Genomic DNA, 72,089 nt, shown 5'->3' with positions numbered 1-72,089 from the left:
TTGATAGCTTTACAATGATCCTGAGAGACTGATTGGTTGCCTGAGTAAAATGAGCCCACCCCCTTGTCTCTATGACATTGTGATTCAGAGTTATGTTCAATACAAAATCCCTATGTAATTTCCCATAGTAGGAAAAACACAGTACTTCCTGGTTCATGGGCACGGCTTCACCATAGTATGTCTATGGGGCAACTTTGGGCAGCTCTTGCGCCCCAGGGGTACAACTTACACCCCATTTTGAGGTATGGTCTGAGAGAGCCTATCAGGCTCTTCAAACGTGGTAACCCACATGTTTCTATGAAACTCTCGTTAGGAGCTATTACTCATCAAAGTTTGTCCCAATGCAAAGTCTATGGGATTTTTTTCGCTACTTTTTCGCCCGCCGGACGAACATCGTACACCCGATCGCTTATAAAAGTCATAGCACACCTGTCCTCAATGAGCCGGTCGATTTGACACCTCATTCATGGGTCTATGACAAAAACTGCGGGAGGAGTAGCGCGCAGAAATTGTGTCCAGAAGAAGAAGAAGAAGAATAATAAGTATGCAGAAGAATAAGAATGGAGCTTTGCCTTTGGCAAGCACCATTAATAATAAGTATGCAGAAGAATAAGAATGGAGCTTTGCCTTTGGCAAGCACCATTAACTAGAATGTACATTTCCTGAAGAAAATGTGAATGGTGCTTGCAGTGGCAAAATTCAGAACCCGGTTGCTAGGGTGCTGTAATTGGTTGCTAGGGCGTGGCTATGAAGTTGCTGTGTCACTACTTATTGGCTGGCCGAATCAAAAGAGCCCAGCCCCAAGTCTCTATGACCATCTAAACCAAAGATATGATCTCACAGATTTTGACCCAATGTTAAGTCTATGGGAGTTTTTTCAGCCGTTTTTTCGTACGCTGTGCGAACATCGTACACCCGATCGCTTAGAAAAGTCATAGCACACCTCTCCTCAATAAGCCGGTCGATTTGACACCTCATATGTGGGTCTACGACAAACTGTGCGGGACGAGTTACGCGCCAAAGTTTTGTTCAGGTGAATAGTAATTACAATACTAGAATGTACATTTCCTGAAGAAAATGTGAATGGTGCTTGCAGTGGCAAAACTCGGCACTCTTGATTAGCATGATGCTAACATAATTACCGTCCTGCTAGGATGTTTTTAGCAAAATGCTAACATGATTTGCATGTTGCTAGCATGATGCTAACACCCTAAGCATGCTGCTAGCATGTTTTAAACAAAATGCTAGTCATGTTAGCATAATGCTAGCAAAATGCTAATATGATTAGCATAATACTAGCATGATGCTAGCATGATTACCATGTTGCTAGCATTATTTTAACAAGATGCTAATCATGTTAGCATTATGTTAACAACATGCTAACATGATTAGCATGTTGCTAGCATGATGCTAACACCCTTAGCATGCTGTTAGCATGTTTTAAACAAGATGCTAATCATGTTAGCATAATGCTTAGCAAACATGCTAACATGATTAGCATAATGCTTAGCATGATGCTAGCATGATTACCATGTTGCTTAGCATGATTTTAACAAGATGCTAATCATGTTAGCATAATGCTAGCAACATGCTAACATCATTAGCATAATGCTAGCATGATGCTAGCATGATTACCATGTTGTTAGCATGTATTTAACAAGATGCTAACATGATTAGCATGTTTGCTAACATGATGCTAACATGATTATCATGCTACTAGCATCATGCTAACACAATTAGCATGCCACTAGCATTATTCTAACACATTTTTACTAGTTTGTGTCATGTTTAAACCTTAAGCTACTCACTATTAGCATGTAGCTATTCACTGCTAGCATGTGTAGCATGGTGGAAGTCCAGTTTGCTAGCATGAGTCAAAAGAGCCAACCGCCATGTCTCTATAATGTTCTGATGCAGAAATATAGGTGTTTCAAAACGGTTGCTAGGGTACTCTGTTTGGTTGCTAGGGAGTGGCTTGGCAGCTGCCAATGATGATACTCCAAAGGCTGCTTGACAATATAAACCAACCCCCATGTCTGTACGATGTTCTGACGCAGAGATATAGATCTTGCAAAATGGTTGCTAGGGTACTCTGTTTGGTTGCTAAGGAGTGGCTTGGCAGCTACCAATGATGATACACCAAAGGCTGCTTGCCAGTATGAATGATATAAACCAACCCCCATGCCTCTATGATATTCAGATTTGAAGATATCTGCCTATGCTTTGGGTTGCTAGGGTGCTCTATATGGTTGCTAAGGCGTGGCTATGATGTCTTTAAGGTGATTTGTGATTGGCGGTTTGCTGCCTCGAGTCAAATGAGCCCACCCTCATGTTTCTATGACACTCCTATCCAAAGATATTCCTTTGATCTTTTTCAATGGAAGTCTATGGAACTTGTTGCTATGGTTCTCTATATGGTTGCTAGGGCGTGGCTTGATAGCTTTACAATGATCCTGAGAGACTGATTGGTTGCCTGAGTAAAATGAGCCCACCCCCTTGTCTCTATGACATTGTGATTCAGAGTTATGTTCAATACAAAATCCCTATGTAATTTCCCATAGTAGGAAAAACACAGTACTTCCTGGTTCATGGGCACGGCTTCACCATAGTATGTCTATGGGGCAACTTTGGGCAGCTCTTGCGCCCCAGGGGTACAACTTACACCCCATTTTGAGGTATGGTCTGAGAGAGCCTATCAGGCTCTTCAAACGTGGTAACCCACATGTTTCTATGAAACTCTCGTTAGGAGCTATTACTCATCAAAGTTTGTCCCAATGCAAAGTCTATGGGATTTTTTCGCTACTTTTTCGCCCGCCGGACGAACATCGTACACCCGATCGCTTATAAAAGTCATAGCACACCTGTCCTCAATGAGCCGGTCGATTTGACACCTCATTCATGGGTCTATGACAAAAACTGCGGGAGGAGTAGCGCGCAGAAATTGTGTCCAGAAGAAGAAGAAGAAGAATAATAAGTATGCAGAAGAATAAGAATGGAGCTTTGCCTTTGGCAAGCACCATTAACTAGAATGTACATTTCCTGAAGAAAATGTGAATGGTGCTTGCAGTGGCAAAATCGCCACTCGGTTGCTAGGGTGCAGTAATTGGTTGCTAGGGCGTGGCTATGAAGTTGCTGTGTCACTACATATTGGCTGGCCGAATCAAAAGAGCCCAGCCCCAAGTCTCTATGACCTTCTGATCCAAAGATATGATCTCACAGATTTGGCCCCCATGTTAAGTCTATGGGAGTTTTTTTAGCCATTTTTTCGTACGCTGTGCGAACATCGTACACCCGATCGCTTAGAAAAGTCATAGCACATCTCTCCTCAATAAGCCGGTCGATTTGACACCTCATTTGTGGGTCTACGACAAACGGTGCAGGACGAGTTACGCGCCAAAGTTTTGTTCAGGTGAATAGTAATTACAATACTAGAATGTACATTTCCTGAAGAAAATGTGAATGGTGCTTGCAGTGGCAAAATTCGGCACCGGTTGCTAGGGTGCTGTAATTTGTTGCTAGGGCGTGGCTATGAAGTTGCTGTGTCACTACTTATTGGCTGGCCGAATCAAAAGAGCCCAGCCCCAAGTCTCTATGACCTTCTAAACCAAAGATATGACCTCACAGATTTGGCCCCCATGTTAAGTCTATGGGAGATTTTTCAGCCGTTTTTTCATACGCTGTGCGAACATCGTACACCTGATCGCTTAAAAAAGTCATAGCACACCTCTCCTCAATAAGCCGGTCGATTTGACACCTCATTCGTGGGTCTACGTCAAACGGTGCGGGACGAGTTACGCGCCAAAGTTTTGTTCAGGTGAATAGTAATTACAATACTAGAATGTACATTTCCTGAAGAAAATGTGAATGGTGCTTGCAGTGGCAAAACTCGGCACTCTTGATTAGCATGATGCTAACATAATTACCGTCCTGCTAGGATGTTTTTATCAAGATGCTAACATGATTAGCATGTTGCTAGCAACATGCTAACATGATTAGCATAATGCTAGCATGATGCTAGCATGATTACCATGTTGCTAGCATGTTTTTAACAAGATGCTAACATAATTAGCATGTTTGCTAGCATGATGCTAACATGATTAGCATGCTACTAGCATGATGCTAACACAATTAGCATGTTACCAGCATGATGTAACACATTTTTACTAGTTTGTGTCATGTTTAAACCCTAAGCTAATCACTATTAGCATGTAGCTATTCACTGCTAGCATGTGTAGCATGTTGGAAGTTCAGTTTGCTAGCATGAGTCAAAAGAGCCAACCGCCATGTCTCTATGATGCTCTGATGCAGAGATATAGATCTTGCTAAACGGTTGCTAGGGTACTCTGTTTGGTTGCTAAGGAGTGGCTTGGCAGCTACCAATGATGATACTCCAAAGGCTGCTTGACAATATAAACCAACCCCCATGTCTTTATGATGTTCTGATGCAGAGATATAGATCTTGCAAAACGGTTGCTAGGGTACTCTGTTTGGTTGCTAGGGAGTGGCTTGGCAGCTGCTAGTAATGATAAACCAAAGGCTGCTTGCCAGTATAAATGATATAAACCAACCCCCATGCCTCTATGATATTCAGATTTGAAGATATCTGCCTATGCTTTGGGTTGCTAGGGTGCTTTAAATGGTTGCTAAGGCGTGGCTATGATGTCTTTAAGGTGATTTGTGATTGGCGGTTTGCTGCCTCCAGTCAAATGAGCCCACCCTCTTGTTTGTACGACACTTCTATCCAAAGATATTCATTTGACCTTTTTCAATGGAAGTCAATGGAACTTGTTGCTATGGTGCTCTATATGGTTGCTAGGGCGTGGCTTGATAGCTTCACAATGATCCTGAGAGACTGATTGGTTGCCTGAGTAAAATGGGCCCACCCCCTTGTCTCTATGACATTGTGATCCAGAGTTATGTTCAATACAAAATCCCTATGTAATTTCCCATAGTAGGAAAAACACAGTACTTCCTGGTTCATGGGCACGGCTTCACCATAGTATGTCTATGGGGCAACTTTGGGCAGCTCTTGCGCCCCAGGGGTACAACTTACACCCCATTTTGAGGTATGGTCTGAGAGAGCCTATCAGGCTCTTCAAACGTGGTAACCCACATGTTTCTATGAAATTCTCGTTAGGAGCTATTACTCATCAAAGTTTGTCCCAATGCAAAGTCTATGGGATTTTTTTCGCTACTTTTTCGCCCGCCGGACGAACATCGTACACCCGATCGCTTATAAAAGTCATAGCACACCTGTCCTCAATGAGCCGGTCGATTTGACACCTCATTCATGGGTCTATGACAAAAACTGCGGGAGGAGTAGCGCGCAGAAATTGTGTCCAGAAGAAGAAGAAGAAGAATAATAAGTATGCAGAAGAATAAGAATGGAGCTTTGCCTTTGGCAAGCACCATTAACTAGAATGTACATTTCCTGAAGAAAATGTGAATGGTGCTTGCAGTGGCAAAATTCGGCACCGGTTGCTAGGGTGTTGTAATTGGTTGCTAGGGCGTGGCTATGAAGTTACTGTGTCACTACTTATTGGCTGGCCGAATCAATTAGCCCAGCCCCAAGTCTCTATGACCTTCTGATCCAAAGATATAATCTCACAGATTTTGACCCAATGTTAAGTCTATGGGAGTTTTTCAGCCGTTTTTATCGTACGCTGTGCGAACATCGTACACCCGATCACTTAGAAAAGTCATAGCACACCTCTCCTCAATAAGCCGGTCGATTTGACACCTCATTTGTGGGTCTACGACAAACGGTGCGGGACGAGTTACGCGCCAAAGTTTTGTTCAGGTGAATAGTAATTACAATACTAGAATGTACATTTCCTGAAGAAAATGTGAATGGTGCTTGCAGTGGCAAAATTCGGCACCGGTTGCTAGGGTGCTGTAATTGGTTGCTAGGGTGTGGCTATGAAGTTGCTGTGTCACTAATTATTGGCTGGCCGAATCAAAAGAGCCCAGCCCCAAGTCTCTATGAACTTCTGATCCAAAGATATGATCTCACAGATTTTGACCCAATGTTAAGTCTATGGGAGTTTTTTCAGACGTTTTTTTCGTACACTGTGCGAACATCGTACACCTGATCGCTTAGAAAAGTCATAGCACACCTCTCCTCAATAAGCCGGTCGATTTGACACCTCATTCGTGGGTCTACGACAAACTGTGCGGGACGAGTTACGCGCCAAAGTTTTGTTCAGGTGAATAGTAATTACAATACTAGAATGTACATTTCCTGAAGAAAATGTGAATGGTGCTTGCAGTGGCAAAATTCGGCACCGGTTGCTAGGGTGCTGTAATTTGTTGCTAGGGCGTGGCTATGAAGTTGCTGTGTCACTACTTATTGGCTGGCCGAATCAAAAGAGCCCAGCCCCAAGTCTCTATGACCTTCTAAACCAAAGATATGACCTCACAGATTTGGCCCCCATGTTAAGTCTATGGGAGATTTTTCAGCCGTTTTTTCATACGCTGTGCGAACATCGTACACCTGATCGCTTAAAAAAGTCATAGCACACCTCTCCTCAATAAGCCGGTCGATTTGACACCTCATTCGTGGGTCTACGTCAAACGGTGCGGGACGAGTTACGCGCCAAAGTTTTGTTCAGGTGAATAGTAATTACAATACTAGAATGTACATTTCCTGAAGAAAATGTGAATGGTGCTTGCAGTGGCAAAATTCGGCACCCGGTTGCTAGGGTGCTGTAATTGGTTGCTAGGGCGTGGCTATGAAGCTGCTGTGTCACTACTCATTGGATGGCCGAGTCAAACGAGCCCAGCCCCAAGTCTCTACGACCTTCTGATCCAAAGATATGATCTCACAGATTTGGCCCCCATGTTAAGTCTATGGGACTTTTTTGAGCCGTTTTTTCGTACGCTGTGCGAACATCGTACACCCGATCGCTTAGAAAAGTCATAGCACACCTCTCCTCAATAAGCCGGTCGATTTGACACCTCATTCGTGGGTCTACGACAAACGGTGCGGGACGAGTTACGCGCCAAAGTTTTGTTCAGGTGAATAGTAATTACAATACTAGAATGTACATTTCCTGAAGAAAATGTGAATGGTGCTTGCAGTGGCAAAATTCGGCCCCGGTTGCTAGGGTGCTGTAATTGGTTGCTAGGGCGTGGCCATGAAGTCACTACTTATTGGCGGCTTGATAGGCCGAGTCAAAAGAGCCCAGCCCCAAGTCTCTACGACCTTCTAAACCAAAGATATGATCTCACAGATTTGGCCCAATGTTAAGTCTATGGGAGTTTTTTCAGCCTTTTTTTCGTACGCTGTGCGAACATCGTACACCCAATCGCTTAGAAAAGTCATAGCACACCTCTCCTCAATAAGCCGGTCGCTTTGACACTTCATTCGTGGGTCTACGACAAACGGTGCGGGACGAGTTACGCGCCAAAGTTTTGTTCAGGTGAATAGTAATTACAATACTAGAATGTACATTTCCTGAAGAAAATGTGAATGGTGCTTGCAGTGGCAAAACTCGGCACTCTGGATTAGCATGATGCTAACATAATTACCGTCCTGCTAGGATGTTTTTAGCAAAATGCTAACATGATTTGCATGTTGCTAGCATGATGCTAACACCCTAAGCATGCTGCTAGCATGTTTTAAACAAAATGCTAGTCATGTTAGCATAATGCTAGCAAAATGCTAATATGATTAGCATAATACTAGCATGATGCTAGCATGATTACCATGTTGCTAGCATTATTTTAACAAGATGCTAATCATGTTAGCATTATGTTAACAACATGCTAACATGATTAGCATGTTGCTAGCATGATGCTAACACCCTTAGCATGCTGTTAGCATGTTTTAAACAAGATGCTAATCATGTTAGCATAATGCTAGCAAACATGCTAACATGATTAGCATAATGCTAGCATGATGCTAGCATGATTACCATGTTGCTAGCATGATTTTAACAAGATGCTAATCATGTTAGCATAATGCTAGCAACATGCTAACATCATTAGCATAATGCTAGCATGATGCTAGCATGATTACCATGTTGTTAGCATGTATTTAACAAGATGCTAACATGATTAGCATGTTTGCTAACATGATGCTAACATGATTATCATGCTACTAGCATCATGCTAACACAATTAGCATGCCACTAGCATTATTCTAACACATTTTTACTAGTTTGTGTCATGTTTAAACCTTAAGCTACTCACTATTAGCATGTAGCTATTCACTGCTAGCATGTGTAGCATGGTGGAAGTCCAGTTTGCTAGCATGAGTCAAAAGAGCCAACCGCCATGTCTCTATAATGTTCTGATGCAGAAATATAGGTGTTTCAAAACGGTTGCTAGGGTACTCTGTTTGGTTGCTAGGGAGTGGCTTGGCAGCTGCCAATGATGATACTCCAAAGGCTGCTTGACAATATAAACCAACCCCCATGTCTGTACGATGTTCTGACGCAGAGATATAGATCTTGCAAAATGGTTGCTAGGGTACTCTGTTTGGTTGCTAAGGAGTGGCTTGGCAGCTACCAATGATGATACACCAAAGGCTGCTTGCCAGTATGAATGATATAAACCAACCCCCATGCCTCTATGATATTCAGATTTGAAGATATCTGCCTATGCTTTGGGTTGCTAGGGTGCTCTATATGGTTGCTAAGGCGTGGCTATGATGTCTTTAAGGTGATTTGTGATTGGCGGTTTGCTGCCTCGAGTCAAATGAGCCCACCCTCATGTTTCTATGACACTCCTATCCAAAGATATTCCTTTGATCTTTTTCAATGGAAGTCTATGGAACTTGTTGCTATGGTTCTCTATATGGTTGCTAGGGCGTGGCTTGATAGCTTTACAATGATCCTGAGAGACTGATTGGTTGCCTGAGTAAAATGAGCCCACCCCCTTGTCTCTATGACATTGTGATTCAGAGTTATGTTCAATACAAAATCCCTATGTAATTTCCCATAGTAGGAAAAACACAGTACTTCCTGGTTCATGGGCACGGCTTCACCATAGTATGTCTATGGGGCAACTTTGGGCAGCTCTTGCGCCCCAGGGGTACAACTTACACCCCATTTTGAGGTATGGTCTGAGAGAGCCTATCAGGCTCTTCAAACGTGGTAACCCACATGTTTCTATGAAACTCTCGTTAGGAGCTATTACTCATCAAAGTTTGTCCCAATGCAAAGTCTATGGGATTTTTTTCGCTACTTTTTCGCCCGCCGGACGAACATCGTACACCCGATCGCTTATAAAAGTCATAGCACACCTGTCCTCAATGAGCCGGTCGATTTGACACCTCATTCATGGGTCTATGACAAAAACTGCGGGAGGAGTAGCGCGCAGAAATTGTGTCCAGAAGAAGAAGAAGAAGAATAATAAGTATGCAGAAGAATAAGAATGGAGCTTTGCCTTTGGCAAGCACCATTAATAATAAGTATGCAGAAGAATAAGAATGGAGCTTTGCCTTTGGCAAGCACCATTAACTAGAATGTACATTTCCTGAAGAAAATGTGAATGGTGCTTGCAGTGGCAAAATTCAGAACCCGGTTGCTAGGGTGCTGTAATTGGTTGCTAGGGCGTGGCTATGAAGTTGCTGTGTCACTACTTATTGGCTGGCCGAATCAAAAGAGCCCAGCCCCAAGTCTCTATGACCATCTAAACCAAAGATATGATCTCACAGATTTTGACCCAATGTTAAGTCTATGGGAGTTTTTTCAGCCGTTTTTCGTACGCTGTGCGAACATCGTACACCCGATCGCTTAGAAAAGTCATAGCACACCTCTCCTCAATAAGCCGGTCGATTTGACACCTCATATGTGGGTCTACGACAAACTGTGCGGGACGAGTTACGCGCCAAAGTTTTGTTCAGGTGAATAGTAATTACAATACTAGAATGTACATTTCCTGAAGAAAATGTGAATGGTGCTTGCAGTGGCAAAATCGCCACTCGGTTGCTAGGGTGCAGTAATTGGTTGCTAGGGCGTGGCTATGAAGTTGCTGTGTCACTACATATTGGCTGGCCGAATCAAAAGAGCCCAGCCCCAAGTCTCTATGACCTTCTGATCCAAAGATATGATCTCACAGATTTGGCCCCCATGTTAAGTCTATGGGAGTTTTTTTAGCCATTTTTTCGTACGCTGTGCGAACATCGTACACCCGATCGCTTAGAAAAGTCATAGCACATCTCTCCTCAATAAGCCGGTCGATTTGACACCTCATTTGTGGGTCTACGACAAACGGTGCAGGACGAGTTACGCGCCAAAGTTTTGTTCAGGTGAATAGTAATTACAATACTAGAATGTACATTTCCTGAAGAAAATGTGAATGGTGCTTGCAGTGGCAAAATTCGGCACCGGTTGCTAGGGTGTTGTAATTGGTTGCTAGGGCGTGGCTATGAAGTTACTGTGTCACTACTTATTGGCTGGCCGAATCAATTAGCCCAGCCCCAAGTCTCTATGACCTTCTGATCCAAAGATATAATCTCACAGATTTTGACCCAATGTTAAGTCTATGGGAGTTTTTCAGCCGTTTTTATCGTACGCTGTGCGAACATCGTACACCCGATCACTTAGAAAAGTCATAGCACACCTCTCCTCAATAAGCCGGTCGATTTGACACCTCATTTGTGGGTCTACGACAAACGGTGCGGGACGAGTTACGCGCCAAAGTTTTGTTCAGGTGAATAGTAATTACAATACTAGAATGTACATTTCCTGAAGAAAATGTGAATGGTGCTTGCAGTGGCAAAATTCGGCACCGGTTGCTAGGGTGCTGTAATTGGTTGCTAGGGTGTGGCTATGAAGTTGCTGTGTCACTAATTATTGGCTGGCCGAATCAAAAGAGCCCAGCCCCAAGTCTCTATGAACTTCTGATCCAAAGATATGATCTCACAGATTTTGACCCAATGTTAAGTCTATGGGAGTTTTTTCAGCCGTTTTTTCGTACACTGTGCGAACATCGTACACCTGATCGCTTAGAAAAGTCATAGCACACCTCTCCTCAATAAGCCGGTCGATTTGACACCTCATTCGTGGGTCTACGACAAACTGTGCGGGACGAGTTACGCGCCAAAGTTTTGTTCAGGTGAATAGTAATTACAATACTAGAATGTACATTTCCTGAAGAAAATGTGAATGGTGCTTGCAGTGGCAAAATTCGGCACCGGTTGCTAGGGTGCTGTAATTTGTTGCTAGGGCGTGGCTATGAAGTTGCTGTGTCACTACTTATTGGCTGGCCGAATCAAAAGAGCCCAGCCCCAAGTCTCTATGACCTTCTAAACCAAAGATATGACCTCACAGATTTGGCCCCCATGTTAAGTCTATGGGAGATTTTTCAGCCGTTTTTTCATACGCTGTGCGAACATCGTACACCTGATCGCTTAAAAAAGTCATAGCACACCTCTCCTCAATAAGCCGGTCGATTTGACACCTCATTCGTGGGTCTACGTCAAACGGTGCGGGACGAGTTACGCGCCAAAGTTTTGTTCAGGTGAATAGTAATTACAATACTAGAATGTACATTTCCTGAAGAAAATGTGAATGGTGCTTGCAGTGGCAAAACTCGGCACTCTTGATTAGCATGATGCTAACATAATTACCGTCCTGCTAGGATGTTTTTATCAAGATGCTAACATGATTAGCATGTTGCTAGCAACATGCTAACATGATTAGCATAATGCTAGCATGATGCTAGCATGATTACCATGTTGCTAGCATGTTTTTAACAAGATGCTAACATAATTAGCATGTTTGCTAGCATGATGCTAACATGATTAGCATGCTACTAGCATGATGCTAACACAATTAGCATGTTACCAGCATGATGTAACACATTTTTACTAGTTTGTGTCATGTTTAAACCCTAAGCTAATCACTATTAGCATGTAGCTATTCACTGCTAGCATGTGTAGCATGTTGGAAGTTCAGTTTGCTAGCATGAGTCAAAAGAGCCAACCGCCATGTCTCTATGATGCTCTGATGCAGAGATATAGATCTTGCTAAACGGTTGCTAGGGTACTCTGTTTGGTTGCTAAGGAGTGGCTTGGCAGCTACCAATGATGATACTCCAAAGGCTGCTTGACAATATAAACCAACCCCCATGTCTTTATGATGTTCTGATGCAGAGATATAGATCTTGCAAAACGGTTGCTAGGGTACTCTGTTTGGTTGCTAGGGAGTGGCTTGGCAGCTGCTAGTAATGATAAACCAAAGGCTGCTTGCCAGTATAAATGATATAAACCAACCCCCATGCCTCTATGATATTCAGATTTGAAGATATCTGCCTATGCTTTGGGTTGCTAGGGTGCTTTAAATGGTTGCTAAGGCGTGGCTATGATGTCTTTAAGGTGATTTGTGATTGGCGGTTTGCTGCCTCCAGTCAAATGAGCCCACCCTCTTGTTTGTACGACACTTCTATCCAAAGATATTCATTTGACCTTTTTCAATGGAAGTCAATGGAACTTGTTGCTATGGTGCTCTATATGGTTGCTAGGGCGTGGCTTGATAGCTTCACAATGATCCTGAGAGACTGATTGGTTGCCTGAGTAAAATGGGCCCACCCCTTGTCTCTATGACATTGTGATCCAGAGTTATGTTCAATACAAAATCCCTATGTAATTTCCCATAGTAGGAAAAACACAGTACTTCCTGGTTCATGGGCACGGCTTCACCATAGTATGTCTATGGGGCAACTTTGGGCAGCTCTTGCGCCCCAGGGGTACAACTTACACCCCATTTTGAGGTATGGTCTGAGAGAGCCTATCAGGCTCTTCAAACGTGGTAACCCACATGTTTCTATGAAATTCTCGTTAGGAGCTATTACTCATCAAAGTTTGTCCCAATGCAAAGTCTATGGGATTTTTTTCGCTACTTTTTCGCCCGCCGGACGAACATCGTACACCCGATCGCTTATAAAAGTCATAGCACACCTGTCCTCAATGAGCCGGTCGATTTGACACCTCATTCATGGGTCTATGACAAAAACTGCGGGAGGAGTAGCGCGCAGAAATTGTGTCCAGAAGAAGAAGAAGAAGAATAATAAGTATGCAGAAGAATAAGAATGGAGCTTTGCCTTTGGCAAGCACCATTAACTAGAATGTACATTTCCTGAAGAAAATGTGAATGGTGCTTGCAGTGGCAAAACTCGGCACTCTTGATTAGCATGATGCTAACATAATTACCGTCCTGCTAGGATGTTTTTATCAAGATGCTAACATGATTAGCATGTTGCTAGCAACATGCTAACATGATTAGCATAATGCTAGCATGATGCTAGCATGATTACCATGTTGCTAGCATGTTTTTAACAAAATGCTAACATAATTAGCATGTTTGCTAGCATGATGCTAACATGATTAGCATGCTACTAGCATGATGCTAACACAATTAGCATGTTACCAGCATGATGTAACACATTTTTACTAGTTTGTGTCATGTTTAAACCCTAAGCTAATCACTATTAGCATGTAGCTATTCACTGCTAGCATGTGTAGCATGTTGGAAGTTCAGTTTGCTAGCATGAGTCAAAAGAGCCAACCGCCATGTCTCTATGATGCTCTGATGCAGAGATATAGATCTTGCTAAACGGTTGCTAGGGTACTCTGTTTGGTTGCTAAGGAGTGGCTTGGCAGCTACCAATGATGATACTCCAAAGGCTGCTTGACAATATAAACCAACCCCCATGTCTTTATGATGTTCTGATGCAGAGATATAGATCTTGCAAAACGGTTGCTAGGGTACTCTGTTTGGTTGCTAGGGAGTGGCTTGGCAGCTGCTAGTAATGATAAACCAAAGGCTGCTTGCCAGTATAAATGATATAAACCAACCCCCATGCCTCTATGATATTCAGATTTGAAGATATCTGCCTATGCTTTGGGTTGCTAGGGTGCTTTAAATGGTTGCTAAGGCGTGGCTATGATGTCTTTAAGGTGATTTGTGATTGGCGGTTTGCTGCCTCCAGTCAAATGAGCCCACCCTCTTGTTTGTACGACACTTCTATCCAAAGATATTCATTTGACCTTTTTCAATGGAAGTCAATGGAACTTGTTGCTATGGTGCTCTATATGGTTGCTAGGGCGTGGCTTGATAGCTTCACAATGATCCTGAGAGACTGATTGGTTGCCTGAGTAAAATGGGCCCACCCCCTTGTCTCTATGACATTGTGATCCAGAGTTATGTTCAATACAAAATCCCTATGTAATTTCCCATAGTAGGAAAAACACAGTACTTCCTGGTTCATGGGCACGGCTTCACCATAGTATGTCTATGGGGCAACTTTGGGCAGCTCTTGCGCCCCAGGGGTACAACTTACACCCCATTTTGAGGTATGGTCTGAGAGAGCCTATCAGGCTCTTCAAACGTGGTAACCCACATGTTTCTATGAAATTCTCGTTAGGAGCTATTACTCATCAAAGTTTGTCCCAATGCAAAGTCTATGGGATTTTTTTCGCTACTTTTTCGCCCGCCGGACGAACATCGTACACCCGATCGCTTATAAAAGTCATAGCACACCTGTCCTCAATGAGCCGGTCGATTTGACACCTCATTCATGGGTCTATGACAAAAACTGCGGGAGGAGTAGCGCGCAGAAATTGTGTCCAGAAGAAGAAGAAGAAGAATAATAAGTATGCAGAAGAATAAGAATGGAGCTTTGCCTTTGGCAAGCACCATTAACTAGAATGTACATTTCCTGAAGAAAATGTGAATGGTGCTTGCAGTGGCAAAATTCGGCACCGGTTTCTAGGGTGTTGTAATTGGTTGCTAGGGCGTGGCTATGAAGTTGCTGTGTCACTACTTATTGGCTGGCCGAATCAAAAGAGCCCAGCCCCAAGTCTCTACGAACTTCTGATCCAAAGATATGATCTCACAGATTTGGACCCCATGTTAAGTCTATGGGAGTTTTTTCAGCCATTTTTTTCGTACGCTGTGCGAACATCGTACACCCGATCGCTTAGAAAAGTCATAGCACACCTCTCCTCAATAAGCCGGTCGATTTGACACCTCATTTGTGGGTCTAGGACAAACGGTGCGGGACGAGTTACGCGCCAAAGTTTTGTTCAGGTGAATAGTAATTACAATACTAGAATGTACATTTCCTGAAGAAAATGTGAATGGTGCTTGCAGTGGCAAAATTCGGCACCGGTTGCTAGGGTGCTGTAATTGGTTGCTAGGGCGTGGCCATAAAGTCATTACTTATTGGCGGCTTGATAGGCCGAGCCAAAAGAGCCCAGCCCCAAGTCTCTATGACCATCTAAACCAAAGATATGATCTCACAGATTTGGCCCCCATGTTAAGTCTATGGGAGATTTTTCAGCCGTTTTTTCGTACGCTGTGCGAACATCGTACACCCGATCGCTTAGAAAAGTCATAGCACACCTCTCCTCAATAAGCCGGTCGATTTGACACCTCATTCGTGGGTCTACGACAAAAACTGCGGGACGAGTTACGCGCCAAAGTTTTGTTCAGGTGAATAGTAATTACAATACTGGAATGTACATTTCCTGAAGAAAATGTGAATGGTGCTTGCAGTGGAAAAATTCGGCACCGGTTGCTAGGGTGCTGTAATTGGTTGCTAGGGCGTGGCTATGAAGTTGCTGTGTCACTACTTATTGGCTGGCCGAATCAAAAGAGCCCAGCCCCAAGTCTCTATGACCTTCTGATCCAAAGATATGATCTCATAGAATTTGACTCAATGTTAAGTCTATGGGAGTTTTTTCAGCCATTTTTTTTCGTACACTGTGCGAACATCGTACACCCGATCGCTTAGAAAAGTCATAGCACACCTCTCCTCAATAAGCCGGTCGATTTGACACCTCATTCGTGGGTCTACAACAAACGGTGCGGGACGAGTTACGCGCCAAAGTTTTGTTCAGGTGAATAGTAATTACAATACTAGAATGTACATTTCCTGAAGAAAATGTGAATGGTGCTTGCAGTGGCAAAACTCGGCACTCTTGATTAGCATGATGCTAACATAATTACCGTCCTGCTAGGATGTTTTTAGCAAGATGCTAACAATATTAGCATGTTGCTAGCATTATGCTAACACCCTTAGCATGCTGCTAGCATGTTTTTAGAAAGATGCTAATCATGTTAGCATAATGCTAGCAACATGCTAACATGATTAGCATGTTGCTAGCATGATGCTAACACCCTTAGCATTCTGCTAGCATGTTTTTAGAAAGATGCTAATCATGTTAGCATAATGCTAGCAACATGCTAACATGATTAGCATTATGCTAGCATGATGCTAGCATGATTACTATGTTGCTAGCATGTTTTTAACAAGATGCTAACATAATTAGCATGTTTGCTAGCATGATGCTAACATGATTAGCATGCTACTAGCATGATGTTAACACAATTAGCATGTTACCAGCATGATGCTAACACATTTTTACTAGTTTTTGTCATGTTTAAACCCTAAGCTAATCACTATTAGCATGTAGCTATTCACTGCTAGCATGTGTAACATGTTGGAAGTCCAGTTTGCTAGCATGAGTCAAAATAGCCAACCGCCATGTCTCTATGATGCTCTGATGCAGAGATATAGATCTTGCTAAACGGTTGCTAGGGTACTCTGTTTGGTTGCTAAGGAGTGGCTTGGCAGCTACCAATGATGATACTCCAAAGGCTGCTTGACAATATAAACCAACCCCCATTTCTTTATGATGTTCTGATGCAGAGATATAGATCTTGCAAAACGGTTGCTAGGGTACTCTGTTTGGTTGCTAGGGAGTGGCTTGGCAGCTGCCAGTAATGATAAACCAAAGGCTGCTTGCCAGTATGAATGATATAAACCAACCCCCATGCCTCTATGATATTCAGATTTGAAGATATCTGCCTATGCTTTGGGTTGCTAGGGTGCTCTAAATGGTTGCTAAGGCGTGGTTATGATGTCTTTAAGGTGATTTGTGATTGGCGGTTTGCTGCCTCGAGTCAAATGAGCCCACCCTCTTGTTTGTACGACACTTCTATCCAAAGATATTCATTTGATCTTTTTCAATGGAAGTCTATGAAGCTTGTTACTAAGGTGCTCTATATGGTTGCTAGGGCGTGGCTTGATATCTTCAAAGTTATCCTGAGAGACTGATTGGTTGCCTGAGTAAAATGAGACCACCCCCTTGTCTCTATGACATTGTGATCCAGAGTTATGACTTGTCAAAGTTCGTTCCAATGTTAAGTCTATGGGATTTTTTTCGCTACTTTTTCGCCCGCCGGACGAACATCGTACACCCGATCGCTTATAAAAGTCATAGCACACCTGTCCTCAATGAGCCGGTCGATTTGACACCTCATTCATGGGTCTAGGACAAAAACTGCGGGAGGAGTAGCGCGCAGAAATTGTGTCCAGAAGAAGAAGAAGAAGAATAATAAGTATGCAGAAGAATAAGAATGGAGCTTTGCCTTTGGCAAGCACCATTAACTAGAATGTACATTTCCTGAAGAAAATGTGAATGGTGCTTGCAGTGGCAAAATTCGGCACCGGTTGCTAGGGTGTTGTAATTGGTTGCTAGGGCGTGGCTATGAAGTTACTGTGTCACTACTTATTGGCTGGCCGAATCAATTAGCCCAGCCCCAAGTCTCTATGACCTTCTGATCCAAAGATATAATCTCACAGATTTTGACCCAATGTTAAGTCTATGGGAGTTTTTCAGCCGTTTTTATCGTACGCTGTGCGAACATCGTACACCCGATCACTTAGAAAAGTCATAGCACACCTCTCCTCAATAAGCCGGTCGATTTGACACCTCATTTGTGGGTCTACGACAAACGGTGCGGGACGAGTTACGCGCCAAAGTTTTGTTCAGGTGAATAGTAATTACAATACTAGAATGTACATTTCCTGAAGAAAATGTGAATGGTGCTTGCAGTGGCAAAATTCGGCACCGGTTGCTAGGGTGCTGTAATTGGTTGCTAGGGTGTGGCTATGAAGTTGCTGTGTCACTAATTATTGGCTGGCCGAATCAAAAGAGCCCAGCCCCAAGTCTCTATGAACTTCTGATCCAAAGATATGATCTCACAGATTTTGACCCAATGTTAAGTCTATGGGAGTTTTTTCAGACGTTTTTTTCGTACACTGTGCGAACATCGTACACCTGATCGCTTAGAAAAGTCATAGCACACCTCTCCTCAATAAGCCGGTCGATTTGACACCTCATTCGTGGGTCTACGACAAACTGTGCGGGACGAGTTACGCGCCAAAGTTTTGTTCAGGTGAATAGTAATTACAATACTAGAATGTACATTTCCTGAAGAAAATGTGAATGGTGCTTGCAGTGGCAAAATTCGGCACCGGTTGCTAGGGTGCTGTAATTTGTTGCTAGGGCGTGGCTATGAAGTTGCTGTGTCACTACTTATTGGCTGGCCGAATCAAAAGAGCCCAGCCCCAAGTCTCTATGACCTTCTAAACCAAAGATATGACCTCACAGATTTGGCCCCCATGTTAAGTCTATGGGAGATTTTTCAGCCGTTTTTTCATACGCTGTGCGAACATCGTACACCTGATCGCTTAAAAAAGTCATAGCACACCTCTCCTCAATAAGCCGGTCGATTTGACACCTCATTCGTGGGTCTACGTCAAACGGTGCGGGACGAGTTACGCGCCAAAGTTTTGTTCAGGTGAATAGTAATTACAATACTAGAATGTACATTTCCTGAAGAAAATGTGAATGGTGCTTGCAGTGGCAAAATTCGGCACCCGGTTGCTAGGGTGCTGTAATTGGTTGCTAGGGCGTGGCTATGAAGCTGCTGTGTCACTACTCATTGGATGGCCGAGTCAAACGAGCCCAGCCCCAAGTCTCTACGACCTTCTGATCCAAAGATATGATCTCACAGATTTGGCCCCCATGTTAAGTCTATGGGACTTTTTTGAGCCGTTTTTTCGTACGCTGTGCGAACATCGTACACCCGATCGCTTAGAAAAGTCATAGCACACCTCTCCTCAATAAGCCGGTCGATTTGACACCTCATTCGTGGGTCTACGACAAACGGTGCGGGACGAGTTACGCGCCAAAGTTTTGTTCAGGTGAATAGTAATTACAATACTAGAATGTACATTTCCTGAAGAAAATGTGAATGGTGCTTGCAGTGGCAAAATTCGGCCCCGGTTGCTAGGGTGCTGTAATTGGTTGCTAGGGCGTGGCCATGAAGTCACTACTTATTGGCGGCTTGATAGGCCGAGTCAAAAGAGCCCAGCCCCAAGTCTCTACGACCTTCTAAACCAAAGATATGATCTCACAGATTTGGCCCAATGTTAAGTCTATGGGAGTTTTTTCAGCCTTTTTTTCGTACGCTGTGCGAACATCGTACACCCAATCGCTTAGAAAAGTCATAGCACACCTCTCCTCAATAAGCCGGTCGCTTTGACACTTCATTCGTGGGTCTACGACAAACGGTGCGGGACGAGTTACGCGCCAAAGTTTTGTTCAGGTGAATAGTAATTACAATACTAGAATGTACATTTCCTGAAGAAAATGTGAATGGTGCTTGCAGTGGCAAAACTCGGCACTCTGGATTAGCATGATGCTAACATAATTACCGTCCTGCTAGGATGTTTTTAGCAAAATGCTAACATGATTTGCATGTTCTTAGCATGATGCTAACACCCTAAGCATGCTGCTAGCATGTTTTAAACAAAATGCTAGTCATGTTAGCATAATGCTAGCAAAATGCTAATATGATTAGCATAATACTAGCATGATGCTAGCATGATTACCATGTTGCTAGCATTATTTTAACAAGATGCTAATCATGTTAGCATTATGTTAACAACATGCTAACATGATTAGCATGTTGCTAGCATGATGCTAACACCCTTAGCATGCTGTTAGCATGTTTTAAACAAGATGCTAATCATGTTAGCATAATGCTAGCAAACATGCTAACATGATTAGCATAATGCTAGCATGATGCTAGCATGATTACCATGTTTTTAGCATGATTTTAACAAGATGCTAATCATGTTAGCATAATGCTAGCAACATGCTAACATCATTAGCATAATGCTAGCATGATGCTAGCATGATTACCATGTTGTTAGCATGTATTTAACAAGATGCTAACATGATTAGCATGTTTGCTAACATGATGCTAACATGATTATCATGCTACTAGCATCATGCTAACACAATTAGCATGCCACTAGCATTATTCTAACACATTTTTACTAGTTTGTGTCATGTTTAAACCTTAAGCTACTCACTATTAGCATGTAGCTATTCACTGCTAGCATGTGTAGCATGGTGGAAGTCCAGTTTGCTAGCATGAGTCAAAAGAGCCAACCGCCATGTCTCTATAATGTTCTGATGCAGAAATATAGGTGTTTCAAAACGGTTGCTAGGGTACTCTGTTTGGTTGCTAGGGAGTGGCTTGGCAGCTGCCAATGATGATACTCCAAAGGCTGCTTGACAATATAAACCAACCCCCATGTCTGTACGATGTTCTGACGCAGAGATATAGATCTTGCAAAATGGTTGCTAGGGTACTCTGTTTGGTTGCTAAGGAGTGGCTTGGCAGCTACCAATGATGATACACCAAAGGCTGCTTGCCAGTATGAATGATATAAACCAACCCCCATGCCTCTATGATATTCAGATTTGAAGATATCTGCCTATGCTTTGGGTTGCTAGGGTGCTCTATATGGTTGCTAAGGCGTGGCTATGATGTCTTTAAGGTGATTTGTGATTGGCGGTTTGCTGCCTCGAGTCAAATGAGCCCACCCTCATGTTTCTATGACACTCCTATCCAAAGATATTCCTTTGATCTTTTTCAATGGAAGTCTATGGAACTTGTTGCTATGGTTCTCTATATGGTTGCTAGGGCGTGGCTTGATAGCTTTACAATGATCCTGAGAGACTGATTGGTTGCCTGAGTAAAATGAGCCCACCCCCTTGTCTCTATGACATTGTGATTCAGAGTTATGTTCAATACAAAATCCCTATGTAATTTCCCATAGTAGGAAAAACACAGTACTTCCTGGTTCATGGGCACGGCTTCACCATAGTATGTCTATGGGGCAACTTTGGGCAGCTCTTGCGCCCCAGGGGTACAACTTACACCCCATTTTGAGGTATGGTCTGAGAGAGCCTATCAGGCTCTTCAAACGTGGTAACCCACATGTTTCTATGAAACTCTCGTTAGGAGCTATTACTCATCAAAGTTTGTCCCAATGCAAAGTCTATGGGATTTTTTTCGCTACTTTTCGCCCGCCGGACGAACATCGTACACCCGATCGCTTATAAAAGTCATAGCACACCTGTCCTCAATGAGCCGGTCGATTTGACACCTCATTCATGGGTCTATGACAAAAACTGCGGGAGGAGTAGCGCGCAGAAATTGTGTCCAGAAGAAGAAGAAGAAGAATAATAAGTATGCAGAAGAATAAGAATGGAGCTTTGCCTTTGGCAAGCACCATTAATAATAAGTATGCAGAAGAATAAGAATGGAGCTTTGCCTTTGGCAAGCACCATTAACTAGAATGTACATTTCCTGAAGAAAATGTGAATGGTGCTTGCAGTGGCAAAATTCAGAACCCGGTTGCTAGGGTGCTGTAATTGGTTGCTAGGGCGTGGCTATGAAGTTGCTGTGTCACTACTTATTGGCTGGCCGAATCAAAAGAGCCCAGCCCCAAGTCTCTATGACCATCTAAACCAAAGATATGATCTCACAGATTTTGACCCAATGTTAAGTCTATGGGAGTTTTTTCAGCCGTTTTTTCGTACGCTGTGCGAACATCGTACACCCGATCGCTTAGAAAAGTCATAGCACACCTCTCCTCAATAAGCCGGTCGATTTGACACCTCATATGTGGGTCTACGACAAACTGTGCGGGACGAGTTACGCGCCAAAGTTTTGTTCAGGTGAATAGTAATTACAATACTAGAATGTACATTTCCTGAAGAAAATGTGAATGGTGCTTGCAGTGGCAAAATCGCCACTCGGTTGCTAGGGTGCAGTAATTGGTTGCTAGGGCGTGGCTATGAAGTTGCTGTGTCACTACATATTGGCTGGCCGAATCAAAAGAGCCCAGCCCCAAGTCTCTATGACCTTCTGATCCAAAGATATGATCTCACAGATTTGGCCCCCATGTTAAGTCTATGGGAGTTTTTTTAGCCATTTTTTCGTACGCTGTGCGAACATCGTACACCCGATCGCTTAGAAAAGTCATAGCACATCTCTCCTCAATAAGCCGGTCGATTTGACACCTCATTTGTGGGTCTACGACAAACGGTGCAGGACGAGTTACGCGCCAAAGTTTTGTTCAGGTGAATAGTAATTACAATACTAGAATGTACATTTCCTGAAGAAAATGTGAATGGTGCTTGCAGTGGCAAAATTCGGCACCGGTTGCTAGGGTGTTGTAATTGGTTGCTAGGGCGTGGCTATGAAGTTACTGTGTCACTACTTATTGGCTGGCCGAATCAATTAGCCCAGCCCCAAGTCTCTATGACCTTCTGATCCAAAGATATAATCTCACAGATTTTGACCCAATGTTAAGTCTATGGGAGTTTTTCAGCCGTTTTTATCGTACGCTGTGCGAACATCGTACACCCGATCACTTAGAAAAGTCATAGCACACCTCTCCTCAATAAGCCGGTCGATTTGACACCTCATTTGTGGGTCTACGACAAACGGTGCGGGACGAGTTACGCGCCAAAGTTTTGTTCAGGTGAATAGTAATTACAATACTAGAATGTACATTTCCTGAAGAAAATGTGAATGGTGCTTGCAGTGGCAAAATTCGGCACCGGTTGCTAGGGTGCTGTAATTGGTTGCTAGGGTGTGGCTATGAAGTTGCTGTGTCACTAATTATTGGCTGGCCGAATCAAAAGAGCCCAGCCCCAAGTCTCTATGAACTTCTGATCCAAAGATATGATCTCACAGATTTTGACCCAATGTTAAGTCTATGGGAGTTTTTTCAGACGTTTTTTTCGTACACTGTGCGAACATCGTACACCTGATCGCTTAGAAAAGTCATAGCACACCTCTCCTCAATAAGCCGGTCGATTTGACACCTCATTCGTGGGTCTACGACAAACTGTGCGGGACGAGTTACGCGCCAAAGTTTTGTTCAGGTGAATAGTAATTACAATACTAGAATGTACATTTCCTGAAGAAAATGTGAATGGTGCTTGCAGTGGCAAAATTCGGCACCGGTTGCTAGGGTGCTGTAATTTGTTGCTAGGGCGTGGCTATGAAGTTGCTGTGTCACTACTTATTGGCTGGCCGAATCAAAAGAGCCCAGCCCCAAGTCTCTATGACCTTCTAAACCAAAGATATGACCTCACAGATTTGGCCCCCATGTTAAGTCTATGGGAGATTTTTCAGCCGTTTTTTCATACGCTGTGCGAACATCGTACACCTGATCGCTTAAAAAAGTCATAGCACACCTCTCCTCAATAAGCCGGTCGATTTGACACCTCATTCGTGGGTCTACGTCAAACGGTGCGGGACGAGTTACGCGCCAAAGTTTTGTTCAGGTGAATAGTAATTACAATACTAGAATGTACATTTCCTGAAGAAAATGTGAATGGTGCTTGCAGTGGCAAAACTCGGCACTCTTGATTAGCATGATGCTAACATAATTACCGTCCTGCTAGGATGTTTTTATCAAGATGCTAACATGATTAGCATGTTGCTAGCAACATGCTAACATGATTAGCATAATGCTAGCATGATGCTAGCATGATTACCATGTTGCTAGCATGTTTTTAACAAGATGCTAACATAATTAGCATGTTTGCTAGCATGATGCTAACATGATTAGCATGCTACTAGCATGATGCTAACACAATTAGCATGTTACCAGCATGATGTAACACATTTTTACTAGTTTGTGTCATGTTTAAACCCTAAGCTAATCACTATTAGCATGTAGCTATTCACTGCTAGCATGTGTAGCATGTTGGAAGTTCAGTTTGCTAGCATGAGTCAAAAGAGCCAACCGCCATGTCTCTATGATGCTCTGATGCAGAGATATAGATCTTGCTAAACGGTTGCTAGGGTACTCTGTTTGGTTGCTAAGGAGTGGCTTGGCAGCTACCAATGATGATACTCCAAAGGCTGCTTGACAATATAAACCAACCCCCATGTCTTTATGATGTTCTGATGCAGAGATATAGATCTTGCAAAACGGTTGCTAGGGTACTCTGTTTGGTTGCTAGGGAGTGGCTTGGCAGCTGCTAGTAATGATAAACCAAAGGCTGCTTGCCAGTATAAATGATATAAACCAACCCCCATGCCTCTATGATATTCAGATTTGAAGATATCTGCCTATGCTTTGGGTTGCTAGGGTGCTTTAAATGGTTGCTAAGGCGTGGCTATGATGTCTTTAAGGTGATTTGTGATTGGCGGTTTGCTGCCTCCAGTCAAATGAGCCCACCCTCTTGTTTGTACGACACTTCTATCCAAAGATATTCATTTGACCTTTTTCAATGGAAGTCAATGGAACTTGTTGCTATGGTGCTCTATATGGTTGCTAGGGCGTGGCTTGATAGCTTCACAATGATCCTGAGAGACTGATTGGTTGCCTGAGTAAAATGGGCCCACCCCCTTGTCTCTATGACATTGTGATCCAGAGTTATGTTCAATACAAAATCCCTATGTAATTTCCCATAGTAGGAAAAACACAGTACTTCCTGGTTCATGGGCACGGCTTCACCATAGTATGTCTATGGGGCAACTTTGGGCAGCTCTTGCGCCCCAGGGGTACAACTTACACCCCATTTTGAGGTATGGTCTGAGAGAGCCTATCAGGCTCTTCAAACGTGGTAACCCACATGTTTCTATGAAATTCTCGTTAGGAGCTATTACTCATCAAAGTTTGTCCCAATGCAAAGTCTATGGGATTTTTTTCGCTACTTTTTCGCCCGCCGGACGAACATCGTACACCCGATCGCTTATAAAAGTCATAGCACACCTGTCCTCAATGAGCCGGTCGATTTGACACCTCATTCATGGGTCTATGACAAAAACTGCGGGAGGAGTAGCGCGCAGAAATTGTGTCCAGAAGAAGAAGAAGAAGAATAATAAGTATGCAGAAGAATAAGAATGGAGCTTTGCCTTTGGCAAGCACCATTAACTAGAATGTACATTTCCTGAAGAAAATGTGAATGGTGCTTGCAGTGACAAAATCGCCACTCGGTTGCTAGGCGGTTGCTAGGGTGTTCTGGGTGGTTGCTAGGCGGTTGCTATGTAACCTGGGTGGTTGCTAGGGTGTTGCTAGGCAGTTGCTAAGGTACTTGGGGTGGTTGCTAAGGTGTTGCTAAACGGTTGCTAGGGTGTTCTGGGTGGTTGCTAGGCGATTGCTATGGTAACCTGGGTGGTTGCTAGGGTGTTCTGGGTGGTTGCTAGGCGGTTGCTATGTAACCTGGGTGGTTGCTAGGGTGTTGCTAGGCAGTTGCTAAGGTACTTGGGGTGGTTGCTAAGGTGTTGCTAAACGGTTGCTAGGGTGTTCTGGGTGGTTGCTAGGCGATTGCTATGGTAACCTGGGTGGTTGCTAAGGTGTTGATAGGCGGTTGCTAGGGTGTTCTGGGTGGTTGCTAGGCGGTTGCTATGGTAACCTGGGTGGTTGCTAGGGTGTTCTGGGTGGTTGCTAGGCGGTTGCTATGGTAACCTGGGTGGTTGCTAGGCGGTTGCTAAGGTACTTGGGGTGGTTGCTAAGGTGTTGCTAGGCGGTTGCTAGGATGTTCTGGGTGGTTGCTAGGCGGTTGCTAGGCGGTTGCTATGGTAACCAGGGTGGTTGCTAGGGTGTTGCTAGGCAGTTGCTAAGGTACTTGGGGTGGTTGCTAAGGCGTTGCTAGGCGGTTGCTATGGTGTTCTGGGTGGTTGCTATGTGGTTGCTATGGTAACCAGGGTGGTTGCTAGGCAGTTGCTAAGGTACTTGGGGTGGTTGCTAAGGTGTTGCTAGGCGGTTGCTAGGGTGTTCTGGGTGGTTGCTAGGCGGTTGCTAGGCGGTTTCTATGGTAACCAGGGTGGTTGCTAGGGTGTTGCTAGGCAGTTGCTAAGGTACTTGGGGTGGTTGCTAAGGCGTTGCTAGGCGGTTGCTATGGTGTTCTGGGTGGTTGCTAGGCGGTTGCTATGGTAACCAGGGTGGTTGCTAGGCAGTTGCTAAGGTACTTGGGGTGGTTGCTAAGGTGTTGCTAGGCAGTTGTTAAGGTACCTGGAGTGGTCACTATGGTGTTGCTAGGCTGTTGCTAGGGTGTTCTGGGCGGTTGCTATGGTAACCTGGGTGGATGCTATGGTGTTACTAGGTGGTTGGTAGTTGGCACAGATAGTTACTATGGAGTTTCTATAGAGTTCTTAGCATGTTCTCATCCCACTTTAGCACTTAGCTAATCACTATTAGCATGTAGCTATTAACTGCTAGCATGTGTAGCATGTTGCAAGTACAGTTTGCTAGCATGAGTCAAAAAAGCCAACCCCCATGTCTCTACAATGTTCTGATGCAGAGATATAGGCATCGCTAAATGGTTGCTAGGGTACTCTGTTTGGTTGCTAGGGAGTGGCTTGGCAGTTGCCAATGATGATACTCCAAAGGCTGCTTGACAACATAAACCAACCCCCATGTCTTTATGATGTTCTGATGCAGAGATATGGATCTTGAAAAACGGTTGCTAGGGTAATCTGGTTGGTTGCTAGGGAGTGGCCTGGCAGCTACCAATGATGATACTCCAAAGGCTGCTTGACAATATAAACCAACCGCCATGTCTCTATGATGCTCTGATGCAGAGATATAGATCTTGCTAAACGGTTGCTAGGGTACTCTGTTTGGTTGCTAAGGAGTGGCTTGGCAGCTACCAATGATGATACTCCAAAGGCTGCTTGACAATATAAACCAACCCCCATGTCTTTACGATGTTCTGATGCAGAGATATACATCTTGAAAAACGGTTGCTAGGGTACTCTGTTTGGTTGCTAGGGAGTGGCTTGGCAGCTGCCAATGATGATACACCAAAGGCTGCTTGCCAGTATGAATGATTTAAACCAACCCCCATGCTTGCATGATATTCAGATTTGAAGATATCCCTCTTTGCTTTGTGTTGCTAGGGTGCTCTAAATGGTTGCTAAGGCGTGGCTAAGATGTCTTTAAGGTGATTTTTGATTGGCGGTTTGCTGCCTCGAGTCAAATGAGCCCACCCTCATGTTTGTATGACACTCCTATCCAAAGATATTCATTTGATCTTTTTGAATGGAAGTCTATGGATCTTGTTGCTATGGTGCTCTATATGGTTGCTAGGGCGTGGCTTGATAGCTTCACAATGATCCTGAGAGACTGATTGGCTGCCTGAGTGAAATGAGCCCACCCCCTTGTCTCTATGACATTGTGATCCAGAGTTATGTTCAATACAAAATCCCTATGTAATTTCCCATAGTAGGAAAAACACACCATTTCATGGGCACGGCTTCACCATAGTATGTCTATGGGGCAACTTTGGGCAGCTCTTGTGCCCCAGGGGTACAACTTACACCCCATTTTGAGGTATGGTCTGACAGAACCTGTCAGCCCCTTCAATCGTGGTGACCCACATGTTTCTACGAAATTCTCGTTAGGAGCTATGACTCGTCAAAGTTCGTCGCAATGTTAAGTCTATGGGATTTTTCGCCCGATTTTTCGCCCGCCGGACGAACATCGTACACCAGATCGCTTATAAAAGTCATAGCACACCATTCCCGAATAATCCGCACGATTTGACACCTCATTCGTGGGTCTAGGACAAAAGCTGCGAGACTAGTTACGCGCCGAAATTTTGTCCAGAAGAAGAAGAAGAAGAAGAAGCAGAATAATAATAAGTATGCAGCAGAATAAGAATGGAGCTTTGCCTTTGGCAAGCACCATTAACTAGAATGTACATTTCCTGAAGAAAATGTGAATGGTGCTTGCAGTGGCAAAACTCGGCACTCTTGATTAGCATGATGGTAGCATGATGCTAACACCCTTAGCATATTGCTAGGATGTGTTTACCAAGATGCTAATCATGTTAGCATAATGCTAGCAACATGCTAAGATGATTAGCATGTTGCCACCATGATGTTAACACCCGTAGCATACTGTTAACATGTTTTTAACAAGATGCTAACCATGTTAGCATAATGTTAACAACATGCTAACATGATTAGCATGTTTGCTAACATGATTAGCATGCTACTATCATCATGCTAACACATTTTCACTAGTTTGTGTCATGTTTAAACCCTAAGCTAATCACTATTAGCATGCAGCTATTCACTGCTAGCATGTGTATCATGTTGGAAGTCCAGATTGCTAGCATGAGTCAAAAGAGCCAACCGCCATGTCTCTATGATGCTCTGATGCAGAGATATAGGTCTTGCTAAACAGTTGCTAGGGTACTCTGTTTGGTTGCTAGGGAGTGGCTTGGCAGCTGCCAATGATGATACTCCAAAGGCTGCTTGACAATATAAACCAACCCCCATGTCTGTACGATGTTCTGATGCAGAGATATACATCTTGAAAAACGGTTGCTAGGGTACTCTGTTTGGTTGCTAGGGAGTGGCTTGGCAGCTGCCAATGATGATACATCAAAGGCTGCTTGCCAGTATGAATGATATAAACCAACCCCCATGCCTGTATGATATTCAGATTTGAAGATATCCCCTCTATGCTTTGGGTTGCTAGGGTGCTCTAAATGGTTGCTAGGGCGTGGCTATGAAGTGTTGAAGGTGATTCGTGATTGGCCGTTTGCTGCCCCGAGTCAAATGAGCCCACCCTCATGTTTCTATGACACTCCTATCCAAAGATATTCATTTGATCTTTTTCAATGGAAGTCTATGGAACTTGTTGCTATGGTGCTCTATATGGTTGCTAGGGCGTGGCTTGATAGCTTCACAATGATCCTGAGAGACTGATTGGTTGCCTGAGTAAAATGAGCCCACCCCCTTGTCTCTAAGACATTGTGATCCAGAGTTATGTTCAATACAAAATCCCTATGTAATTTCCCATAGTAGGAAAAACACAGTACTTCCTGGTTCATGGGCACGGCTTCACCATAGTATGTCTATGGGGCAACTTTGGGCAGCTCTTGCGCCCCAGGGGTACAACTTACACCCAGTTTTGAGGTATGGCCTGACAGAGCTTGCTAGCCTCTTCAAACGTGGTAACCCACATGTTTCTACGAAATTCTCACTCGGAGCAATAACTCGTCAAAATTTGTCGCAATGCAAAGTCTATGGGATTTTTTTCGCTACTTTTTCGCCCGCTGGACGAACATCGTACACCCGATCGCTTATAAAAGTCATAGCACAGGTCTCCTCAATAAGCCGGTCGATTTGACACCTGATTCATTGGTCTAGGACAAAAACTGTGGGAGGAGTAGCGCGCCAAACTTTTGTCCAGAAAAATAATTATAATAATAAGTATGAGCAATAATAAGAATGGAGCTTTGCCTATGGCAAGCACCATTAACTAGAATGTACATTTCCTGAAGAAAATGTGAATGGTGCTTGCAGTGGCAAAACACCGGACTCGGTTGCTAGGTTGCTGTAATTGATTGCTAGGGCGTGGCTATGAAGCTGCTGCGTCACTACTTATTGGCTGGCCGAATCAAAAGAGCCCAGCCCCAAGTCTCTACGAACTTCTGATCCAAAGATATGATCTCACAGATTTGGACCCCATGTTAAGTCTATGGGAGTTTTTTTCAGCCGTTTTTTTTGTACGCTGTGCGAACATCGTACACCCGATCGCTTAGAAAAGTCATAGCACACCTCTCCTCAATAAGCCGGTCGATTTGACACCTCATTCGTGGGTCTACTACAAACGGTGCCGGACGAGTTACGCGCCAAAGTTTTGTTCAGGTGAATAGTAATTACAATACTAGAATGTACATTTCCTGAAGAAAATGTGAATGGTGCTTGCAGTGGCAAAATTCGGCACCCGGTTGCTAGGGTGCTGTAATTGGTTGCTAGGGCGTGGCTATGAAGCTGCTGTGTCACTACTCATTGGATGGCCGAGTCAAACGAGCCCAGCCCCAAGTCTCTACGACCTTCTGATCCAAAGATATGATCTCACAGATTTGGCCCCCATGTTAAGTCTATGGGACTTTTTTGAGCCGTTTTTTCGTACGCTGTGCGAACATCGTACACCCGATCGCTTAGAAAAGTCATAGCACACCTCTCCTCAATAAGCCGGTCGATTTGACACCTCATTCGTGGGTCTACGACAAACGGTGCGGGACGAGTTACGCGCCAAAGTTTTGTTCAGGTGAATAGTAATTACAATACTAGAATGTACATTTCCTGAAGAAAATGTGAATGGTGCTTGCAGTGGCAAAATTCGGCCCCGGTTGCTAGGGTGCTGTAATTGGTTGCTAGGGCGTGGCCATGAAGTCACTACTTATTGGCGGCTTGATAGGCCGAGTCAAAAGAGCCCAGCCCCAAGTCTCTACGACCTTCTAAACCAAAGATATGATCTCACAGATTTGGCCCAATGTTAAGTCTATGGGAGTTTTTTCAGCCTTTTTTTCGTACGCTGTGCGAACATCGTACACCCAATCGCTTAGAAAAGTCATAGCACACCTCTCCTCAATAAGCCGGTCGCTTTGACACTTCATTCGTGGGTCTACGACAAACGGTGCGGGACGAGTTACGCGCCAAAGTTTTGTTCAGGTGAATAGTAATTACAATACTAGAATGTACATTTCCTGAAGAAAATGTGAATGGTGCTTGCAGTGGCAAAACTCGGCACTCTTGATTAGCATGATGCTAACATAATTACCGTCCTGCTAGGATGTTTTTAGCAAAATGCTAACATGATTAGCATGTTGCTAGCATGATGCTAACACCCTAAGCATGCTGCTAGCATGTTTTAAACAAAATGCTAGTCATGTTAACATAATGCTAGCAAAATGCTAACATGATTAGCATAATACTAGCATGATGCTAGCATGATTACCATGTTGCTAGCATTATTTTAACAAGATGCTAATCATGTTAGCATTATGTTAACAACATGCTAACATGATTAGCATGTTGCTAGCATGATGCTAACACCCTTAGCATGCTGTTAGCATGTTTTAAACAAGATGCTAATCATGTTAGCATAATGCTTGCAATCATGCTAACATGATTAGCATAATCTTAGCATGATGCTTAGCATGATTACCATGTTGCTAGCATGATTTTAACAAGATGCTAATCATGTTAGCATAATGCTAGCAACATGCTAACATCATTAGCATAATGCTAGCATGATGCTAGCATGATTACCATGTTGTTAGCATGTATTTAACAAGATGCTAACATGATTAGCATGTTTGCTAACATGATGCTAACATGATTATCATGCTACTAGCATCATGCTAACACAATTAACATGCCACTAGCATTATTCTAACACATTTTTACTAGTTTGTGTCATGTTTAAACCTTAAGCTAATCACTATTAGCATGTAGCTATTCACTGCTAGCATGTGTAGCATGGTGGAAGTCCAGTTTGCTAGCATGAGTCAAAAGAGCCAACCGCCATGTCTCTATAATGTTCTGATGCAGAAATATAGGTGTTTCAAAACGGTTGCTAGGGTACTCTGTTTGGTTGCTAGGGAGTGGCTTGGCAGCTGCCAATGATGATACACCAAAGGCTGCTTGCCAGTATGAATGATATAAACCAACCCCCATGCCTCTATGATATTCAGATTTGAAGATATCTGCCTATGCTTTGGGTTGCTAGGGTGCTCTATATGGTTGCTAAGGCGTGGCTATGATGTCTTTAAGGTGATTTGTGATTGGCGGTTTGCTGCCTCGAGTCAAATGAGCCCACCCTCATGTTTCTATGACACTCCTATCCAAAGATATTCCTTTGATCTTTTTCAATGGAAGTCTATGGAACTTGTTGCTATGGTTCTCTATATGGTTGCTAGGGCGTGGCTTGATAGCTTTACAATGATCCTGAGAGACTGATTGGTTGCCTGAGTAAAATGAGCCCACCCCTTGTCTCTATGACATTGTGATCCAGAGTTATGTTCAATACAAAATCCCTATGTAATTTCCCATAGTAGGAAAAACACAGTACTTCCTGGTTCATGGGCACGGCTTCACCATAGTATGTCTATGGGGCAACTTTGGGCAGCTCTTGCGCCCCAGGGGTACAACTTACACCCCATTTTGAGGTATGGTCTGAGAGAGCCTATCAGGCTCTTCAAACGTGGTAACCCACATGTTTCTATGAAATTCTCGTTAGGAGCTATTACTCATCAAAGTTTGTCCCAATGCAAAGTCTATGGGATTTTTTTCGCTACTTTTTCGCCCGCCGGACGAACATCGTACACCCGATCGCTTATAAAAGTCATAGCACACCTGTCCTCAATGAGCCGGTCGATTTGACACCTCATTCATGGGTCTATGACAAAAACTGCGGGAGGAGTAGCGCGCAGAAATTGTGTCCAGAAGAAGAAGAAGAAGAATAATAAGTATGCAGAAGAATAAGAATGGAGCTTTGCCTTTGGCAAGCACCATTAATAATAAGTATGCAGAAGAATAAGAATGGAGCTTTGCCTTTGGCAAGCACCATTAACTAGAATGTACATTTCCTGAAGAAAATGTGAATGGTGCTTGCAGTGACAAAATCGCCACTCGGTTGCTAGGCGGTTGCTAGGGTGTTCTGGGTGGTTGCTAGGCGGTTGCTATGTAACCTGGGTGGTTGCTAGGGTGTTGCTAGGCAGTTGCTAAGGTACTTGGGGTGGTTGCTAAGGTGTTGCTAAACGGTTGCTAGGGTGTTCTGGGTGGTTGCTAGGCGATTGCTATGGTAACCTGGGTGGTTGCTAGGGTGTTCTGGGTGGTTGCTAGGCGGTTGCTATGTAACCTGGGTGGTTGCTAGGGTGTTGCTAGGCAGTTGCTAAGGTACTTGGGGTGGTTGCTAAGGTGTTGCTAAACGGTTGCTAGGGTGTTCTGGGTGGTTGCTAGGCGATTGCTATGGTAACCTGGGTGGTTGCTAAGGTGTTGATAGGCGGTTGCTAGGGTGTTCTGGGTGGTTGCTAGGCGGTTGCTATGGTAACCTGGGTGGTTGCTAGGGTGTTCTGGGTGGTTGCTAGGCGGTTGCTATGGTAACCTGGGTGGTTGCTAGGCGGTTGCTAAGGTACTTGGGGTGGTTGCTAAGGTGTTGCTAGGCGGTTGCTAGGATGTTCTGGGTGGTTGCTAGGCGGTTGCTAGGCGGTTGCTATGGTAACCAGGGTGGTTGCTAGGGTGTTGCTAGGCAGTTGCTAAGGTACTTGGGGTGGTTGCTAAGGCGTTGCTAGGCGGTTGCTATGGTGTTCTGGGTGGTTGCTATGTGGTTGCTATGGTAACCAGGGTGGTTGCTAGGGTGTTGCTAGGCAGTTGCTAAGGTACTTGGGGTGGTTGCTAAGGTGTTGCTAGGCGGTTGCTAGGGTGTTCTGGGTGGTTGCTAGGCGGTTGCTAGGCGGTTGCTAGGCGGTTTCTATGGTAACCAGGGTGGTTGCTAGGGTGTTGCTAGGCAGTTGCTAAGGTACTTGGGGTGGTTGCTAAGGCGTTGCTAGGCGGTTGCTATGGTGTTCTGGGTGGTTGCTAGGCGGTTGCTATGGTAACCAGGGTGGTTGCTAGGCGGTTGCTAAGGTACTTGGGGTGGTTGCTAAGGTGTTGCTAGGCAGTTGTTAAGGTACCTGGAGTGGTCACTATGGTGTTGCTAGGCGGTTGCTAGGGTGTTCTGGGCGGTTGCTATGGTAACCTGGGTGGATGCTATGGTGTTACTAGGTGGTTGGTAGTTGGCACAGATAGTTACTATGGAGTTTCTATAGAGTTCTTAGCATGTTCTCATCCCACTTTAGCACTTAGCTAATCACTATTAGCATGTAGCTATTAACTGCTAGCATGTGTAGCATGTTGCAAGTACAGTTTGCTAGCATGAGTCAAAAAAGCCAACCCCCATGTCTCTACAATGTTCTGATGCAGAGATATAGGCATCGCTAAATGGTTGCTAGGGTACTCTGTTTGGTTGCTAGGGAGTGGCTTGGCAGTTGCCAATGATGATACTCCAAAGGCTGCTTGACAACATAAACCAACCCCCATGTCTTTATGATGTTCTGATGCAGAGATATGGATCTTGAAAAACGGTTGCTAGGGTAATCTGGTTGGTTGCTAGGGAGTGGCCTGGCAGCTACCAATGATGATACTCCAAAGGCTGCTTGACAATATAAACCAACCGCCATGTCTCTATGATGCTCTGATGCAGAGATATAGATCTTGCTAAACGGTTGCTAGGGTACTCTGTTTGGTTGCTAAGGAGTGGCTTGGCAGCTACCAATGATGATACTCCAAAGGCTGCTTGACAATATAAACCAACCCCCATGTCTTTACGATGTTCTGATGCAGAGATATACATCTTGAAAAACGGTTGCTAGGGTACTCTGTTTGGTTGCTAGGGAGTGGCTTGGCAGCTGCCAATGATGATACACCAAAGGCTGCTTGCCAGTATGAATGATTTAAACCAACCCCCATGCTTGCATGATATTCAGATTTGAAGATATCCCTCTTTGCTTTGTGTTGCTAGGGTGCTCTAAATGGTTGCTAAGGCGTGGCTAAGATGTCTTTAAGGTGATTTTTGATTGGCGGTTTGCTGCCTCGAGTCAAATGAGCCCACCCTCATGTTTGTATGACACTCCTATCCAAAGATATTCATTTGATCTTTTTGAATGGAAGTCTATGGATCTTGTTGCTATGGTGCTCTATATGGTTGCTAGGGCGTGGCTTGATAGCTTCACAATGATCCTGAGAGACTGATTGGCTGCCTGAGTGAAATGAGCCCACCCCCTTGTCTCTATGACATTGTGATCCAGAGTTATGTTCAATACAAAATCCCTATGTAATTTCCCATAGTAGGAAAAACACACCATTTCATGGGCACGGCTTCACCATAGTATGTCTATGGGGCAACTTTGGGCAGCTCTTGTGCCCCAGGGGTACAACTTACACCCCATTTTGAGGTATGGTCTGACAGAACCTGTCAGCCCCTTCAATCGTGGTGACCCACATGTTTCTACGAAATTCTCGTTAGGAGCTATGACTCGTCAAAGTTCGTCGCAATGTTAAGTCTATGGGATTTTTCGCCCGATTTTTCGCCCGCCGGACGAACATCGTACACCCGATCGCTTATAAAAGTCATAGCACACCATTCCCGAATAATCCGCACGATTTGACACCTCATTCGTGGGTCTAGGACAAAAGCTGCGAGACTAGTTACGCGCCGAAATTTTGTCCAGAAGAAGAAGAAGAAGAAGAAGCAGAATAATAATAAGTATGCAGCAGAATAAGAATGGAGCTTTGCCTTTGGCAAGCACCATTAACTAGAATGTACATTTCCTGAAGAAAATGTGAATGGTGCTTGCAGTGACAAAATCGCCACTCGGTTGCTAGGCGGTTGCTAGGGTGTTCTGGGTGGTTGCTAGGCGGTTGCTATGTAACCTGGGTGGTTGCTAGGGTGTTGCTAGGCAGTTGCTAAGGTACTTGGGGTGGTTGCTAAGGTGTTGCTAAACGGTTGCTAGGGTGTTCTGGGTGGTTGCTAGGCGATTGCTATGGTAACCTGGGTGGTTGCTAGGGTGTTCTGGGTGGTTGCTAGGCGGTTGCTATGTAACCTGGGTGGTTGCTAGGGTGTTGCTAGGCAGTTGCTAAGGTACTTGGGGTGGTTGCTAAGGTGTTGCTAAACGGTTGCTAGGGTGTTCTGGGTGGTTGCTAGGCGATTGCTATGGTAACCTGGGTGGTTGCTAAGGTGTTGATAGGCGGTTGCTAGGGTGTTCTGGGTGGTTGCTAGGCGGTTGCTATGGTAACCTGGGTGGTTGCTAGGGTGTTCTGGGTGGTTGCTAGGCGGTTGCTATGGTAACCTGGGTGGTTGCTAGGCGGTTGCTAAGGTACTTGGGGTGGTTGCTAAGGTGTTGCTAGGCGGTTGCTAGGATGTTCTGGGTGGTTGCTAGGCGGTTGCTAGGCGGTTGCTATGGTAACCAGGGTGGTTGCTAGGGTGTTGCTAGGCAGTTGCTAAGGTACTTGGGGTGGTTGCTAAGGCGTTGCTAGGCGGTTGCTATGGTGTTCTGGGTGGTTGCTATGTGGTTGCTATGGTAACCAGGGTGGTTGCTAGGCAGTTGCTAAGGTACTTGGGGTGGTTGCTAAGGTGTTGCTAGGCGGTTGCTAGGGTGTTCTGGGTGGTTGCTAGGCGGTTGCTAGGCGGTTTCTATGGTAACCAGGGTGGTTGCTAGGGTGTTGCTAGGCAGTTGCTAAGGTACTTGGGGTGGTTGCTAAGGCGTTGCTAGGCGGTTGCTATGGTGTTCTGGGTGGTTGCTAGGCGGTTGCTATGGTAACCAGGGTGGTTGCTAGGCAGTTGCTAAGGTACTTGGGGTGGTTGCTAAGGTGTTGCTAGGCAGTTGTTAAGGTACCTGGAGTGGTCACTATGGTGTTGCTAGGCTGTTGCTAGGGTGTTCTGGGCGGTTGCTATGGTAACCTGGGTGGATGCTATGGTGTTACTAGGTGGTTGGTAGTTGGCACAGATAGTTACTATGGAGTTTCTATAGAGTTCTTAGCATGTTCTCATCCCACTTTAGCACTTAGCTAATCACTATTAGCATGTAGCTATTAACTGCTAGCATGTGTAGCATGTTGCAAGTACAGTTTGCTAGCATGAGTCAAAAAAGCCAACCCCCATGTCTCTACAATGTTCTGATGCAGAGATATAGGCATCGCTAAATGGTTGCTAGGGTACTCTGTTTGGTTGCTAGGGAGTGGCTTGGCAGTTGCCAATGATGATACTCCAAAGGCTGCTTGACAACATAAACCAACCCCCATGTCTTTATGATGTTCTGATGCAGAGATATGGATCTTGAAAAACGGTTGCTAGGGTAATCTGGTTGGTTGCTAGGGAGTGGCCTGGCAGCTACCAATGATGATACTCCAAAGGCTGCTTGACAATATAAACCAACCGCCATGTCTCTATGATGCTCTGATGCAGAGATATAGATCTTGCTAAACGGTTGCTAGGGTACTCTGTTTGGTTGCTAAGGAGTGGCTTGGCAGCTACCAATGATGATACTCCAAAGGCTGCTTGACAATATAAACCAACCCCCATGTCTTTACGATGTTCTGATGCAGAGATATACATCTTGAAAAACGGTTGCTAGGGTACTCTGTTTGGTTGCTAGGGAGTGGCTTGGCAGCTGCCAATGATGATACACCAAAGGCTGCTTGCCAGTATGAATGATTTAAACCAACCCCCATGCTTGCATGATATTCAGATTTGAAGATATCCCTCTTTGCTTTGTGTTGCTAGGGTGCTCTAAATGGTTGCTAAGGCGTGGCTAAGATGTCTTTAAGGTGATTTTTGATTGGCGGTTTGCTGCCTCGAGTCAAATGAGCCCACCCTCATGTTTGTATGACACTCCTATCCAAAGATATTCATTTGATCTTTTTGAATGGAAGTCTATGGATCTTGTTGCTATGGTGCTCTATATGGTTGCTAGGGCGTGGCTTGATAGCTTCACAATGATCCTGAGAGACTGATTGGCTGCCTGAGTGAAATGAGCCCACCCCCTTGTCTCTATGACATTGTGATCCAGAGTTATGTTCAATACAAAATCCCTATGTAATTTCCCATAGTAGGAAAAACACACCATTTCATGGGCACGGCTTCACCATAGTATGTCTATGGGGCAACTTTGGGCAGCTCTTGTGCCCCAGGGGTACAACTTACACCCCATTTTGAGGTATGGTCTGACAGAACCTGTCAGCCCCTTCAATCGTGGTGACCCACATGTTTCTACGAAATTCTCGTTAGGAGCTATGACTCGTCAAAGTTCGTCGCAATGTTAAGTCTATGGGATTTTTCGCCCGATTTTTCGCCCGCCGGACGAACATCGTACACCCGATCGCTTATAAAAGTCATAGCACACCATTCCCGAATAATCCGCACGATTTGACACCTCATTCGTGGGTCTAGGACAAAAGCTGCGAGACTAGTTACGCGCCGAAATTTTGTCCAGAAGAAGAAGAAGAAGAAGAAGCAGAATAATAATAAGTATGCAGCAGAATAAGAATGGAGCTTTGCCTTTGGCAAGCACCATTAACTAGAATGTACATTTCCTAAAGAAAATGTGAATGGTGCTTGCAGTGGCAAAACACCGGACTCGGTTGCTAGGGTGCTGTAATTGGTTGCTAGGGCGTGGCTATGAAGTTGCTGTGTCACTACTTATTGGCTTGCCGAATCAAAAGAGCCCAGCCCCAAGTCTCTACGAACTTCTGATCCAAAGATATGATCTCACAGATTTGGACCCCATGTTAAGTCTATGGGAGTTTTTTCAGCCATTTTTTTCGTACGCTGTGCGAACATCGTACACCCGATCGCTTAGAAAAGTCATAGCACACCTCTCCTCAATAAGCCGGTCGATTTGACACCTCATTTGTGGGTCTAGGACAAACGGTGCGGGACGAGTTACGCGCCAAAGTTTTGTTCAGGTGAATAGTAATTACAATACTAGAATGTACATTTCCTGAAGAAAATGTGAATGGTGCTTGCAGTGGCAAAATTCGGCACTCGGTTGCTAGGGTGCTGTAATTGGTTAATAGGGCGTGGCCATGAAGTCACTACTTATTGGCGGCTTGATAGGCCGAGTCAAAAGAGCCCAGCACCAAGTCTCTATGACCTTATAAACCAAAGATATGATCTCACAGATTTGGCCCCCATGTTAAGTCTATGGGAGTTTTTTCAGCCATTTTTTCGTACGCTGTGCGAACATCGTACACCTGATTGCTTAGAAAAGTCATAGCACACCTCTCCTCAATAAGCCGGTCGATTTGACACCTCATTCGTGGATCTACGTCAAAAACTGCGAGACGAGTTACGCGCCAAAGTTTTGTTCAGGTGAATAGTAATTACAATACTAGAATGTACATTTCCTGAAGAAAATGTGAATGGTGCTTGCAGTGGCAAAATTCAGCCCCGGTTGCTAGGGTGCTGTAATTGGTTGCTAGGGCGTGGCTATGAAGTTGCTGTGCCACTACTTATTGGCTGGCCGAATCAAAAGAGCCCAGCCCCAAGTCTCTATGACCTTCTGATCCAAAGATATGATCTCACAGATTTTGACCCAATGTTAAGTCTATGGGAGTTTTTTGAGCCATTTTTTTCGTACGCTGTGCGAACATCGTACACCCGATCACTTAGAAAAGTCATAGCACACCTCTCCTCAATAAGCCGGTCGATTTGACACCTCATTCGTGGGTCTACGACAAACGGTGCGGGACGAGTTACGCGCCAAAGTTTTGTTCAGGTGAATAGTAATTACAATACTAGAATGTACATTTCCTGAAGAAAATGTGAATGGTGCTTGCAGTGGCAAAATTCGGCACCGGTTGCTAGAGTGAGGTAATTGGTTGCTAGGGCGTGGCTATGAAATTGCTGTGTCACTACTTATTGGCTGGCCGAATCAAAAGAGCCCAGCCCCAAGTCTCTATGACCTTCTGATCCAAAGATATGATCTCACAGATTTGGACCCAATGTTAACTCTATGGGAGTTTTTTCAGCCGTTTTTTTCGTACGCTGTGCGAACATCGTACACCCGATCGCTTAGAAAAGTCATAGCACACCTCTCCTCAATAAGCCGGTCGATTTGACACCTCATTCATGGGTCTACGACAAACGGTGCGGGACGAGTTACGCGCCAAAGTTTTGTTCAGGTGAATAGTAATTACAATACTAGAATGTACATTTCATGAAGAAAATGTGAATGGTGCTTGCAGTGGCAAAATTCGGCCCCGGTTGCTAGGGTGCTGTAATTGGTTGCTAGGGCGTGGCTATGAAGTTGCTGTGTCACTACTTATTGGCTGGCCGAATCAAAAGAGCCCAGTCCCAAGTCTCTATGACCTTCTGATCCAAAGATATGATATCACAGATTTTGACCCAATGTTAAGTCTATGGGAGTTTTTTCAGCCGATTTTTTCGTACGCTGTGCGAACATCGTACACCCGATCGCTTAGAAAAGTCATAGCACACCTCTCCTCAATAAGCCGGTCGATTTGACACCTCATTTGTGGGTCTATGACAAAAGGTGCAGGACGAGTTACACGCCAAAGTTTTGTTCAGGTGAATAGTAATTACAATACTAGAATGTACATTTCCTGAAGAAAATGTGAATGGTGCTTGCAGTGGCAAAATTCGCCACTCGGTTGCTAGGGTGCTGTAATTGGTTGCTAGGGCGTGGCCATGAAGTCACTAGTTATTGGCGGCTTGATAGGCCCAGTCAAAAGAGCCCAGCCCCAAGTCTCTATGACCTTCTAAACCAAAGATATGATCTCACAGATTTGGCCCCCATGTTAAGTCTATGGGAGTTTTTTCAGCCATTTTTTTCATACGCTGTGCGATCATCGTACACCCGATCGCTTAGAAAAGTCATAGCACACCTCTCCTCAATAAGCCGGTCGATTTGACACCTCATTTGTGGGTCTAGGACAAACGGTGCGGGACGAGTTACGTGCCAAAGTTTTGTTCAGGTGAATAGTAATTACAATACTAGAATGTACATTTCCTGAAGAAAATGTGAATGGTGCTTGCAGTGGCAAAATTCGGGCCCGGTTGCTAGGGTGCTGTAATTGGTTGCTAGGGCGTGGCTATGAAGTTGCTGTGTCACTACTTATTGGCTGGCCGAATCAAAAGAGCCCAGCCCCAAGTCTCTATGACCTTCCAATCCAAAGATATAATCTCACAGATTTTGACCCCATGTTAAGTCTATGGGAGTTTTTTCAGCCATTTTTTTCGTACGCTGTGCGAACATCGTACACCCGATCGCTTAGAAAAGTCATAGCACACCTCTCCTCAATAAGCCGGTCGATTTGACACCTCATTTGTGGGTCTAGGACAAACGGTGCGGGACGAGTTACGCGCCAAAGTTTTGTTCAGGTGAATAGTAATTACAATACTAGAATGTACATTTCCTGAAGAAAATGTGAATGGTGCTTGCAGTGGCAAAACTCGGCACTCTTGATTAGCGTGATGCTAACATAATTACCGTCCTGCTAGGATGTTTTTACCAAAATGCTAACATGATTAGCATGTTGCTAGCATGATGCTAACACCCTAAGCATGCTGCTAGCATGTTTTAAACAAAATGCTAGTCATGTTAGCATAATGCTAGCAACATGCTTACATGATTAGCATAATGCTAGCATGATGCTATCATGATTACCATGTTTTGCTAGCATTATTTTAACCAAATGCTAATCATGTTAGCATTATGTTAACAACATGCTAACATGATTAGCATGTTGCTAGCATGATGCTAACACCCTTAACATGCTGCTAGCATGTTTTAAACAAGATGCTAATCATGTTAGCATAATGCTAAAACATGCTAACATGATTAGCATGTTGTTAACATGATTTTAACAAGATGCTAATCATGTTAGCATAATGCTAGCAACATGCTAACATCATTAGCATAATGCTAGCATGATGCTAGCATGATTACCATGTTGTTAGCATGTATTTAACAAGATGCTAACATGATTAGCATGTTTGCTAACATGATGCTAACATGATTAGCATGCTACTAGCATCATGCTAACACAATTAACATGCCACTAGCATTATTCTAACACATTTTTACTAGTTTGTGTCATGTTTAAACCTTAAGCTAATCACTATTAGCATGTAGCTATTCACTGCTAGCATGTGTAGCATGGTGGAAGTCCAGTTTGCTAGCATGAGTCAAAAGAGCCAACCGCCATGTCTCTATAATGTTCTGATGCAGAAATATAGGTGTTTCAAAACGGTTGCTAGGGTACTCTGTTTGGTTGCTAGGGAGTGGCTTGGCAGCTGCCAATGATGATACTCCAAAGGCTGCTTGACAATATAAACCAACCCCCATGTCTTTACGATGTTCTGATGCAGAGATATAGATCTTGCTAAACGGTTCCTAGGGTACTCTGTTTGGTTGCTAGGGAGTGGCTTGGCAGCTGCCAGTTATGATAAACCAAAGGCTGCTTGCCAGTATGAATGATAAAAACCAACCCCCATGCCTCTATGATATTCAGATTTGAAGATATCCCTCTTTGCTTTGGGTTGCTAGGGTGCTCTAAATTTGTTGCTAGGGCGTGGCAATGAAGTGTTTAAGGTGATTCGTGATTGGCCGTTTGCTGCCCCGAGTCAAATGAGCCCACCCTCATGTTTCTATGACACTCCTATCCAAAGATATTCCTTTGATCTTTTTCAATGGAAGTCTATGGAACTTGTTGCTATGGTGCTCTATATGGTTGCTAGGGCGTGGCTTGATAGCTTCACAATGATCCTGAGAGACTGATTGGTTGCCTGAGTAAAATGAGCCCACCCCCTTGTCTCTATGACATTGTGATCCAGAGTTATGTTCAATACAAAATCCCTATGTAATTTCCCATAGTAGGAAAAACACAGTACTTCCTGGTTCATGGGCACGGCTTCACCATAGTATGTCTATGGGGCAACTTTGGGCAGCTCTTGCGCCCCAGGGGTACAACTTACACCCCATTTTGAGGTATGGTCTGAGAGAGCCTATCAGGCTCTTCAAACGTGGTAACTCACATGTTTCTACGAAATTCTCGTTAGGAGCTATTACTCTTCAAAGTTTGTCCCAATGCAAAGTCTATGGGATTTTTTTCGCTACTTTTTTGCCCGCCGGACGAACATCGTACACCCGATCGCTTATAAAAGTCATAGCACACCTCTCCTCAATGAGCCGGTCGATTTGACACCTCATTCATGGGTCTAGGACAAAAACTGCGGGACAAGTTACGCGCCAAAGTTTTGTCCAGAAGAAGAAGAATAAGTATGCAGGAGAATAAGAATGGAGCTTTGCCTTTGGCAAGCACCATTAACTAGAATGTACATTTCCTGAAGAAAATGTGAATGGTGCTTGCAGTGGCAAAATTCGGCCCCGGTTGCTAGGGTGCTGTAATTGGTTGCTAGGGCGTGGCTATGAAGTTGCTGCGTCACTACTTATTGGCTGGCCGAATCAAAAGAGCCCAGCCCCAAGTCTCTATGACCTTCTGATCCAAAGATATGATATCACAGATTTTGACCCAATGTTAAGTCTATGGGAGTTTTTTCAGCCGATTTTTTCGTACGCTGTGCGAAAATCGTACACCCAATCGCTTAGAAAAGTCATAGCACACCTCTCCTCTCCTCAATAAGCCGGTCGATTTGACACCTCATTTGTGGGTCTATGACAAACGGTGCAGGACGAGTTACGCGCCAAAGTTTTGTTCAGGTGAATAGTAATTACAATACTAGAATGTACATTTCCTGAAGAAAATGTGAATGGTGCTTGCAGTGGCAAAATTCGTCACCGGTTGCTAGGGTTCTGTAATTGGTTGCTAGGGCGTGGCTATGAAGATGCTGTGTCAATACTTATTGGCAGGCTGAATCAAAAGAGCCCAGCCCCAAGTCTCTATGACCTTCTAAACCAAAGATATGATCTCACAGATTTGGCCCCCATGTTAAGTCTATGGGACTTTTTTCAGCCGTATTTTCGTATGCTGTGCGAAAATCGTACACCCAATCGCTTAGAAAAGTCATAGCACACCTCTCCTCAATAAGCCGGTCGATTTGACACCTCATTCGTGGGTCTACGACAAACGGTGCGGGACGAGTTACGTGCCAAATTTTTGTTCAGGTGAATAGTAATTACAATACTAGAATGTACATTTCCTGAAGAAAATGTGAATGGTGCTTGCAGTGGCAAAACTCGGCACTCTTGATTAGCATGATGCTAACATAATTACCGTCCTGCTAGGATGTTTTTATCAAGATGCTAACATGATTAGCATGTTGCTAGCATTATGCTAACACCCTTAGCATGCTGCTAGCATGTTTTTAGAAAGATGCTAATCATGTTAGCATTATGCTAGCAACATGCTAACATGATTAGCATTTGTTGCTAGCATAATGCTAACACCCTTAGCATGCTGCTAGCATGTTTTTAGAAAGATGCTAATCATGTTAGCATAATGCTAGCAACATGCTAACATGATTAGCATAATGTTAGCATGATGCTAGCATGATTACCATGTTGCTAGCATGTTTTTAACAAGATGCTAACATAATTAGCATGTTTGCTAGCATGATGCTAACATGATTAGCATGCTACTAGCATGATGCTAACACAATTAGCATGTTACCAGCATGATGTAACACATTTTTACTAGTTTGTGTCATGTTTAAACCCTAAGCTAATCACTATTAGCATGTAGCTATTCACTGCTAGCATGTGTAGCATGTTGGAAGTTCAGTTTGCTAGCATGAGTCAAAAGAGCCAACCGCCATGTCTCTATGATGCTCTGATGCAGAGATATAGATCTTGCTAAACGGTTGCTAGGGTACTCTGTTTGGTTGCTAAGGAGTGGCTTGGCAGCTACCAATGATGATACTCCAAAGGCTGCTTGACAATATAAACCAACCCCCATGTCTTTATGATGTTCTGATGCAGAGATATAGATCTTGCAAAACGGTTGCTAGGGTACTCTGTTTGGTTGCTAGGGAGTGGCTTGGCAGCTGCTAGTAATGATAAACCAAAGGCTGCTTGCCAGTATAAATGATATAAACCAACCCCCATGCCTCTATGATATTCAGATTTGAAGATATCTGCCTATGCTTTGGGTTGCTAGGGTGCTTTAAATGGTTGCTAAGGCGTGGCTATGATGTCTTTAAGGTGATTTGTGATTGGCGGTTTGCTGCCTCCAGTCAAATGAGCCCACCCTCTTGTTTGTACGACACTTCTATCCAAAGATATTCATTTGACCTTTTTCAATGGAAGTCAATGGAACTTGTTGCTATGGTGCTCTATATGGTTGCTAGGGCGTGGCTTGATAGCTTCACAATGATCCTGAGAGACTGATTGGTTGCCTGAGTAAAATGGGCCCACCCCCTTGTCTCTATGACATTGTGATCCAGAGTTATGTTCAATACAAAATCCCTATGTAATTTCCCATAGTAGGAAAAACACAGTACTTCCTGGTTCATGGGCACGGCTTCACCATAGTATGTCTATGGGGCAACTTTGGGCAGCTCTTGCGCCCCAGGGGTACAACTTACACCCCATTTTGAGGTATGGTCTGAGAGAGCCTATCAGGCTCTTCAAACGTGGTAACCCACATGTTTCTATGAAATTCTCGTTAGGAGCTATTACTCATCAAAGTTTGTCCCAATGCAAAGTCTATGGGATTTTTTTCGCTACTTTTTCGCCCGCCGGACGAACATCGTACACCCGATCGCTTATAAAAGTCATAGCACACCTGTCCTCAATGAGCCGGTCGATTTGACACCTCATTCATGGGTCTATGACAAAAACTGCGGGAGGAGTAGCGCGCAGAAATTGTGTCCAGAAGAAGAAGAAGAAGAATAATAAGTATGCAGAAGAATAAGAATGGAGCTTTGCCTTTGGCAAGCACCATTAACTAGAATGTACATTTCCTGAAGAAAATGTGAATGGTGCTTGCAGTGGCAAAACTCGGCACTCTTGATTAGCATGATGCTAACATAATTACCGTCCTGCTAGGATGTTTTTAGCAAAATGCTAACATGATTTGCATGTTGCTAGCATGATGCTAACACCCTAAGCATGCTGCTAGCATGTTTTAAACAAAATGCTAGTCATGTTAGCATAATGCTAGCAAAATGCTAATATGATTAGCATAATACTAGCATGATGCTAGCATGATTACCATGTTGCTAGCATTATTTTAACAAGATGCTAATCATGTTAGCATTATGTTAACAACATGCTAACATGATTAGCATGTTGCTAGCATGATGCTAACACCCTTAGCATGCTGTTAGCATGTTTTAAACAAGATGCTAATCATGTTAGCATAATGCTAGCAAACATGCTAACATGATTAGCATAATGCTAGCATGATGCTAGCATGATTACCATGTTGCTAGCATGATTTTAACAAGATGCTAATCATGTTAGCATAATGCTAGCAACATGCTAACATCATTAGCATAATGCTAGCATGATGCTAGCATGATTACCATGTTGTTAGCATGTATTTAACAAGATGCTAACATGATTAGCATGTTTGCTAACATGATGCTAACATGATTATCATGCTACTAGCATCATGCTAACACAATTAGCATGCCACTAGCATTATTCTAACACATTTTTACTAGTTTGTGTCATGTTTAAACCTTAAGCTACTCACTATTAGCATGTAGCTATTCACTGCTAGCATGTGTAGCATGGTGGAAGTCCAGTTTGCTAGCATGAGTCAAAAGAGCCAACCGCCATGTCTCTATAATGTTCTGATGCAGAAATATAGGTGTTTCAAAACGGTTGCTAGGGTACTCTGTTTGGTTGCTAGGGAGTGGCTTGGCAGCTGCCAATGATGATACTCCAAAGGCTGCTTGACAATATAAACCAACCCCCATGTCTGTACGATGTTCTGACGCAGAGATATAGATCTTGCAAAATGGTTGCTAGGGTACTCTGTTTGGTTGCTAAGGAGTGGCTTGGCAGCTACCAATGATGATACACCAAAGGCTGCTTGCCAGTATGAATGATATAAACCAACCCCCATGCCTCTATGATATTCAGATTTGAAGATATCTGCCTATGCTTTGGGTTGCTAGGGTGCTCTATATGGTTGCTAAGGCGTGGCTATGATGTCTTTAAGGTGATTTGTGATTGGCGGTTTGCTGCCTCGAGTCAAATGAGCCCACCCTCATGTTTCTATGACACTCCTATCCAAAGATATTCCTTTGATCTTTTTCAATGGAAGTCTATGGAACTTGTTGCTATGGTTCTCTATATGGTTGCTAGGGCGTGGCTTGATAGCTTTACAATGATCCTGAGAGACTGATTGGTTGCCTGAGTAAAATGAGCCCACCCCTTGTCTCTATGACATTGTGATTCAGAGTTATGTTCAATACAAAATCCCTATGTAATTTCCCATAGTAGGAAAAACACAGTACTTCCTGGTTCATGGGCACGGCTTCACCATAGTATGTCTATGGGGCAACTTTGGGCAGCTCTTGCGCCCCAGGGGTACAACTTACACCCCATTTTGAGGTATGGTCTGAGAGAGCCTATCAGGCTCTTCAAACGTGGTAACCCACATGTTTCTATGAAACTCTCGTTAGGAGCTATTACTCATCAAAGTTTGTCCCAATGCAAAGTCTATGGGATTTTTTTCGCTACTTTTTCGCCCGCCGGACGAACATCGTACACCCGATCGCTTATAAAAGTCATAGCACACCTGTCCTCAATGAGCCGGTCGATTTGACACCTCATTCATGGGTCTATGACAAAAACTGCGGGAGGAGTAGCGCGCAGAAATTGTGTCCAGAAGAAGAAGAAGAAGAATAATAAGTATGCAGAAGAATAAGAATGGAGCTTTGCCTTTGGCAAGCACCATTAACTAGAATGTACATTTCCTGAAGAAAATGTGAATGGTGCTTGCAGTGGCAAACCACCGGACTCGGTTGCTAGGGTGCTGTAATTGGTTGCTAGGGTGTGGCTATGAAGTTGCTGTGTCACTACTCATTGGCTGGCCGAATCAAAAGAGCCCAGCCCCAAGTCTCTACGAACTTCTGATCCAAAGATATGATCTCACAGATTTGGACCCCATGTTAAGTCTATGGGAGTTTTTTCAGCCGTTTTTTTTGTACGCTGTGCGAACATCGTACACCCGATCACTTAGAAAAGTCATAGCACACCTCTCCTCAATAAGCCGGTCGATTTGACACCTCATTCGTGGGTCTACGACAAACGGTGCGGGACGAGTTACGCGCCAAAGTTTTGTTCAGGTGAATAGTAATTACAATACTAGAATGTACATTTCCTGAAGAAAATGTGAATGGTGCTTGCAGTGGCAAAACTATGCTAACATAATTACCGTCCTGCTAGGATGTTTTTAGCAAGATGCTAACATGATTAGCATGTTGCAACCATGATGCTAACACCCTTAGCATGCTGCTAACATGTTTTAAACAATATGCTAATCATGTTAGCATAATGCTAGCAACATGCTAACATGATTAGCATGGTTTTAACAAGATGATAACATGATTAGCATGTTTGCTAGCATGATGCTAACATGATTAGCATGCTACTAACATGATGCTAACACAATTAGCATGTTACCAGCATGATGCTAACACATTTTTACTAGTTTGTGTCATGTTTAAACCCTAAGCTAATCACTATTAGCATGTAGCTATTCACTGCTAGCATGTGTAGCATGTTGGAAGTCCAGTTTGCTAGCATTAGTCAAAAGAGCCATCCGCCATGTCTCTATGATGCTCTGATGCAGAGATATAGATATTGCTAAACGGTTGCTAGGGTACTCTGTTTGGTTGCTAGGGAGTGGCTTGGCAGCTACCAATGATGATACTCCAAAGGCTGCTTGACAATATAAACCAACACCCATGTCTTTACGATGTTCTGATGCAGAGATATAGATCTTGCAAAACAGTTGCTAGGGTACTCTGTTTGGTTGCTAGGGAGTGGCTTGGCAGCTGCCAGTAATGATAAACCAAAGGCTGCTTGCCAGTATGAATGATTTAAACCAACCCCCATGCTTGCATGATATTCAGATTTGAAGATATCCCTCTTTGCTTTGGGTTGCTAGGGTGCTCTTAATGGTTGCTAGGGCGTGGCTAGGAGGTCTTGAAGGTGATTCGTGATTGGCTGTTTGCTGCCCCGAGTCAAATGAGCCCACCCTCATGTTTCTATGACACTTCTATCCAAAGATATTCCTTTGATCTTTTTCAATGGAAGTCTATGGAACTTGTTGCTATGGTGCTCTATATGGTTGCTAGGGCGTGGCTTGATAGCTTCACAATGATCCTGGGAGACTGATTGGTCACCTGAGTGATATGAGCCCACCCCCTTGTCTCTATGTCATTGTGATCCAGAGTTATGTTCAATACAAAATCCCTATGTAATTTCCCATAGTAGGAAAAACACAGTACTTCCTGGTTCATGGGCACGGCTTCATAATAGTATGTCTATGGGGCAAGTTTGGGTAGCTCTTGCGCCCCAGGGGTACAACTTACACCCCATTTTGAGGTATGGTCTGAGAGAGCCTGTCAGCCTCTTCAAACGTGGTAACTCACATGTTTCTACGAAATTCTCGTTAGGAGCTATGACTCGTCAAAGTTCGTCGCAATGTTAAGTCTATGGGATTTTTCGACCGATTTTTCGCCCGCCGGACGAACATCGTACACCCGATCGCTTATAAAAGTCATAGCACACCACTCCTCAATAGGCCGGTCGATTTGACACCTCATTCGTGGGTCTATGACAAAAACTGCGGGACGAGTTACGCGCAGACGAAAGTGTCCAGAAGAAGAAGAATAATAATAATAAGTATGCAGGAGAATAAGAATGGAGCTTTGCCTTTGGCAAGCACCATTAACTAGAATGTACATTTCCTGAAGAAAATGTGAATGGTGCTTGCAGTGGCAAAACTCGGCACTCTTGATTAGCATGATGGTAGCATGATGCTAACACCCTTAGCATATTGCTAGGATGTGTTTACCAAGATGCTAATCATGTTAGCATAATGCTAGCAACATGCTAACATGATTAGCATGTTGCCACCATGATGTTAACACCCGTAGCATACTGTTAACATGTTTTTAGCAAGATGCTAACCATGTTAGCATAATGTTAACAACATGCTAACATGATTAGCATGTTTGCTAACATGATTAGCATGCTACTATCATCATGCTAACACATTTTCACTAGTTTGTGTCATGTTTAAACCCTAAGCTAATCACTATTAGCATGTAGCTATTCACTGCTAGCATGTGTATCATGTTGGAAGTCCAGATTGCTAGCATGAGTCAAAAGAGCCAACCGCCATGTCTCTATGATGCTCTGATGCAGAGATATAGGTCTTGCTAAACAGTTGCTAGGGTACTCTGTTTGGTTGCTAGGGAGTGGCTTGGCAGCTGCCAATGATGATACTCCAAAGGCTGCTTGACAATATAAACCAACCCCCATGTCTGTACGATGTTCTGATGCAGAGATATACATCTTGAAAAACGGTTGCTAGGGTACTCTGTTTGGTTGCTAGGGAGTGGCTTGGCAGCTGCCAATGATGATACATCAAAGGCTGCTTGCCAGTATGAATGATATAAACCAACCCCCATGCCTGTATGATATTCAGATTTGAAGATATCCCCTCTATGCTTTGGGTTGCTAGGGTGCTCTAAATGGTTGCTAGGGCGTGGCTATGAAGTGTTGAAGGTGATTCGTGATTGGCCGTTTGCTGCCCCGAGTCAAATGAGCCCACCCTCATGTTTCTATGACACTCCTATCCAAAGATATTCATTTGATCTTTTTCAATGGAAGTCTATGGAACTTGTTGCTATGGTGCTCTATATGGTTGCTAGGGCGTGGCTTGATAGCTTCACAATGATCCTGAGAGACTGATTGGTTGCCTGAGTAAAATGAGCCCACCCCCTTGTCTCTAAGACATTGTGATCCAGAGTTATGTTCAATACAAAATCCCTATGTAATTTCCCATAGTAGGAAAAACACAGTACTTCCTGGTTCATGGGCACGGCTTCACCATAGTATGTCTATGGGGCAACTTTGGGCAGCTCTTGCGCCCCAGGGGTACAACTTACACCCAGTTTTGAGGTATGGCCTGACAGAGCTTGCTAGCCTCTTCAAACGTGGTAACCCACATGTTTCTACGAAATTCTCACTCGGAGCAATAACTCGTCAAAATTTGTCGCAATGCAAAGTCTATGGGATTTTTTTCGCTACTTTTTCGCCCGCTGGACGAACATCGTACACCCGATCGCTTATAAAAGTCATAGCACAGGTCTCCTCAATAAGCCGGTCGATTTGACACCTGATTCATTGGTCTAGGACAAAAACTGTGGGAGGAGTAGCGCGCCAAACTTTTGTCCAGAAAAATAATTATAATAATAAGTATGAGCAATAATAAGAATGGAGCTTTGCCTATGGCAAGCACCATTAACTAGAATGTACATTTCCTGAAGAAAATGTGAATGGTGCTTGCAGTGGCAAAATTCGGCCCCGGTTGCTAGGGTGCTGTAATTGGTTGCTAGGGCGTGGCTATGAAGTTGCTGTGTCACTACTTATTGGCTGGCCGAATCAAAAGAGCCCAGCCCCAAGTCTCTATGACCTTCTAAACCAAAGATATGATCTCACAGATTTGGCCCCCATGTTAAGTCTATGGGAGTTTTTTCAGCCGTTTTTTCGTCCGCTGTGCGAACATCGTACACCCGATCGCTTAGAAAAGTCATAGCACACCTCTCCTCAATAAGCCGGTCGATTTGACACCTCATTCGTGGGTCTACGACAAACGGTGCGGGACGAGTTACGCGCCAAAGTTTTGTTCAGGTGAATAGTAATTACAATACTAGAATGTACATTTCCTGAAGAAAATGTGAATGGTGCTTGCAGTGGCAAAATTCGGCACCGGTTGCTAGGGTGCTGTAATTGGTTGCTAGGGTGTGGCTATGAAGTTGCTGTGTCACTAATTATTGGCTGGCCGAATCAAAAGAGCCCAGCCCCAAGTCTCTATGAACTTCTGATCCAAAGATATGATCTCACAGATTTTGACCCAATGTTAAGTCTATGGGAGTTTTTTCAGACGTTTTTTTCGTACACTGTGCGAACATCGTACACCTGATCGCTTAGAAAAGTCATAGCACACCTCTCCTCAATAAGCCGGTCGATTTGACACCTCATTCGTGGGTCTACGACAAACTGTGCGGGACGAGTTACGCGCCAAAGTTTTGTTCAGGTGAATAGTAATTACAATACTAGAATGTACATTTCCTGAAGAAAATGTGAATGGTGCTTGCAGTGGCAAAATTCGGCACCGGTTGCTAGGGTGCTGTAATTTGTTGCTAGGGCGTGGCTATGAAGTTGCTGTGTCACTACTTATTGGCTGGCCGAATCAAAAGAGCCCAGCCCCAAGTCTCTATGACCTTCTAAACCAAAGATATGACCTCACAGATTTGGCCCCCATGTTAAGTCTATGGGAGATTTTTCAGCCGTTTTTTCATACGCTGTGCGAACATCGTACACCTGATCGCTTAAAAAAGTCATAGCACACCTCTCCTCAATAAGCCGGTCGATTTGACACCTCATTCGTGGGTCTACGTCAAACGGTGCGGGACGAGTTACGCGCCAAAGTTTTGTTCAGGTGAATAGTAATTACAATACTAGAATGTACATTTCCTGAAGAAAATGTGAATGGTGCTTGCAGTGGCAAAACTCGGCACTCTTGATTAGCATGATGCTAACATAATTACCGTCCTGCTAGGATGTTTTTATCAAGATGCTAACATGATTAGCATGTTGCTAGCAACATGCTAACATGATTAGCATAATGCTAGCATGATGCTAGCATGATTACCATGTTGCTAGCATGTTTTTAACAAGATGCTAACATAATTAGCATGTTTGCTAGCATGATGCTAACATGATTAGCATGCTACTAGCATGATGCTAACACAATTAGCATGTTACCAGCATGATGTAACACATTTTTACTAGTTTGTGTCATGTTTAAACCCTAAGCTAATCACTATTAGCATGTAGCTATTCACTGCTAGCATGTGTAGCATGTTGGAAGTTCAGTTTGCTAGCATGAGTCAAAAGAGCCAACCGCCATGTCTCTATGATGCTCTGATGCAGAGATATAGATCTTGCTAAACGGTTGCTAGGGTACTCTGTTTGGTTGCTAAGGAGTGGCTTGGCAGCTACCAATGATGATACTCCAAAGGCTGCTTGACAATATAAACCAACCCCCATGTCTTTATGATGTTCTGATGCAGAGATATAGATCTTGCAAAACGGTTGCTAGGGTACTCTGTTTGGTTGCTAGGGAGTGGCTTGGCAGCTGCTAGTAATGATAAACCAAAGGCTGCTTGCCAGTATAAATGATATAAACCAACCCCCATGCCTCTATGATATTCAGATTTGAAGATATCTGCCTATGCTTTGGGTTGCTAGGGTGCTTTAAATGGTTGCTAAGGCGTGGCTATGATGTCTTTAAGGTGATTTGTGATTGGCGGTTTGCTGCCTCCAGTCAAATGAGCCCACCCTCTTGTTTGTACGACACTTCTATCCAAAGATATTCATTTGACCTTTTTCAATGGAAGTCAATGGAACTTGTTGCTATGGTGCTCTATATGGTTGCTAGGGCGTGGCTTGATAGCTTCACAATGATCCTGAGAGACTGATTGGTTGCCTGAGTAAAATGGGCCCACCCCCTTGTCTCTATGACATTGTGATCCAGAGTTATGTTCAATACAAAATCCCTATGTAATTTCCCATAGTAGGAAAAACACAGTACTTCCTGGTTCATGGGCACGGCTTCACCATAGTATGTCTATGGGGCAACTTTGGGCAGCTCTTGCGCCCCAGGGGTACAACTTACACCCCATTTTGAGGTATGGTCTGAGAGAGCCTATCAGGCTCTTCAAACGTGGTAACCCACATGTTTCTATGAAATTCTCGTTAGGAGCTATTACTCATCAAAGTTTGTCCCAATGCAAAGTCTATGGGATTTTTTTCGCTACTTTTTCGCCCGCCGGACGAACATCGTACACCCGATCGCTTATAAAAGTCATAGCACACCTGTCCTCAATGAGCCGGTCGATTTGACACCTCATTCATGGGTCTATGACAAAAACTGCGGGAGGAGTAGCGCGCAGAAATTGTGTCCAGAAGAAGAAGAAGAAGAATAATAAGTATGCAGAAGAATAAGAATGGAGCTTTGCCTTTGGCAAGCACCATTAACTAGAATGTACATTTCCTGAAGAAAATGTGAATGGTGCTTGCAGTGGCAAAATCGCCACTCGGTTGCTAGGCGGTTGCTAAGGTACTTGGGGTGGTTGCTAGGCGGTTGCTATTGTAACCTGGGTGGTTGCTAGGGTGTTGCTAGGCAGTTGCTAAGGTACTTGGGGTGGTTGCTAAGGTGTTGATAAACGGTCGCTAGGGTGTTCTGGGTGGTTGCTAGGCGATTGCTATGTAACCTGGGTGGTTGCTAGGGTGTTGCTAGGCAGTTGCTAAGGTACTTGGGGTGGTTGATAAGGTGTTGATAGGCGGTTGCTAGGGTGTTCTGGGTGGTTGCTAGGCGGTTGCTATGGTAACCTGGGTGGTTGCTAGGGTGTTGCTAGGCAGTTGCTAAGGTACCTGGGGTGGTCACTATGGTGTTGCTAGGCGGTTGCTAGGGTGTTCTGGGTGGTTGCTAGGCGGTTGCTATGGTAACCTGGGTGGTTGCTAGGGTGTTGCTAGGCAGTTGCTAAGCAGTTGCTAAGGTACCTGGGGTGGTCACTACGGTGTTGCTAGGCAGTTGCTAGGGTGTTCTGGATGGTTGCTAGGCGGTTGCTATGGTAACCCGGGTGGTTGCTAGGGTGTTGCTAGGCAGTTGCTAAGGTACCTGGGGTGGTCACTATGGTGTTGCTAGACGGTTGCTAGGGTGTTCTGGGTGGTTGATAGGCGGTTGCTATGGTAACCTGGGTGGTTGCTAGGGTGTTACTAGGTGGTTGGTAGTTGTCACAGATAGTTACTATGAAGTTCCTATAGAGTTCTTAGCCCACTTTAGCACTTAGCTAATCACTATTAGCATGTAGCTATTCACCGCTAGCATGTGTAGCATGTTGGTAGTCCAGTTTGCTAGCATGAGTCAAAAGAGCCAACCCCCATGTCTCTATGATGCTCTGATGCAGAGATATAGATCTTGCTAAACGGTTGCTAGGGTACTCTGTTTGGTTGCTAGGGAGTGGCTTGGCAGCTACCAATGATGATACTCCAAAGGCTGCTTGACAATATAAACCAACACCCATGTCTTTACGATGTTCTGATGCAGAGATATAGATCTTGCAAAACGGTTGCTAGGGTACTCTGTTTGGTTGCTAGGGAGTGGCTTGGCAGCTGCCAGTAATGATAAACCAAAGGCTGCTTGACAATATGAGTGATATTAACCAAACCCCATGCCTCTATGATATTCAGTTTTGAAGATATCTGCCTATGCTTTGGGTTGCTAGGGTGCTCTAAATGGTTGCTAAGGCGTGGCTATGATGTCTTTAAGGTGATTTGTGATTGGCGGTTTGCTGCCTCGAGTCAAATGAGCCCACCCTCTTGTTTGTACGACACTTCTATCCAAAGATATTCATTTGATCTTTTTCAATGGAAGTCTATGGAACTTGTTGCTATGGTGCTCTATATGGTTGCTAGGGCGTGGTTTGATAGATTTACAATGATCCTCGGAGACTGATTGGTCGCCTGAGTGAAATGAGCCCACCCCCTTGTCTCTATGTCACTGTAATCCAGAGTTATGTTCAATACAAAATCCCTATGTAATTTCCCATAGTAGGAAAAACACAGTACTTCCTGGTTCATGGGCACGGCTTCACCATAGTATGTCTATGGGGCAACTTTGTGCAGCTCTTGCGCCCCAGGGGTACAACTTACACCCCATTTTGAGGTATGGTCTGAGAGAGCCTATCAGGCTCTTCAAACCTGGTAACCCACATGTTTCTATGAAATTCTCGTTAGGAGCTATTACTCGTCAAAGTTTGTCCCAATGCAAAGTCTATGGGATTTTTTTCGCTACTTTTCGCCCGCCGGACGAACATCGTACACCCGATCGCTTATAAAAGTCATAGCACACCTCTCCTCAATGAGCCGGTCGATTTGACACCTCATTCATGGGTCTAGGACAAAAACTGCGGGAGGAGTAGCGCGCAGAAAAAAAGTGGAAGAAAATGAGTGTCTGTGTCTGAGAGAGAAAGGCTTCTAAGGGCCTGCGTGTGTGAGTGTGTGTGAGAAAGTGACAGTTGAAATTCAAATTTCTGAAGATTCCGCCATTGAAAGTCAATGGGACTTTTTTGGCCGCTTTTTCGCCCCCTGTGCGAACATCGTTGGTCCGATCGCTTAAAAAAAAAATAGCACACCTCTCCTCAATAAGCCGGTCGATTTGACACCTCATTCATGGGTCTAGGACAAACGCTGCGGGAGAAATAGCGCGCAGAAATAAAAGTGGAAGAAAATGAGTGTCTGTGTCTGAGAGACAAAGGCTTCTAAGGGCCTGCGTGTGTGAGTGTGTGTGAGAAAGTGACAGTTGAGAGAGACGGAATGTTCGTGAATTTGAATTTTTCAATGTAAGTCAATGGGACTTTTTTGGCCGCTTTTTCGTCCGCTGTGCGAACATCGTTGGTCCGATCGCTTATAAAAGTCATAGCACACCTCTCTTCAATGAGCCGGTCGATTTGACACCTCATTCATGGGTCTAGGACAAAAGCTGCGGGAGGAGTAGCGCGCAGAAATTTTGTCCAGAAGAAGAAGAAGAAGAAGCAGAATAATAATAATAAGTATGCAGGAGAATAAGAATGGAGCTTTGCCTTTGGCAAGCACCATTAACTAGAATGTACATTTCCTGAAGAAAATGTGAATGGTGCTTGCAGTGGCAAAATTCGGCACCGGTTGCTAGGGTGCTGTAATTGGTTGCTAGGGCGTGGCTATGAAGTTGCTGTGCCACTACTTATTGGCTGGCCGAATCAAAAGAGCCCAGCCCCAAGTCTCTATGACCTTCTGATCCAAAGATATGATCTCACAGATTTTGACCCAATGTTAAGTCTATGGGAGTTTTTTCAGCCATTTTTTTCGTACGCTGTGCGAACATCGTACACCCGATCGCTTAGAAAAGTCCCAGCACACCTCTCCTCAATAAGCCGGTCGATTTGACACCTCATTTGTGGGTCTAGGACAAACGGTGCGGGACGAGTTACGCGCCAAAGTTTTGTTCAGGTGAATAGTAATTACAATACTAGAATGTACATTTCCTGAAGAAAATGTGAATGGTGCTTGCAGTGGCAAAACACCGGACTCGGTTGCTAGGGTGCTGTAATTGGTTGCTAGGGCGTGGCTATGAACTACCTATTGGCGGCTTGATAGGCCGAGTCAAAAGAGCCCAGCCCCAAGTCTCTATGACCTTCTAAACCAAAGATATGATCTCACAGATTTGGCCCCCATGTTAAGTCTATGGAAGTTTTTTCAGCCGTTTTTTCGTACGCTGTGCGAACATCGTACACCTGATTGCTTAGAAAAGTCATAGCACACCTCTCCTCAATAAGCCGGTCGATTTGACACCTCATTCGTGGATCTACGTCAAAAACTGCGAGACGAGTTACGCGCCAAAGTTTTGTTCAGGTGAATAGTAATTACAATACTAGAATGTACATTTCCTGAAGAAAATGTGAATGGTGCTTGCAGTGGCAAAAATCGGCACCGGTTGCTAGGGTGCTGTAATTGGTTGCTAGGGCGTGGCTATGAAGTTGCTGTGCCACTACTTATTGGCTGGCCGAATCAAAATAGCCCAGCCCCAAGTCTCTATGACCTTCTGATCCAAAGATATGATCTCACAGATTTTGACCCAATGTTAAGTCTATGGGAGTTTTTTCAACCATTTTTTTCGTACACTGTGCGAACATCGTACACCCGATCGCTTAGAAAAGTCATAGCACACCTCTCCTCAATAAGCCGGTCGATTTGACACCTCATATGTGGGTCTACGACAAACGGTGCGGGACGAGTTACGCGCCAAAGTTTTGTTCAGGTGAATAGTAATTACAATACTAGAATGTACATTTCCTGAAGAAAATGTGAATGGTGCTTGCAGTGGCAAAATTCGGCACCGGTTGCTAGGGTGCTGTAATTGGTTACTAGGGCGTGGCTATGAAGTTGCTGTGTCACTACTTATTGGCTGGCCGAATCAAAAGAGCCCAGCCCCAAGTCTCTATGACCTTCTGATCCAAAGATATGATCTCACAGATTTTGACCCAATGTTAAGTCTATGGGAGTTTTTTCAGCCATTTTTTTCGTACGCTGTGCGAACATCGTACACCCGATCGCTTAGAAAAGTCATAGCACACCTCTCCTCAATAAGCCGGTCGATTTGACACCTCATTCATGGGTCTACGACAAACGGTGCAGGACGAGTTACGCGCCAAAGTTTTGTTCAGGTGAATAGTAATTACAATACTAGAATGTACATTTCCTGAAGAAAATGTGAATGGTGCTTGCAGTGGAAAAATTCGGCACCGGTTGCTAGGGTGCTGTAATTGGTTGCTAGGGCGTGGCTATGAAGTTGCTGTGTCACTACTTATTGGCTGGCCGAATCAAAAGAGCCCAGCCCCAAGTCTCTATGACCTTCTGATCCAAAGATATGATCTCATAGATTTTGACTCAATGTTAAGTCTATGGGAGTTTTTTCAGCCAATTTTTTCGTACACTGTGCGAACATCGTACACCCGATCGCTTAGAAAAGTCATAGCACACCTCTCCTCAATAAGCCGGTCGATTTGACACCTCATTCGTGGGTATACAACAAACGGTGCGGGACGAGTTACGCGCCAAAGTTTTGTTCAGGTGAATAGTAATTACAATACTAGAATGTACATTTCCTGAAGAAAATGTGAATGGTGCTTGCAGTGGCAAAATTCGGCACCGGTTGCTAGGGTGCTGTAATTGGTTGCTAGGGTGTGGCTATGAAGTCACTACTTATTGGCGGCGTGATAGGCCGAGTCAAAAGAGCCCAGCCCCAAGTCTCTATGACCTTCTAAACCAAAGATATGATCTCACAGATTTGGCCCCCATGTTAAGTCTATGGGAGTTTTTTCAGCCGTTATTTCGTACGCTGTGCGAACATCGTACACCCGATTGCTTAGAAAAGTCATAGCACACCTCTCCTCAATAAGCCGGTCGATTTGACACCTCATTCGTGGGTCTACGACAAACGGTGCGGGACGAGTTACGCGCCAAAGTTTTGTTCAGGTGAATAGTAATTACAATACTAGAATGTACATTTCCTAAAGAAAATGTGAATGGTGCTTGCAGTGGCAAAACACCGGACTAGGTTGCTAGGGTGCTGTAATTGGTTGCTAGGGCGTGGCTATGAAGTTGCTGTGTCACTACTTATTGGCTGGCCGAATCAAAAGAGCCCAGCCCCAAGTCTCTATGACCTTTTGATCCAAAGATATGATCTCACAGATTTGGCCCCCATGTTAAGTCTATGGGAGTTTTTTCAGCCGTTTTTTCGTACGCTGTGCGAACATCGTACAAGCGATCGCTTAGAAAAGTCATAGCACACCTCTCCTCACTAAGCCGGCCGATTTGACACCTCATTCGTGGGTCTACGACAAATGGCACGGGACGAGTTACACGCCAAAGTTTTGTCTAGGTGAATAGTAATTACAATACTAGAATGTACATTTCCTGAAGAAAATGTGAATGGTGCTTGCAGTGGCAAAACACCGGACTCGGTTGCTAGGGTGCTGTGATTGGTTGCTAGGGCGTGGCCATGAAGTCACTACTTATTGGCGGCTTGATAGGCAGAGTCAAAAGAGCCCAGCCCCAAGTCTCTATGACCTTCTAAACCAAAGATATGATTTCACAGGTTTGGCCTCCATGTTAAGTCTATGGGAGTTTTTTTCAGCCGTTTTTTCGTACGCTGTGCGAACAATGTACACCTGATCGCTTAGAAAAGTCATAGCACACTTCTCCTCAATAAGCCGGTCGATTTGACACCTCATTCAAGGGTCTATGACAAACGGTGCGGGACGAGTTACGCGCCAAAGTTTTGTTCAGGTGAATAGTAATTACAATACTAGAATGTACATTTCCTGAAGAAAATGTGAATGGTGCTTGCAGTGGCAAAATTCGCCACTCGGTTGCTAGGGTGCTGTAATTGGTTGCTAGGGCGTGGCTATGAAGTTGCTGTGTCACTACATATTGGCTGGCCGAATCAAAAGAGCCCAGCCCCAAGTCTCTATGACCTTCTGATCCAAAGATATGATCTCACAGATTTTGACCCAATGTTAAGTCTATGGGAGTTTTTTCAGCCATTTTTTTCGTACGCTGTGCGAACATCGTACACCCGATCGCTTAGAAAAGTCATAGCACACCTCTCCTCAATAAGCCGGTCGATTTGACACCTCATTTGTGGGTCTAGGACAAACGGTGCGGGACGAGTTACGCGCCAAAGTTTTGTTCAGGTGAATAGTAATTACAATACTAGAATGTACATTTCCTGAAGAAAATGTGAATGGTGCTTGCAGTGGCAAAACACCGGACTCGGTTGCTAGGTTGCTGTAATTGATTGCTAGGGCGTGGCTATGAAGCTGCTGCGTCACTACTTATTGGCTGGCCGAATCAAAAGAGCCCAGCCCCAAGTCTCTACGAACTTCTGATCCAAAGATATGATCTCACAGATTTGGACCCCATGTTAAGTCTATGGGAGTTTTTTCAGCCGTTTTTTTTGTACGCTGTGCGAACATCGTACACCCGATCGCTTAGAAAAGTCATAGCACACCTCTCCTCAATAAGCCGGTCGATTTGACACCTCATTCGTGGGTCTACTACAAACGGTGCCGGACGAGTTACGCGCCAAAGTTTTGTTCAGGTGAATAGTAATTACAATACTAGAATGTACATTTCCTGAAGAAAATGTGAATGGTGCTTGCAGTGGCAAAATTCGGCACCCGGTTGCTAGGGTGCTGTAATTGGTTGCTAGGGCGTGGCTATGAAGCTGCTGTGTCACTACTCATTGGATGGCCGAGTCAAACGAGCCCAGCCCCAAGTCTCTACGACCTTCTGATCCAAAGATATGATCTCACAGATTTGGCCCCCATGTTAAGTCTATGGGACTTTTTTGAGCCGTTTTTTCGTACGCTGTGCGAACATCGTACACCCGATCGCTTAGAAAAGTCATAGCACACCTCTCCTCAATAAGCCGGTCGATTTGACACCTCATTCGTGGGTCTACGACAAACGGTGCGGGACGAGTTACGCGCCAAAGTTTTGTTCAGGTGAATAGTAATTACAATACTAGAATGTACATTTCCTGAAGAAAATGTGAATGGTGCTTGCAGTGGCAAAATTCGGCCCCGGTTGCTAGGGTGCTGTAATTGGTTGCTAGGGCGTGGCCATGAAGTCACTACTTATTGGCGGCTTGATAGGCCGAGTCAAAAGAGCCCAGCCCCAAGTCTCTACGACCTTCTAAACCAAAGATATGATCTCACAGATTTGGCCCAATGTTAAGTCTATGGGAGTTTTTTCAGCCTTTTTTTCGTACGCTGTGCGAACATCGTACACCCAATCGCTTAGAAAAGTCATAGCACACCTCTCCTCAATAAGCCGGTCGCTTTGACACTTCATTCGTGGGTCTACGACAAACGGTGCGGGACGAGTTACGCGCCAAAGTTTTGTTCAGGTGAATAGTAATTACAATACTAGAATGTACATTTCCTGAAGAAAATGTGAATGGTGCTTGCAGTGACAAAATCGCCACTCGGTTGCTAGGCGGTTGCTAGGGTGTTCTGGGTGGTTGCTAGGCGGTTGCTATGTAACCTGGGTGGTTGCTAGGGTGTTGCTAGGCAGTTGCTAAGGTACTTGGGGTGGTTGCTAAGGTGTTGCTAAACGGTTGCTAGGGTGTTCTGGGTGGTTGCTAGGCGATTGCTATGGTAACCTGGGTGGTTGCTAGGGTGTTCTGGGTGGTTGCTAGGCGGTTGCTATGTAACCTGGGTGGTTGCTAGGGTGTTGCTAGGCAGTTGCTAAGGTACTTGGGGTGGTTGCTAAGGTGTTGCTAAACGGTTGCTAGGGTGTTCTGGGTGGTTGCTAGGCGATTGCTATGGTAACCTGGGTGGTTGCTAAGGTGTTGATAGGCGGTTGCTAGGGTGTTCTGGGTGGTTGCTAGGCGGTTGCTATGGTAACCTGGGTGGTTGCTAGGGTGTTCTGGGTGGTTGCTAGGCGGTTGCTATGGTAACCTGGGTGGTTGCTAGGCGGTTGCTAAGGTACTTGGGGTGGTTGCTAAGGTGTTGCTAGGCGGTTGCTAGGATGTTCTGGGTGGTTGCTAGGCGGTTGCTAGGCGGTTGCTATGGTAACCAGGGTGGTTGCTAGGGTGTTGCTAGGCAGTTGCTAAGGTACTTGGGGTGGTTGCTAAGGCGTTGCTAGGCGGTTGCTATGGTGTTCTGGGTGGTTGCTATGTGGTTGCTATGGTAACCAGGGTGGTTGCTAGGCAGTTGCTAAGGTACTTGGGGTGGTTGCTAAGGTGTTGCTAGGCGGTTGCTAGGGTGTTCTGGGTGGTTGCTAGGCGGTTGCTAGGCGGTTTCTATGGTAACCAGGGTGGTTGCTAGGGTGTTGCTAGGCAGTTGCTAAGGTACTTGGGGTGGTTGCTAAGGCGTTGCTAGGCGGTTGCTATGGTGTTCTGGGTGGTTGCTAGGCGGTTGCTATGGTAACCAGGGTGGTTGCTAGGCAGTTGCTAAGGTACTTGGGGTGGTTGCTAAGGTGTTGCTAGGCAGTTGTTAAGGTACCTGGAGTGGTCACTATGGTGTTGCTAGGCTGTTGCTAGGGTGTTCTGGGCGGTTGCTATGGTAACCTGGGTGGATGCTATGGTGTTACTAGGTGGTTGGTAGTTGGCACAGATAGTTACTATGGAGTTTCTATAGAGTTCTTAGCATGTTCTCATCCCACTTTAGCACTTAGCTAATCACTATTAGCATGTAGCTATTAACTGCTAGCATGTGTAGCATGTTGCAAGTACAGTTTGCTAGCATGAGTCAAAAAAGCCAACCCCCATGTCTCTACAATGTTCTGATGCAGAGATATAGGCATCGCTAAATGGTTGCTAGGGTACTCTGTTTGGTTGCTAGGGAGTGGCTTGGCAGTTGCCAATGATGATACTCCAAAGGCTGCTTGACAACATAAACCAACCCCCATGTCTTTATGATGTTCTGATGCAGAGATATGGATCTTGAAAAACGGTTGCTAGGGTAATCTGGTTGGTTGCTAGGGAGTGGCCTGGCAGCTACCAATGATGATACTCCAAAGGCTGCTTGACAATATAAACCAACCGCCATGTCTCTATGATGCTCTGATGCAGAGATATAGATCTTGCTAAACGGTTGCTAGGGTACTCTGTTTGGTTGCTAAGGAGTGGCTTGGCAGCTACCAATGATGATACTCCAAAGGCTGCTTGACAATATAAACCAACCCCCATGTCTTTACGATGTTCTGATGCAGAGATATACATCTTGAAAAACGGTTGCTAGGGTACTCTGTTTGGTTGCTAGGGAGTGGCTTGGCAGCTGCCAATGATGATACACCAAAGGCTGCTTGCCAGTATGAATGATTTAAACCAACCCCCATGCTTGCATGATATTCAGATTTGAAGATATCCCTCTTTGCTTTGTGTTGCTAGGGTGCTCTAAATGGTTGCTAAGGCGTGGCTAAGATGTCTTTAAGGTGATTTTTGATTGGCGGTTTGCTGCCTCGAGTCAAATGAGCCCACCCTCATGTTTGTATGACACTCCTATCCAAAGATATTCATTTGATCTTTTTGAATGGAAGTCTATGGATCTTGTTGCTATGGTGCTCTATATGGTTGCTAGGGCGTGGCTTGATAGCTTCACAATGATCCTGAGAGACTGATTGGCTGCCTGAGTGAAATGAGCCCACCCCCTTGTCTCTATGACATTGTGATCCAGAGTTATGTTCAATACAAAATCCCTATGTAATTTCCCATAGTAGGAAAAACACACCATTTCATGGGCACGGCTTCACCATAGTATGTCTATGGGGCAACTTTGGGCAGCTCTTGTGCCCCAGGGGTACAACTTACACCCCATTTTGAGGTATGGTCTGACAGAACCTGTCAGCCCCTTCAATCGTGGTGACCCACATGTTTCTACGAAATTCTCGTTAGGAGCTATGACTCGTCAAAGTTCGTCGCAATGTTAAGTCTATGGGATTTTTCGCCCGATTTTTCGCCCGCCGGACGAACATCGTACACCAGATCGCTTATAAAAGTCATAGCACACCATTCCCGAATAATCCGCACGATTTGACACCTCATTCGTGGGTCTAGGACAAAAGCTGCGAGACTAGTTACGCGCCGAAATTTTGTCCAGAAGAAGAAGAAGAAGAAGAAGCAGAATAATAATAAGTATGCAGCAGAATAAGAATGGAGCTTTGCCTTTGGCAAGCACCATTAACTAGAATGTACATTTCCTGAAGAAAATGTGAATGGTGCTTGCAGTGGCAAAACACCGGACTCGGTTGCTAGGGTGCTGTAATTGGTTGCTAGGGCGTGGCTATGAAGTTGCTGTGTCACTACTTATTGGCTGGCCGAATCAAAAGAGCCCAGCCCCAAGTCTCTACGAACTTCTGATCCAAAGATATGATCTCACAGATTTGGACCCCAATGCAAAATTCGGCACCGGTTGCTAGGGTGCTGTAATTGGTTGCTAGGGTGTGGCTATGAACTACTTATTGGCTGCTTGATAGGTCGAGTAAAAAGAGCCCCAACCCAAGTCTCTAAAATCTTCTGATCCAAAGATATGATATCTTAGATTTTGTCCCAATGTTAAGTCTATGGGAGTTTTTTCAGCCATTTTTTCGTACACTGTCTGAACATCGTACACCCGATCGCTTAGAAAAGTCATAGCACACTTCTCCTCAATAAGCCGGTCGATTTGACACCTCATTTGTGGGTCTACGACAAAAGGTGCGGGACGAGTTACGCGCCAAAGTTTTGTTCAGGTGAATAGTAATTACAATACTAGAATGTACATTTCCTGAAGAAAATGTGAATGGTGCTTGCAGTGGCAAAATTCGCCACTCGGTTGCTAGGGTGCTGTAATTGGTTGCTAGGGCGTGGCTATGAAGTTGCTGTGTCACTACATATTGGCTGGCCGAATCAAAAGAGCCCAGCCCCAAGTCTCTATGACCTTCTGATCCAAAGATATGATCTCACAGATTTTGACCCAATGTTAAGTCTATGGGAGTTTTTTCAGCCATTTTTTTCGTACGCTGTGCGAACATCGTACACCCGATCGCTTAGAAAAGTCATAGCACACCTCTCCTCAATAAGCCGGTCGATTTGACACCTCATTTGTGGGTCTAGGACAAACGGTGCGGGACGAGTTACGCGCCAAAGTTTTGTTCAGGTGAATAGTAATTACAATACTAGAATGTACATTTCCTGAAGAAAATGTGAATGGTGCTTGCAGTGGCAAAACTCAGCACTCTTGATTAGCATGATGCTAACATAATTACCGTCCTGCTAGGATGTTTTTAGCAAGATGCTAACAGATTAGCATGTTGCTAGCATGATGCTCACACCCATAGCATGATACCAGCATGTTTTTAGCAAGATTCTAATCATGTTAGCATAATGCTAGCAAAACATACTAACATGATTAGCATAATGCTAGCATTATGCTAGCATGATTACCATTTTGCTAGCATGTTTTTTAACAAGATGCTAACATGATTAGCATGTTGCTAGCATGATGCTAACACCCTAAGCATGCTGCTAGCATGTTTTAAACAAAATGCTAGTCATGTTAGCATAATGCTAGCAACATGCTAACATGATTAGCATAATGCTAGCATGATGCTAGCATGATTACCATGTTGCTACCATTATTTTAACCAAATGCTAATCATGTTAGCATTATGTTAGCAACATGCTAACATGATTAGCATGTTGCTAAGCATGATGCTAACACCCTTAGCATCCTGCTAAAGCATGTTTTAAACAAGATGCTAATCATGTTAGCATAATGCTTAGCAAACATGCTAACATGATTAGCATAATGCTAAAGCATGATGCTAGCATGATTACCATGTTGTTAGCATGATTTTAACAAGATGCTAATCATGTTAGCATAATGTTAGCAACATGCTAACATCATTAGCATAATGCTAGCATGATGCTAGCATGATTACCATGTTGTTAGCATGTATTTAACAAGATGCTAACATGATTAGCATGTTTGCTAACATGATGCTAACATGATTAGCATGCTACTAGCATCATGCTAACACAATTAACATGCCACTAGCATTATTCTAACACATTTTTACTAGTTTGTGTCATGTTTAAACCTTAAGCTAATCACTATTAGCATGTAGCTATTCACTGCTAGCATGTGTAGCATGGTGGAAGTCCAGTTTGCTAGCATGAGTCAAAAGAGCCAACCGCCATGTCTCTATAATGTTCTGATGCAGAAATATAGGTGTTTCAAAACGGTTGCTAGGGTACTCTGTTTGGTTGCTAGGGAGTGGCTTGGTAGCTACCAATGATGATACTCCAAAGGCTGCTTGACAATATAAACCAAATCCCATGTCTCTACGATGTTCTGATGCAGAGATATAGATCTTGCAAAACGGTTGCTAGGGTACTCTGTTTGGTTGCTAGGGAGTGGCTTGGCAGCTGCCAGTAATGATAAACCAAAGGCTGCTTGCCAGTATGAATGATATAAACCAACCCCCATTCCTCTATGATGTTCAGATTTGAAGATATCCCCTCTATGCTTTGAGTTGCTAGGGTGCTCTAAATAGTTGCTAGGGCGTGGCTATGAAGTGTTTAAGGTGATTCGTGATTGGCCGTTTGCTGCCCCGAGTCAAATGAGCCCACCCTCATGTTTCTATGACACTCCTATCCAAAGATATTCCTTTGATCTTTTTCAATGGAAGTCTATGGAACTTGTTGCTAAGGTACTCTCTATGGTTGCTAGGGCGTGGCTTGATAGCTTTAAAATTATCTTGATAGACTGATTGGTTGCCTGAGTAAAATGAGCACACCCCCTTGTCTCTATGACATTGTGATCCAGAGTTATGACTTGTCAAAGTTCGTCCCAATGTTAAGTCTATGGGATTTTTCGCCCGATTTTTCGCCCGTCGGACGAACATCGTACACCCGATCGCTTATAAAAGTCATAGCACACCTCTCCTCAATAAGCCGGTCGATTTGACACCTCATTCATGGGTCTAGGACAAAAGCTGCGGGAGGAGTAGCGCGCCAAAATTTTGTGTGGAATAATAATAATAATAATAATAATAATAATAAGTATGCAGGAGAATAAGAATGGAGCTTTGCCTTTGGCAAGCACCATTAACTAGAATGTACATTTCCTGAAGAAAATGTGAATGGTGCTTGCAGTGGCAAAATTCGGTACCCGGTTGCTAGGGGGCTGTAATTGGTTGCTAGGGCGTGGCTATGAACGACTTATTAGCTGCTTGATAGGCCGAGTCAAAAGAGCCCAGCCCTAAGTCTCTATGACCTTTTAAACCAAAGATATGATCTCACAGATTTGGTCCCCATGTTAAGTCTATGGGAGTTTTTTCAGCCGTTTTTTCGTACGCTGTGCGAACATCGTACACCCGATCGCTTAGAAAAGTCATAGCACACCTCTCCTCAATAAGCTGGTCGATTTGACACCTCATTCATGGGTCTACGACAAACGGTGTGGGACGAGTTACGCGCCAAAGTTTTGTTCAGGTGAATAGTAATTACAATACTAGAATGTACATTTCCTGAAGAAAATGTGAATGGTGCTTGCAGTGGCAAAATTTGGCACCGGTTGCTAGGGTGCTGTAATTGGTTGCTAGGGCGTGGCTATGAAATTGCTGAGTGACTACTTATTGGCTGGCCGAATCAAAAGAGCCCAGCCCCAAGTCTCTATGACCTTCTGATCCAAAGATATGATCTCACAGATTTTGACCCAATGTTAAGTCTATGGGAGTTTTTTCAGCCGTTTTTTCGTACGCTGTACGAACATCGTACACCCGATCGCTTAGAAAAGTCATAGCACACCTCTCCTCAATAAGCCGGTCGATTTGACACATCATTCGTGGGTCTACGTCAAAAACTGCGGAACGAGTTACGCGCCAAAGTTTTGTTCAGGTGAATAGTAATTACAATACTAGAATGTACATTTCCTGAAGAAAATGTGAATGGTGCTTGCAGTGGCAAAATTCGGCACCTGGTTGCTAGGGTGAGGCTATGAAGTCAATAGTTATTGGCTGCTTGATAGGACGAGTCAAAAAAGCCCAGCCCCAAGTCTCTATGACCTTCTAAACCAAAGATATGATCTCACAGATTTGGCCCCCATGTTAAGTCTATGGGAGTTTTTTCAGCCGTTTTTTCGTACGCTGTGCGAACATCGTACACCCGATCGCTTAGAAAAGTCATAGCACACCTCTCCTCAATAAGCCGGTCGATTTGACACCTCATTCGTGGGTCTACGACAAACGGTGCGGGACGAGTTACGCGCCAAAGTTTTGTTCAGGTGAATAGTATTTACAATACTAGAATGTACATTTCCTGAAGAAAATGTGAATGGTGCTTGCAGTGGCAAAATTCGGCACCTGGTTGCTAGGGTGAGGCTATGAAGTCAATAGTTATTGGCTGCTTGATAGGACGAGTCAAAAAAGCCCAGCCCCAAGTCTCTATGACCTTCTAAACCAAAGATATGATCTCACAGATTTGGCCCCCATGTTAAGTCTATGGGAGTTTTTTCAGCCGTTTTTTCGTACGCTGTGCGAACATCGTACACCCGATCGCTTAGAAAAGTCATAGCACACCTCTCCTCAATAAGCCGGTCGATTTGACACCTCATTCGTGGGTCTACGACAAACGGTGCGGGACGAGTTACGCGCCAAAGTTTTGTTCAGGTGAATAGTATTTACAATACTAGAATGTACATTTCCTGAAGAAAATGTGAATGGTGCTTGCAGTGGCAAACCACCGGACTCGGTTGCTAGGGTGCTGTAATTGGTTGCTAGGGCGTGGCTATGAAGTTGCTGTGTCACTACTTATTGGCTGGCCGAATCAAAAGAGCCCAGCCCCAAGTCTCTACGAACTTCTGATCCAAAGATATGATCTCACAGATTTGGACCCCATGTTAAGTCTATGGGAGTTTTTTCAGCCGTTTTTTTTGTACGCTGTGCGAACATCGTACACCCGATCGCTTAGAAAAGTCATAGCACACCTCTCCTCAATAAGCCGGTCGATTTGACACCTCATTCGTGGGTCTACTACAAACGGTGCGGGACGAGTTACGCGCCAAAGTTTTGTTCAGGTGAATAGTAATTACAATACTAGAATGTACATTTCCTGAAGAAAATGTGAATGGTGCTTGCAGTGGCAAAACTCGGCACTCTTGATTAGCATGATGCTAACATAATTACCGTCCTGCTAGGATGTTTTTAGCAAAATGCTAACATGATTTGCATGTTGCTAGCATGATGCTAACACCCTAAGCATGCTACTAGCATGTTTTAAACAAAATGCTAGTCATGTTAGCATAATGCTAGCAAAATGCTAATATGATTAGCATAATACTAGCATGATGCTAGCATGATTACCATGTTGCTAGCATTATTTTAACAAGATGCTAATCATGTTAGCATTATGTTAACAACATGCTAACATGATTAGCATGTTGATAGCATGATGCTAACACCATTAGGATGTTGTTAGCATGTTTTAAACAAGATGCTAATCATGTTAGCATAATGCTAGAAAACATGCTAACATGATTAAGCATAATCTAGCATGATGCTAAAGCATGATTACCATGTTGCTAAGATGATTTTAACAAGATGCTAATCATGTTAGCATAATGCCAAGAACATGCTAACATCATTAGCATAATGCTAGCATGATGCTAGCATGATTACCATGTTGTTAGCATGTATTTAACAAGATGCTAACATGATTAGCATGTTTGCTAACATGATGCTAACATGATTATCATGCTACTAGCATCATGCTAACACAATTAGCATGCCACTAGCATTATTCTAACACATTTTTACTAGTTTGTGTCATGTTTAAACCTTAAGCTACTCACTATTAGCATGTAGCTATTCACTGCTAGCATGTGTAGCATGGTGGAAGTCCAGTTTGCTAGCATGAGTCAAAAGAGCCAACCCGCCATGTCTCTATAATGTTCTGATGCAGAAATATAGGTGTTTCAAAACGGTTGCTAGGGTACTCTGTTTGGTTGCTAGGGAGTGGCTTGGCAGCTGCCAATGATGATACTCCAAAGGCTGCTTGACAATATAAACCAACCCCCATGTCTGTACGATGTTCTGACGCAGAGATATAGATCTTGCAAAATGGTTGCTAGGGTACTCTGTTTGGTTGCTAAGGAGTGGCTTGGCAGCTACCAATGATGATACACCAAAGGCTGCTTGCCAGTATGAATGATATAAACCAACCCCCATGCCTCTATGATATTCAGATTTGAAGATATCTGCCTATGCTTTGGGTTGCTAGGGTGCTCTATATGGTTGCTAAGGCGTGGCTATGATGTCTTTAAGGTGATTTGTGATTGGCGGTTTGCTGCCTCGAGTCAAATGAGCCCACCCTCATGTTTCTATGACACTCCTATCCAAAGATATTCCTTTGATCTTTTTCAATGGAAGTCTATGGAACTTGTTGCTATGGTTCTCTATATGGTTGCTAGGGCGTGGCTTGATAGCTTTACAATGATCCTGAGAGACTGATTGGTTGCCTGAGTAAAATGAGCCCACCCCCTTGTCTCTATGACATTGTGATTCAGAGTTATGTTCAATACAAAATCCCTATGTAATTTCCCATAGTAGGAAAAACACAGTACTTCCTGGTTCATGGGCACGGCTTCACCATAGTATGTCTATGGGGCAACTTTGGGCAGCTCTTGCGCCCCAGGGGTACAACTTACACCCCATTTTGAGGTATGGTCTGAGAGAGCCTATCAGGCTCTTCAAACGTGGTAACCCACATGTTTCTATGAAACTCTCGTTAGGAGCTATTACTCATCAAAGTTTGTCCCAATGCAAAGTCTATGGGATTTTTTTCGCTACTTTTTCGCCCGCCGGACGAACATCGTACACCCGATCGCTTATAAAAGTCATAGCACACCTGTCCTCAATGAGCCGGTCGATTTGACACCTCATTCATGGGTCTATGACAAAAACTGCGGGAGGAGTAGCGCGCAGAAATTGTGTCCAGAAGAAGAAGAAGAAGAATAATAAGTATGCAGAAGAATAAGAATGGAGCTTTGCCTTTGGCAAGCACCATTAACTAGAATGTACATTTCCTGAAGAAAATGTGAATGGTGCTTGCAGTGGCAAAACTCGGCACTCTTGATTAGCATGATGCTAACATAATTACCGTCCTGCTAGGATGTTTTTAGCAAAATGCTAACATGATTAGCATGTTGCTTAGCATGATGCTAACACCCTAAGCATGCTGCTAGCATGTTTTAAACAAAATGCTAGTCATGTTAACATAATGCTAGCAAAATGCTAACATGATTAGCATAATACTAGCATGATGCTAGCATGATTACCATGTTGCTAGCATTATTTTAACAAGATGCTAATCATGTTAGCATTATGTTAACAACATGCTAACATGATTAGCATGTTGCTAGCATGATGCTAACACCCTTAGCATGCTGTTAGCATGTTTTAAACAAGATGCTAATCATGTTAGCATAATGCTAGCAAACATGCTAACATGATTAGCATAATGCTAGCATGATGCTAGCATGATTACCATGTTGCTAGCATGATTTTAACAAGATGCTAATCATGTTAGCATAATGCTAGCAACATGCTAACATCATTAGCATAATGCTAGCATGATGCTAGCATGATTACCATGTTGTTAGCATGTATTTAACAAGATGCTAACATGATTAGCATGTTTGCTAACATGATGCTAACATGATTATCATGCTACTAGCATCATGCTAACACAATTAACATGCCACTAGCATTATTCTAACACATTTTTACTAGTTTGTGTCATGTTTAAACCTTAAGCTAATCACTATTAGCATGTAGCTATTCACTGCTAGCATGTGTAGCATGGTGGAAGTCCAGTTTGCTAGCATGAGTCAAAAGAGCCAACCGCCATGTCTCTATAATGTTCTGATGCAGAAATATAGGTGTTTCAAAACGGTTGCTAGGGTACTCTGTTTGGTTGCTAGGGAGTGGCTTGGCAGCTGCCAATGATGATACACCAAAGGCTGCTTGCCAGTATGAATGATATAAACCAACCCCCATGCCTCTATGATATTCAGATTTGAAGATATCTGCCTATGCTTTGGGTTGCTAGGGTGCTCTATATGGTTGCTAAGGCGTGGCTATGATGTCTTTAAGGTGATTTGTGATTGGCGGTTTGCTGCCTCGAGTCAAATGAGCCCACCCTCATGTTTCTATGACACTCCTATCCAAAGATATTCCTTTGATCTTTTTCAATGGAAGTCTATGGAACTTGTTGCTATGGTTCTCTATATGGTTG

Source organism: Chanodichthys erythropterus, chromosome 22 (assembly GCF_024489055.1).
Source record: "Chanodichthys erythropterus isolate Z2021 chromosome 22, ASM2448905v1, whole genome shotgun sequence".
NCBI lineage: Eukaryota > Metazoa > Chordata > Actinopteri > Cypriniformes > Xenocyprididae > Chanodichthys > Chanodichthys erythropterus.
The sequence above is the reverse complement of the archived record's forward strand: the minus strand, read 5'-3'. Positions refer to the sequence as shown.